This window comes from Salmo trutta, chromosome 14 (genome assembly GCF_901001165.1).
Source record: "Salmo trutta chromosome 14, fSalTru1.1, whole genome shotgun sequence".
NCBI lineage: Eukaryota > Metazoa > Chordata > Actinopteri > Salmoniformes > Salmonidae > Salmo > Salmo trutta.
Window position 1 is genome coordinate 49,017,692 of NC_042970.1, and position 72,089 is coordinate 49,089,780.

At 42.6% G+C, this 72,089-nt stretch overlaps 3 protein-coding genes across 4 annotated transcripts; 2 read left to right on the forward strand and 1 right to left on the reverse strand.

Annotated features, from left to right (window-relative positions):
* Positions 1-19,334: 19,334 nt before the first annotated feature.
* Positions 19,335-20,090, forward strand: LOC115207110 (uncharacterized; the record flags this gene model as incomplete). Its single annotated transcript, XM_029774106.1, has 1 exon — positions 19,335-20,090. A coding segment is annotated over one exon (756 nt), but the record flags the coding sequence as incomplete, so codon positions are not given.
* A 5,935-nt stretch (positions 20,091-26,025) lies between these two features.
* On the forward strand, positions 26,026-40,708 carry si:dkey-195m11.11 (uncharacterized). Of its 2 annotated transcripts, XM_029776244.1 has the most exons (8): positions 26,026-26,076; positions 27,497-27,547; positions 30,303-30,605; positions 34,237-34,557; positions 35,062-35,382; positions 35,806-35,930; positions 38,898-39,078; positions 39,269-40,708. In XM_029776244.1, the coding sequence occupies exons 1-8, from the start codon at positions 26,055-26,057 to the stop codon at positions 39,475-39,477; spliced, it is 1,533 nt and encodes a 510-aa protein (XP_029632104.1). In that variant the 5' UTR covers positions 26,026-26,054; the 3' UTR covers positions 39,478-40,708. The 2 variants fall into 2 exon arrangements, with proteins under 2 accessions (XP_029632104.1, XP_029632105.1); XM_029776245.1 differs by lacking the exon at positions 26,026-26,076 and having other exon boundaries at positions 27,454-27,547.
* A 237-nt stretch (positions 40,709-40,945) lies between these two features.
* Positions 40,946-46,465, reverse strand: LOC115208306 (intermediate filament protein ON3). Its single transcript, XM_029776246.1, has 9 exons — positions 45,873-46,465; positions 43,876-44,084; positions 43,680-43,740; positions 43,486-43,581; positions 43,167-43,331; positions 42,907-43,032; positions 42,488-42,708; positions 42,310-42,365; positions 40,946-42,147 (listed from the first exon to the last, which is right to left on the reverse strand). The coding sequence occupies exons 1-9, from the start codon at positions 46,314-46,316 to the stop codon at positions 41,969-41,971; spliced, it is 1,557 nt and encodes a 518-aa protein (XP_029632106.1). The 5' UTR covers positions 46,317-46,465; the 3' UTR covers positions 40,946-41,968.
* Between the last annotated feature and the right edge of the window lie 25,624 nt (positions 46,466-72,089).

Consider the following 72,089-nt stretch of genomic DNA (forward strand, 5'->3'; position numbering starts at 1 on the left):
TTTCCCCTTGTAGGCTCCGTTCGGTTACTGTACCAAAGCTCAAGGAGTGTTGTTCAAGGACCTGCAGCGTTTGCTGTGAGACAGGTGATATTACTCAGGTCAAGGAGCATTGTTCAAGGAGCTGCAACTCTCTGCCAGACTAGTGATATTATTCCACTCAAACTAGGCTCTCAATGCTATGCATGTTTGATAAATAAGATACATGATGATCTAACGAAAAACACGGGACAATTTAATTCAAATTAACCTATAAACCAATAAGTATCATAGTGGGAAGACCGGCGTTTGCACATAAAGGCGTTTCCACCGCCATTTCTCACATAATTAATTTTACAGACACATAAAGATCCCACCATGTCGAACAAGCAAATTATCTGTCGGCATTTATAAAATTGTACCTGAAACGTCCTGTTTCCATCACAGCTGTCGCAATTATTTGTATATGGTATGACTTTACTTGCATAAAAACTGGAAACGTGGTTAGTGTCACCCAAACCTTCCATCAGCTGGCTTTGAAGAGAGGTGACACTACCTCCCCCTCTCCATCCAACCTAAATTGAGGCATCCTCATTACCATCTAACACAGGCACTAAGTGATGTGGTCCCTCCCTATTCCCCATGCATCTCCTGTGTTCGCCAACGGCCTGATAATGCACCGCTATCGATTTGTGTGTCAGGGTTTGTGGAAGGTGTAATGTCTATTGATCGGGAGTGGTGGCTCAGGTTAAGTGTAAGGTCAGTTTTTTACAATCACTACAAATGATTTTCTCACAGCCCAACGGAATCAATAGCTCATTACGCTAGCTCTTCCTCACACTACTGTAAGGGGAATGAAAACACTGGTAATTTTGCATTGAAGTTAGAGTAGCCGCCTCCAAATGAGTTATTCTTGGCTACTGTAGATGAGTCACAGCACAGGCCTCAGCACAGCAACACTCAAGGAAACAACATGGGGCCAATTTACAGAGAAGAAAAGAAAAAGCAGGCCAGCTTTGAATCAAGCAAGCGCTCTGCCTTTTAAAGGAGAAATACATCAGGAAGCTAAAGAAATTTAGCTTGGCTCTAAGACCATCACAAACTTCTACAGATGCACCATCGAGAGCATTCTGTCGGGCTGTATCACCACCTGGTACGGATGGCAACAGCACCACCCGTAACCGTAGGGCCCTCCAGAGGGTGGTGCGGTCAGCCCAACGCATCATCGGTGGCACACTGCCTAACCTCCAGGACATCTACAGCACCCGGTATCACAGGAAGGCCAAGATCATAAAGGACCTCAGCCACCCAAGCCACAGCCTGTTCACCCCACTACCATGTAGAAGGCAAAGAGAGTACAGGTGCCTCAAAGCTGGGACTGAAAGACTGATAAACAGCTTCTATCTCCAGGCCATCAGAACGTTAAACAATCATCCCTAGCCGGCCTCCGCATAGTACCCTGCCTTGAACTTTAGACACAGTCACTAGCCGGCTACCACCCGGTACTCTACCCTGCACTTTAGACACTGCTGCCCTATGTACATAGTCATTGAACACTGGTCACTTTAACAATGTTTACATGTTGTTTTACTCACTTCATATGTACAGTGCATTCGGAAAGTATTCAGACCCATATTTTGTTACATTACAGCCTTATTCTAAAATGGATTAAATCATTTTTTCCCTCCTCATCAATCTACACACAATACCCCATAATAACAAAGCAAAAACATAAAAAATATGACATTTACATAAGTATTCAGACCCTTAACTCAGTACTCTGTTGAAGCACCTTTGGCAGTGATTACAGCCTCAAGCCTTCTTGGGTATGACACTACAAGCTTGGCACACCTGTATTTGGGGAGTTTCTCCCATTCTCTGCAGATCCTCTCAAGCGCTGTCAGGTTGGATGAGGAGCGTTGCTGCACAGCTATTTTCAGGTCTCTCCAGAGATGTTAGATAGGGTTCAAGTACGGGCTCTTTCAGAAACTTGTCCCAAAGCCTCTCCTGCGTTTTCTTGTCTGTGTGCTTAGGGTCGTTGTCCTGTTGGAAGGTGAACCTTCACCCCAGTCTAAGGTCCTGAGCACTCTGAGCAGGTTTTCATCAAGGATCTCTCTGTACTTTGCTCCGTTCATCTTTCCCTCGATCCTGAGTAGTCTCTCAGTCCCTTCCGCTGAAAAACATCCCCACAGCATGAGGCTGCCACCACCATGCTTCCCCGTAGGAATGGTGCCAGGTTTCCTCCAGATGTGATGCTTGGCATTCAGGTCAAAAAGTTCAATCTTAGTTTCATAAGATCAGAGAATCTTGTTTTTCATGGCCTGATTGGTGGAGTGCTGCAGAGATGGTTGTCCTTCTGGAAGGTTCTTCCATCTCCACAGAGGAACTCTGGAGCTCTGTCAGATTGACCATGGCCCTTCTTCCCCGATTGCTCAGTTTGGCCAGGCTCTAGGAAGTTCTAGGAAGTCTTGGTGGTTCCAAACTTCTTCCGTTTTAGATTGATGGAGACCACTGTGTTTTTGGGACCTTCAATGCTGCAGACATTTTTTGGTACCCTTCTCCAGATCTGTGCCTCGTCACAATCCTGTCTCAGAGCTCTACGGACAATTCCTTCGACCTCATGGCTTGGTTTTTGCTCTGACATGCACTGTCAACTGTGGGACCTTATATAGACATGTGCAAAGCCTTTCAAAATCATGTCCAATTCATTGAATTTACCACAGGTGGATTACAATCAAGTTGTAGAAACATCAAGGATGATCAATGGAAGCAAGATGTAGCTGAGCTCAATTTCAAGTCTCATAGCAAAGGGTCTGAATATTTATGAAAATAAGGTCCGTTTTTTTATTTTGAAAACATTTGCAACAATGTATAAAATCCTGTTTATATCCTTATGGAGTATTGTTTGTAGATTGAATAAATAAATACAGATCCTCATCAATTTTAGAATAAGGCTGTAACGTGACAAAATGTGGAAAAAGTCAAGGGGTCTGATTACTTTCCGACAGCACTCTATATACTGTATTCTAGTCACGGATCATCCTACTGCTGTACTCATCTTTTCTATTCATATACTGTCCATATATATTTATATTCTGGGCTCTGACATTGCTTGTTCTGATATTGCGCAATCTGATATGTCTTCATTTCTTGTTCTTTTTTTTTTTTTTACTTTTGGATTATGTGTGCATTGTTAATGTATTGCTAGATATTGCTGTATTGGAGCTATAAACAAGTATTTCCCTGCACATACGATAACATGTGCAAAACTGTGTACGTGACCAATAAACATTGATTTGATTTAATTGGGGTGCCCTACAGCAAAACAAGACATTCTTTTCTCTACATGTTCAATGCTATTTTATTAAAAGCTACCAAGGACTCGCCAGAACAACTAATAGTTCATTTCAAAGACTTTAGTAAAAATTAAACAAAGACCCCACGTGGGACCTGCTTGAGAACGAAATAGCAATACATTGCAATACAATTACAAAGATGGATGAGAGAACGCACAAAGGTATACCAAATTCCATGAATCCAGGTAGAAATAGAACCAAGAACATTATGTTAGTTCAACATGGACTGATGCCTGGCTGCAAAGTGCTCGGTTGCCATGGCACTCTGAAGCCTGTAATTTAAAGCAGCAAGGCCCACAGTAACCTCCCTATGAGACACAATGAAGATTGTGCTAGTAATTCCCCCACACACATTTTCCTTTGATTAGCTTCGATGGTAGGATAGCGAGATGGAGCTTTAGGGTACAAACAGGTTTTCAAAATAATTTGTGGTGTTTAATTTTGAAAGTTACATATTATCACAAACAAATATGTTATCATGAAATAATCTAAATGCAAAACAGTATTGTCCAAGTGTACCTTCAGATGAAGGAAGACTCTTGTTTACATTTTCTACCGTAGCCAACATCTAGCATAAATAGGACTGGCCTAAAACAACAGCGGCACTTTTGGCAATGGCCATCTTTCCATCAATTGTTATTTTCCCTCTTTCACCATTGGAGGAAAGCAAAGGGGGAAATTGCCTTTGTTGTCTTGACTCTAAACTATGGGCCTGTGATGTATGAGTGTAATAAAAAGTCAATTTCTAGTGGTGGCCTTCCAAGTCACAGTGAGACCACAGGACACAGTCTCTAATGGGTAAGTACAGAGAACATTTATGGGAGACACAAGCTCTATAGAAAATGCCTAACTTCAGACTTTCAGACCATAGGCTAAAGCAGGTTAGGGAGAGGACTTCAATTTAAAGTTTTATTGTGTTAATTTAAGTTCACTGACCATTGTCCCAATAGGCTTCTCCTATAAGTGAGTAAATAAAAGACAAATGCAAATAGATGTACCTTTTATATTTTTATTGAACTACAAAGCTACCTTTGGAGCTTGATATTATTTTGGAACAATATAGTTGGAGAAAAATTCAAAAAGGTTTTGTGAACGTTTGAGAATTATGTAACTGGCTTCTGTTCAAGACCACTAGTGCATATTTACTGTGATTGTATTTGTGGGCTATTTAATGAAGCTGCCAGTTGAGGACTTGTGAGGCGTTTGTTTCTCAAACTAGACACTCTAATCTACTTGTCCTCTTGCTCAGTTGTGCACCGGGGCCTCCCACTCCTCTTTCTACTCTGGTTAGAGACAGTTTGCTCTGTTCTGTGAAGGGAGTAGTACACAGCGTTGTACGAGATCTTCAGTTCCTTGGCAATTTCACTCATGGAATAGCCTTCATTTCTCAGAACAAGGATAGGCTGACGAGTTTCAGAAGAAAGTTCTTTGTTTCTGGCCATTTGGAGCCTGTAATCGAACCCACAAATGCTGACACTTCAGATACTCAACTAGTCAAAAGAAGGCCAGTTTTATTGCTTCTTTAATCAGGACAACAGTTTTCAGCTGTGCTAACATAATTGCAAAACGGTTTTCTGATGATCAATTAGCCTTTTAAAATGATAAACTTGGATTAGCTAACACAACGTGCCATTGGAACACAGGAGTGACGGTTGCTGACGATGGACCTCTGCACGTCTATGTAGATATTCCATTAAACAAATCTGCCGTTTCCAGCTACAATAGTCATTCACAACATTAACAATGCCTACACTATATTTCTGATCAATTTGATATTTTAATGGACAAAAAAAGTTGATTTATTTTCAAAACAGGGACATTTCTAAGTGACCCCACACTTTTGAACAGTAGTGTTGGCTCAACGAAATATGAAATGCTTTATGAAGGAAATCGTGTAGGTGTACTGTTGCCTACACAAAAAAAGGGCCTTTCTGACAACAAGTGCACCAGTATCCCAAAGTATTCATTGAAAACAAGCATAGAAAACATTATTGGATTTAAAAAAAATAATTTATTAACTACATAAGGCTACTATTATATTATAATTATTTCAGTGACAACCTGGTTGATTAACAATATTGGGTTGTTAACATGTTTTTAAAAATTATATAAGTAAATGTGTGACACAAAATAAGGGCATCTTAGAACACCACTGCCCATCATGTATTGCTCTAATAACTTTCAAAATATTGTTCTGAAGTTTGCCCCCCAAAATATTCGCACAAAATGTGTCTTTTCACACGAATTAAGCCACACAAAATGCAAAAAAAATTGAGTGTTAGATTGTGTTGATTATTTATTAATTCAATGTAAATATGTATCTGTAATCTGAGTTTAACAGAGTTTGTATAATAAAATAAAAGACAATATAGAAAATAAGTTAAAAACTATGGAATGGTTCACTCCATCTCCATGAACCTGTTGCCTCACCAGTTGTAGGCTACTTTTTCTGTCCTTCTACTCGCATTGGTAGGAGTAGGTGACTTTCTGCTCTTAAAATGTGTTCATTGAAAGTGTGTAAATATTGCTGTCTAGTAAAAAGTACTGAAATATGTTTCCTGTGAACTTAATTGAAACTTTGAGTCGAAGTTCTGTTCGTTAAGAATGTTATCTTTCTAAAATGGAATGTTCACATGTTGTATTGAGCACGAGCTCCTAGCTCTCCATGTTGGTTTTAGCATTTGCTAGCTGTGCAGCTTAGCATGTTAGCATCTTAGCAATGCCGTTATTGTCATTGGTTAAAACAAGTAAGCAAAATAATTCTCACTGGTCAGGCAGGGAGGGTTAGCCTGCTTTACTAACTGACACATGCAGATACCTTGAACTGAAAGCCTGTTGTTCAAGGTTTCTAGAACTATGCAAGTATGGTAACTTTTGCGAAGGAAATTGAGACACATTGAACTGAAAGCTTGTTATTTCCTATTTTTCTAATTATGCCGACAAAAAATATACTGAACAAAAATCTAAATTAAACATGCAACAATTGCAAAGATTTTACTGAGTTACAGTTCATAGAAGGAAATCAGTCAATTGAAATAAATTCATTAGGCCCTAATTTATGGATTTCACATCCACTGGGGAGCCAGGCCCACCCACTGGGGAGCCAGGCCCAGCCAATCAGAAAGAGTTTGTCCCCACAAAATGTTTTTATTACAGACAAAAATACCCCCCAACACTTCAGACAATCCAGTAGGTGAAGAAGCCGGAAGTGGAGGTCCTGAGCTGGCTTGGTTACACATGGTCTGTGGTTGTGAGGCCGGTTGGACATACTGCAAAATTCTCTAAAACGATGTTGGAGGCGGATTATGGTAGAGACATGAACATTAAATTCTCTGGCAACATTTTAGAGTGGCCATTTATTGTCCCCAGTACAAGGTGCACCTGTGTATTGGTCATGCTGTTTAATCAGCTTCTTGATATGCCACACCTGTCAGGTGGATGGATTATGTTTGCAAATTAGAAATGCTCACCAACAGGGATGTAAACAAATGTCTACACAACATTTGAGAGAAATACGCTTTTTGTGCGTATGGAACATTTCTGGGATCTTTTATTTCAGCTCATGAAACATGGGACCAACACTACCTGTTGTGTTTATAATTTTGTTCAGTATAGATACTCTGATACATCCAGACCATTGTCCTTTCGTGACATGAATCACACAATTGGACTCTGCCCGTCCTCTGAGGTTGCTGCGTAGAAGGTCAGAGTGCTGTGAGTACTAGATTTAGTATCTCTGGCTGGTAAGCCGAACGCCAGAGCGAGCATCTTGTGGTAATATCACCCTGCCTAAGACTTGAAGTAGTGTCTCTCTTATACCATGGTTTTAGTAGAGCCATTGGTTAGAATGCTGCTTCGTGAGTGTGAAGTGTTGTTGACGAGACTTACTCGGTTTCATTGTTCACTCACCAGGGAGTGGCAAAGACTAAATGTGCCTGTAATGTTGGCAAGGTGCCAGACAGCCCAGTACATAATGTTATTCATAAACAGGGATTTTTTTTATTTATTTAACGCGATCTTGGCGGCCATTTTATTTAACCTTCATTTTATCAGGGAGTCATACTGAGACCAAGATATCTTACAGATGAGCCCTGAGTTACATAAATTACAGAAAATACACATGAAAATATAAATACAAAATGAAAGCAGAAAGAAAAACACGGTCATAAAAAAACACATTCATCAGTAATAAGGTCCTCAATCAGCTTTCTGAATTGCCCTAGAGGCACCAGAACATGAAATGTAATTACAATTTGAAGATTGGTCCACAAATAAGTTGCAAGAAAACTAAAAGCTGATTACCTCATTCAGTAGAGACCAAAGGAATTTCCAGAGTTAGCCATCCCTGAGACCAGGTGTGGTAACTCATACGTCGAGAGTTTAGTCATAATGTTAGGTACAGTGGGACTTTTTGTAAAAGTGCTTTATAAATGAAAACTTAGTAACGCATCAACCTACAATATGTGACATCAAAGAGGGCCAACAAACTTTCTGGTAGAGAATGCGGTGATGATAACTAACATTGTCACCCGTAATATGATCAAATGCATCTAACGGCTTTAATGAAATGGCAGCTGTGTTCATATAGATGATGTCGCCATAGTCTAGGACTGGTAGGAACAGGCAGGACCTAAATCAATTTCTAAAGAAGAAGCCCATTTTTATTCTCAACTTCTTAGCTAACTCATCAATATACTTATTTAATGAAAGCTTTTCGTCTATCCAGATGCCCAGATACTTGTAAGCACAGACACGTTGAATATGGACACCAAAGTACATAGTGATCAGGCAGGCGGGCTCAGAGTCAGGACAGGCAAAGATCAAAACCAGGAGAGCGAGAAAAGAAAGACTAGGGAAAAGCAGGAGCTGAGACAAAATGCTGGTTGATTTTGACAAACAAGACGAATTGGCAACAGACAAAGAGAACACAGGTATAAGTACCCAGGGGAGAATGGGGAAGACGGGTGACACCTGGAGTAGGGTGGAGACAAGCACAAGGACAGGTGAAACAGATCAGGGCGTGACATACACAACATCAACATACAAATGCAGGTTCATTTCTTTACAGGTGAGTCAATATTGTTAATGTCAACAGTAAAAAGTACAGGACCCAGAATTGACACCTGCGGGACACCCTGATTTAACACTATCAGTAGATATACAGTACCAGTCAAACATTTGGACACACCTACTCAGTCAAGGGTTTCTTTTTCTTTTTACTATTTTCTACATTGTAGAATAATAGTGATGACATCAAAACTATGAAATAACACATATGGAAACATGCAGTAACCAAAAAAGTGTTAGACAAATCAAAATATATTTTATATTTGAGATTCTTCAAAGTAACCACCCTTTGCATTCATGTCTGCTTTGCACATTCTTGGAATTCTCTCAACCAGCTTCATGATGTGGTCACCTGGAATGCATTTCAATTAACAGGTGTGCCTTGTTTAAAGTTAATTTGTGGAATTTCTTTCCTTCTTAATGTGTTGTGTTGTGACAAGGTAGGATTGGTATACAGAAGATAGTCCTATTTGGTATAAGACCAAAGCCATCATTACTTTAAGGCATGAAGGTCAGTCAATCCAGAAAATTTAGACTTGAAGAAAAACTTTGAAAGTTTCTTCAAGTGCAGTCGCAAAATCCATCATGCGCTCTGATGAAACTGGCTCTCATGAGGACCGCCACAGGAAAGAAAGACCCAGAGTTACCTCTGCTGCAGAGGATAAGTCAATTAGAGTTACCAGCCTCTGAAATTGCAGCCCAAATAAATCCGTCAGAGTTCAAGTAACAGACACGTCTCAACATCAACTGTTCAAAGGAGACATGAATCAGGCCTTCATGGTCGAATTTCTGCAAAGAAACCACTGCTAAAAGGACACCAATAATAAGAAAAGACTTGCTTGGGCCAAGAAACACAAACAATAGACATTGGCCCGGTGGAAATATGTCCTTTGGTCTGATGAGTCCAAATTTGAGATTTTTGGTTCCAACCGCCGTGTCTTTGTGAGACGCAGAGTAAGTGAGCGGCTGATCTTCACGGTTCCCACCGTGAAGCATGGAGGAGGAGGTTTGATGGTGTGGGGGTGCTTTGCTGGTGACACTTTCTGTGATTTATTTAGGATTCAAGGCACATTTAACCAGCATGGCTACCACAGCATGCTGCAGCGATACCCCATTCCATCTGGTTTGCGCTTTGTGGGACTATCGTTTGTTTTTCAACAGGACAATGACCCAACACACCTCCAGGCTGTGTAAGGGCTATTTGACCAAGAAGTATTGGGATGTAGTGCTGCATCAGATGACCTGGTCAACAGTATTGAAAGCCTTTGACAGGTCAATGAAGAGAGCAACACAATGTTGCCTTTTTCCCAATACAGTTCAACACATAATTTAGAACTAGGGATGCAGCAAATATAGTGCTATAACCTGGTCTAAAACTCAACTGATGTACAATTAGAATACATTCCAAACGTAAGAAACATCTTAGCTGAGAATTAGTGCACACACTGGATGCTCTGGCCGATGAGTAGGGTTGATCTGAGCATTCTGACCTCACAATGGCAGTCAAACACCCAAGCTAACTGGCTAAAGTTGGCTTGCTACTTCCAGACACAAATGAGAGAACACTTCACTCTGACCTAGCAGAGCTGGTTAGGCTGTTGTCTAGAGTGTTGGTTATTAACTGTGCTGCTGGCAACAATTTCATTTAAAAAAATTCCCGATGTTTACTGACACCAGTCCTTATTCAACAGGTGTTGTACGTTCATACATTCTTTAGTTATTCTTCACTATGGCACACTCAAATGAGAGTGCTCTGAAATTGGAGTAGATAGCCGAAGTGAATTTACAAATGCACCCTTCTTATTGTCTTTGTTGGGTTTTTAGTCCACTTCCATTCCTTCATTGTGTTGCCTGATGATTCAGCAGATGAGCCTTGCATGAACCAAATCGATAAATCTCTCAACATCTCAAACTATTTCCACAAAATAAAAATACCTTCCAATTCCTCTAGATGTGCAAAACACATCAATGCACTAAAATAACTATACTTTCCACATATAAAATAGTTTTACAAAAAATTGCTCTTAAGTGCTGCTGCTCAAGGAATTGGTTGTAGGAGATGAAAAGCAAAGCAAGAAGTAAAAGCAGGAAGTTTACCCATCAATATGTGTTGCGGTTTGTTTATTCCACAAATGACATTACAAAAAATACATCCCATTGTATGAGCCACATCAGTTAACATCATTTGAATGAATGTTCGACATTACCATGGAAATTATTGCGTCACAATACCAGGCAGCCATTGCAAGTGTACCCAAGAGTTTACCAGTCAAATTGCCAGAGTTAGAGGTTCCAAGCCGGTTCTATTCATTCTATTTCTATGTGTGCTGCAGGGAAAGGGTTATTGGCCAGGCAGCCGAAGACTCATTTGATACAGCACCTTGCTTGTTTCAGCAAGGAGCAACAAAGTTTCATGACATTGTTAGAGTCTATGTTACCGCAGCAACAGACTCAACTACATGAAAATGCCTGGCCTTCCCGTCTTTAGTTCCACAAAAAAAAAAACTCTTCATCCATAACCGGTACACGATTACACGGTAATTGTGCCAGACCTAATTGTCATTTCACTTGACATTTAATTAAATTAAACAGACATCTGAAATAAGTTGACTCAATAAAAGCCTTTGCATTTTAATACCACATTATACCAGACCTGTAAAAATGAGGAGCAGGAATTGTATTTTAAGAAGGGCAGGCGGGAGGAAGGCAGTGAGCAATGACAGGGCCCCATAATTTCCACAGTGAGAGTACATCACTGTGAATGTTAATGACTTCATAGGCAAGCTTTCTCTTCTCGTTTTTAGATTGCGTCCTAACCACACATTTTATGGCACAAGAGCAAAGTCACTCAATGGTATCGGTGATTAAATCACACAACCCGTTAAAAGGACTGCAAAGGGCAGTGGCCAGGTAATCATACCGTCTGTCTTCTCTCTTCATTTCCCGAACAAGCTGGCCTTGAAGTGCATAGGCCTACATTATTTGATCCATTGTTTCATGTTTTTGAATGCCTTTACAGTATAACAATGTAGATTAGAAGTTGACCAGAATAAGAGAGAATGCAAGTAAAATATACAAAATATGTTTATTAGGCTATGAAAACCCTATTTTAATCCTTCTCAATATATAACATCAGTAGGGCCCTAAAAAATATTTTATTTTTTGCCTAATTCCATTTAGTTTTTCCTAAATTCTGTTTTGTTTTTCCAGGTTTCAGATTTCCCCCTTTCCCCCCCCCCAGGTTTCACTTTCAAAATCACACTTTATTAAAAGTAAAAACAACGACATTGGATGTTCTAAGTCCACAGCAATGCTTAAACCATATCAGAAGACCACTTTTGAGGTCTGGGAAAAATCTAAGACATTTTCATTTTTGGGTGTAGGTACCTTTTAATTTAAGAATGCACCAGTAAGAGATTTTCTTAGTTAGCACCGTTTCTTTAACATGAGTGATTGTAGAGTTTGCTAAACAAAACAGCAATGGATTGCTGCAAATAATCATGATATCATTCTGCCAGGTAAGCATAGACTACTTTGTCGGTAACATTTCATTTAGAAGGTTTTTGGGAAAGCCTTTCCATCTGCCAGAAGAGGATGTCATTAGCGTCATTGCTAATGGATACACAAAGTGGTAGACAACTAAACACACGCACAGGGGCATTCCTGCACCGTTGCCTCTTCAGAAAGTTGAAGGAAAACACAAACCATCATTTTGTTCATGTCTATACATTTAGCTGATTTCCTACTAAGTTCAACACATACGAGGAAGACAGGTTTGTGTCAATGATTAACCTTAGCACTGACCATGAAGGGTAAGTCAAGCTTCAGAATGTTGCATCATGAATTTGGCATCCTAATTATAGTGGTCAAAATGTACACAATTGTTACCCGGAGGAAAATGGGGGAAAGTCATGCATTTTCAATTTCAGTCAGGGGGAGGGTTTAGTATATTTAATTTAGTCCAGGGGAGGATAATGTAATTTGAAATAGATGAAATGTCATATTGCTCAGGGTTTGAGAATGAGTTGCTTATTATAGTGTCTCCATGTGTGCCCTATGATGCCCTTCATCCCTGATTCTCTGCTGGCCGTACAATATCAAGTAGGCCTAGTGTAGTCTCAATAAACATTGCAATCACGAGTTTGACCAGTCTTTGGTTTGAGGATCATGTGGTGTGAGCTATGCAATCCTCGTTTGTTAAAATAGCCTAGCAGATGCTCTTATATTCCCACGACCTAATCAAAGTCAACACAAATCTATTTTGTAACAATAGCATGGAATAAAATCAATTAGAAAATGTTAAGTGCATATAAGCTGCCATGACTCTGAGGATCCGAAGATCATGTTACAGTGGATCAATGTCCACCAGACCCCTCTCACCCACAGAAAGGAGTAGGGATTGATGTGGGGGTTTTATGACACCTCAAGACAATCGTAAATTGTATGCAGCAGGGAACTCTTTTTGGTCTTCAGGAGTGGTGATCGGAATGTGCATAGTTTTGATGATACGTTGTCCATTAAGTAGCCACGCCCCCATTGAAATCAGAGAGCTTGTCAGCGTGATAGAACCTCTCTTTTCGACCAGAGTGCTTAAAAGGACTGGGTAAGAATTAACATATCATACCAGAAGACATGAGACCATGGTCCACATGTTGAAATGGTTAGAAACTCTGAAACTCTCAACCTCAACACTAGATGAGAAAATAACCTCACCTACCAGACCAGGAAATGTGGAGAGTTAGCTACACGTGGGAAATGGTTGAAACAACACGAGGTGAAGAAGATAAACTTACCAGACTATACTCGAACATGAACAGGCTGCACCTGTCCGTGTAAAAGGGGTTCAAACTCTATCCACATGAGCTAAGAACAAGTTCTGAACAAAGTTCATTGGAGACTGAACAACTAAGAAGAAAGACATTGTAACATCTGGTGGACAATCAGAGCATTTACAAGCGGGCTGCGGAAAGGCCAACAAAACCCCCTTTCAAGGTTTGGTTTTGACCGAGATATATGATGAACGACGGCATTCAACACATACATTCATTACGTCTTATTCCAAAATGGGAGGTGGTTTGTGTACAATGTATATGATTAATGTGAAGACAGTCCTAGAATGTATCCAAAATAAATGTCCCTTTTTCTCTATTTTCCCCACCCCCTTTCCCATCTCTGTGTAATAAGCCGTCATATCTTGTCAGTCAAATCAAATTTTATTAGTCACATGTCCTGAATACAACAGGTGTAGACCTTACAGAGTTTGGTTTACTTACGAGCCCCTAACCAACCATGCAGTTTTAAAAAATACAGATAAGAAATAAAAGTAACAAGTAATTATAGAGCAGCAGTAAAATAACAATAGTGAGACTATATACAGGGGGGTACCGGTACAGAGTCAATGTGCGAGAGAACCGGTTAGTTAAGGTAATATGTTCATGTAGGTAGGGTCATTAAAGTGACTATGCATAAATGATAATAGAGAGTAGCAGTGGTGTAAAAGGGGGGGCAATGCAAATAGTCTGGGTAGCCATTTGTTAAGGTGTTCAGGAGTCTTATGGCTTGGGGGTAAAAGCTGTTTAGAAGCCTCTTGGACCTAGACTTGGCGCACCGGTACCGTTGTGGTGCAGTAGCAGAGAGAACAATCTATAACTAGGATGGCTGGAGTCGTTGACAATTTTTAGGGCTTTCCTCTGACACCGCCTGGTATAGAGGTCCTGGATGGCAGGAAGCTTAGCCCCAGTGATGTACTGGGCTGTTCGGACTACCCTCTGTAGTGCCTTACGGTCGGAGGCCAAGCAGTTGCCATACCAGGCAGTGATGCAACCAGTCAGGATGCTCTCGATGGTGCAGCTGTTGAACCTTTTGAGGATCTGAGGACCCTTGCCAAATATTTTCAGTCTCCTGAGGGGGAATAGGTTTTGTCCTGCCCTCTTTATGGCTGTCTTGGTGTGCTTGGACCATGTTAGTTGGTTGGTGATGTGGACACCAAGGAACTTGAAGCTCTCAACCTGCTCCACTGCAGCCCCGTCGATGAGAATGGGGGCGTGCTCAGTCCTCTTTTTCCTGTAGTCCACAATCATCTCCTTTGTCTTGATCATGTTGAGGGAGAGGTTGTTGTCCTGGCACCACACAACCAGGTCTCACACCTCCTCCCTACAGGCTGTCTCATTGTTGTCGGTGATCAGGCCTACCACTGTTGTGTCATTGGCAAACTTAATGATGGTGTTGGAGTCGTGCCTGGCCGTGCAGTCATGAGTGAACAGGGAGTACAGGAGGGGACTGAGAAAGCAACCTGAGGGGCCCCTGTGCTGAGGACCAGCGTGGCGGATGTGTTGTTACCTACCCTTACCACCTGGAGGCGGCCCGTCGGGAAGTCCAGCATCCAGTTGCAGAGGGAGGTGTTTAGTCCCAGGGTCCTTATTGATGAGCTTTGAGGGCACTATGGTGTTGAACGCTGAGCTGTAGTCAATGAATAGCATTCTCACAAAGGTGTTCCTTTTGTCCAGGTGTGAAAGGGCAGAGTGGAGTGCAAGAGAGATTGCATTATCTGTGGATCTGTTGGGGCGGTATGCAAATTGGAGTGGGTCTAGGGTTTCTGGGATAATGGTGTTGATGTGAGCCATGACCAGCCTTTCAAAGCACTTCGTGGCTACAGACGTGAGTGCTACGGGTCGATAGTCATTTAGGCAGGTTACCTTAGTGTTCTTGGGCACAGGCACTATGATTGTCTGCTTAAAACATGTTGGTATTACAGACTCGGACAGGGAGAGGTTGAAAATGTCAGTGAAGACACTTGCCAGTTGGTCAGCGCATGCTCGCATTACACGTCCTGGTAATCCGTCTGGCCCTGTGGCCTTGTGAATGTTTAAAGGTCTTACTCACATCGGCTGCGGAGACAAAACAGCTGGTGCTCTCATGCATGTTTCAGTGCCTTTTGCCTCGACGCGAGCATAGATGCAGTTTAGCTCGTCTTGTAGGCTCGTGTCACTAGGCAGCTCTCGGCTGTGCTTCCCTCTGTAGTCTGTAAAAGTTTGCAAGCCCTGACACATCCGACGAGCGTCAGAGCCGTTGCCACCACTGCAACGACCAGATGCACTTAAAGTAGATGGCCCTAGCTAGCAAGAAGACAGTACTAGACAACAGATAAAGACACAAATTATACTTATCACTCCTGGAGATATCAGGCTTCCTCTAGCTATAGAATGAAACACTGTTTACAGTTGATAGATATCTTTAGCACTGTTCCAAACCTAGACTATCCTCTTTTTTAACAATAGCCTGTATAGCTCATTCCTTGTGGTATTAAAAATATTCTGCTTGTCTCCAGTCATAAAATTATGTAGAATTGCATGAAATGTGTTTATAAAAGTCTATATTTTCTCAGACCGCAAATAAGATGATAGATACAGCGCATTCTGACCTCTTCCCTTTTTCCACATTTTGTTACGTTTCATCCTTATTCTAAAATGTATTAAATTAAATGTTTTCCTCATTAATCTACACACAATACCCCATAATGACAATTGGAAAACAGGTTGTAATTATTTGGGGTACATTTATAAAAAAAACAATAGAAATACCTTATTTACATACCTGTTCAGACCCTTTGCTATGAGATTCGAAATTGAGCTCAGGTGCATCCTGTTTCCATTGATCATCCTTAAAATGTTTCTACAACTTCATTGGAGTCCACCTCTGGTAAATGTAATTGATTGGACATGATTTGGAAAGAAACACACCTGTCTATATAAGGTCCCACAGTTGACAGTGCATGTCAGAGCAAAAACCAAGCCATTAGGTTGAAGGAATTGTCCGTAGAGCTCCGAGACAGGATTGTGTCAAGGCACATATCTGGAGAAGGGTAGCAAAAAAATTCTGCAGCATTGAAGGTCCCCAAGAACACAGTGGCTTCCACTGTGACAACCATCTCTGCAGCACTCCACCAATCAGGCCTTTTATATTAGAGTGGCCAGACAGGAGCCACTCCTCAGTAAAAAGCACATGACAGCCCACTTGGAGTTTGCCAAAAGGTACCTAAAGGACTGACCATGAAAAACAAGGTTCTCTGGTCTGATGAAACCAAGATTGAACTCTTTAGCCTGAATTCCATTTATCACGTCTGAAGGAAATCTGGCACCAGCCCTAAGGTGAAGCATGGTGGTGGCAGCATCATGCTTTGGAGATGTTTTTCAGCGGCAGGGACTGGGTGACTAGTCAGGATCAAGGGAAAGATGAACGGAGTAAAGTACAGAGAGATCCTTGATGAAAACCTGCTCCATAGCGCTCAGGTCCTCAGACTGGAGTGAAGGTTCACCTACCAACAGCACAATAAGCACACAGCCATGACATCTCAGGAGTGGCTTCGGGACAAGTTTCTGAATGTCCTTGAGTGGCCCAGCCAGAGTCCAGAGTTAAACCCGATCGAACATCTCTGGAGAGACCTGAAAATACCTGTGCAGCGATGCTCTCCATCCAACCTGACAGAGCTTGAGAGGATCTGCAGAGAAGATTGGGAGAAACTCCCCAAATGTGTCAAGCTTGTATCGTCATACCCAAGAAGGTGCTTCAGCATACTGAGTAAAGGGTCTGAATACTTATGTAAATGATATATTTAAGTTTTTTACTTAAAACATTTGCAAACATTTCTAAAAACCCGTTTTTGCTTTGTCATTATGGAGTATTGCGTGTAGATTGATGAGGAAAATAACGATTTAATCAATTTTAGAATAAGGCTGTAACATAACAAAATGTGCAAAAAGTCTGAATACTTTCCGGATGCACTGTACATGCACAACTTTTATTACAATGGATATCTTTTCAGCCCTACCCTTGTTCGCAGTGGTCTGCGAATCCACGACCTTCTGGCTACTTTGCTATGTATTTCTTACAAAACAAAGAACCGTTTCTAAAATTGCAATTTCTAAAAGGCTCCGGTCTGTCCTAGAAGTGAGTGTAAACAGTAGGCATGTTCTCTGCTATCCACTTTGTTTTAATGATTATGTTGGGTATGGGGGAGGGGTCACATTTTTTTTTAAGCGTTGAGGGAGGGTCGGGTAAAAATACGTTTTACTGAATGGAGGGCCATCCATTTTCATTTCAGAGAGGTCCGATTTTCTTTTCTTTTTTATAAATTACGTACAGTCCATAACTACTTAAAACTTCCAAAGATCTAATCAACTATGAAGGATAGTATACTTAGCAACAAGATGAATTAGTGGTGTCTATTGTTGGGCAAATCAGATGTCAATGTAGATTATATAAACCCAACCTCACTCCAAATGTACTTTCACATACAGCATGTGTAAGAAATGTAAGAGAAGTTACTTTCAACTATTTCGTTGTATCAAGTTGTATTTTTCACATGCGTTGAGTACAACTGGTGTAGACTCTTCTGTGAAATGCTTGCTTACAAGCCCTTCCCAACAACGCAGAGTTGAAAAATACAAATAAAATAGTAACATGAGGAATAAAATACACAAGAAAGGCGCTACTGTATATACAGGGAGTACCAGTGCAAAGGTTCAAGGTACATGAAGGTAGTGTAAAGTGACTAGGCATCCGGATAGATAATAAGAGTGAAACAAAAAACTGAGCAGCAGCAATTGATGAGTGTAAAAGTGTGTGTGTGTGTGCGTGTGTATGTGTGTTTGTGTTGTGTCGGTATGCATGTGTGTGTGCGTATGTAATGTATGTGTGTGGCTTTTGTGTGTGAGTGTCAATGTAGTGTGTATATATACACTGCTCAAAAAAATAAAGGGAACACTTAAACAACACAATGTAACTCCAAGTCAATCACACTTCTGTGAAATCAAACTGTCCACTTAGGAAGCAACACTGATTGACAATACATTTCACATGCTGTTGTGCAAATGGAATAGACAACAGGTGGAAATTATAGGCAATTAGCAAGACACCCCCAATAAAGGAGTGGTTCTGCAGGTGGGGACCACAGACCACTTCTCAGTTCCTATACTTCCTGGCTGATGTTTTGGTCACTTTTGAATGCTGGCGGTGCTTTCACTCTAGTGGTAGCATGAGACGGAGTCTACAACCCACACAAGTGGCTCAGGTAGTGCAGCTCATCCAGGATGGCACATCAATGCGAGCTGTGGCAAGAAGGTTTGCTGTGTCTGTCAGCGTAGTGTCCAGAGCATGGAGGCGCTATCAGGAGACAGGCCAGTACATCAGGAGACGTGGAGGAGGTCGTAGGAGGGCAACAACCCAGCAGCAGGACCACTACCTCCGCCTTTGTGCAAGGAGGAGCAGGAGGAGCACTACCAGAGCCCTGCAAAATGACCTCCAGCAGGCCACAAATGTGCATGTGTCTGATCAAATGGTCAGAAACAGACTCCATGAGGGTGGTATGAGGGCCCGACGTCCACAGGTGGGGGTTGTGCTTACAGCTCAACACCGTGCAGGACGTTTGGCATTTGCCAGAGAACACCAAGATTGGCAAATTCGCCACTGGCGCCCAGTGCTCTTCACAGATGAAAGCAGGTTCACACTGAGCACATGTGACAGACGTGACAGAGTCTGGAGACGCCGTGGAGAACGTTCTGCTGCCTGCAACATCCTCCAGCATGACCTGTTTGGCAGTGGGTCGGTCATGGTGTGGGGTGGCATTTCTTTGGGGGGCCGCACAGCCCTCCATGTGCTCGCCAGAGGTAGCCTGACTGCCATTAGGTACCAAGATGAGATCCTCAGACCCCTTGTGAGACCATATGCTGGTGCGGTTGGCCCTGAGTTCCTCCTAATGCAAGACAATGCTAGACCTCATGTGGCTGGAGTGTGTCAGCAGTTCCTGCAAGAGGAAGGCATTGATGCTATGGACTGGCCCGCCCGTTCCCCAGACCTGAATCCAATTGGGACATCTGGGATATCATGTCTCGCTCCATCCACCAACGCCACGTTGCACCACATATCATAGACATATCAGTGTGGATGACGGATCACCACCTCAAGCTGAACCTCGGCAAGATGGAGCTGCTCTTCCTCCCGGGGAAGGACTGCCCGTTCCATGATCTCGCCATCACGGTTGACAACTCCCTTGTGTCCTCCTCCCAGAGTGCTAAGAACCTTGGCGTGATCCTGGACAACACCCTGTCGTTCTCCACTAACATCAAGGCGGTGACCCGATCCTGTAGGTTCATGCTCTACAACATTCGCAGAGTACGACCCTGCCTCACACAGGAAGCGACGCAGGTCCTAATCCAGGCACTTGTCATCTCCCGTCTGGATTACTGCAACTCGCTGTTGGCTGGGCTCCCTGCCTGTGCCATTAAACCCCTACAACTCATCCAGAACGCCGCAGCCCGTCTGGTGTTTAACCTTCCCAAGTTCTCTCACGTCACCCCGCTCCTCCGCTCTCTCCACTGGCTTCCAGTTGAAGCTCGCATCCGCTACAAGACCATGGTGCTTGCCTACGGAGCTGTGAGGGGAACGGCACCTCCATACCTTCAGGCTCTGATCAGGCCCTACACCCAAACAAGGGCACTGCGTTCATCCACCTCTGGCCTGCTGGCCCCCCTACCTCTGAGGAAGCATGGTTCCCGCTCAGCCCAGTCCAAACTGTTTGCTGCTCTTGCACCCCAATGGTGGAACAAGCTCCCTCACGACGCCAGGACAGCGGAGTCAATCACCACCTTCCGGAGACACCTGAAACCCCACCTCTTTAAGGAATACCTGGGATAGGATAAAGTAATCCTTCTAACCCCCCCCCCCCCCCCTTAAAAGATTTAGATGCACTATTGTAAAGTGGTTGTTCCACTGGATATCATAAGGTGAATGCACCAATTTGTAAGTCGCTCTGGATAAGAGCGTCTGCTAAATGACTTAAATGTAAATGTAACCACAGACTGTCCAGGAGTTGGCGGATGCTTTATTCCAGGTCTGGGAGGAGATCCCTCAGGAGACCATCCGCCACCTCATCAGGAGTATGCCCAGGCGTTGTAGGGAGGTCATACAGGCACGTGGAGGTCACACACACTACTGAGCCTCATTTTGACTTGTTTTAAGGACATTACATCAAAGTTGGATCAGCCTGTAGTGTGGTTTTCCACTTCAATTTTGAGTGTGACTCCAAATCCAGACCTCCATGGGTTGATAAATTGGATTTCCATTGATTATTTTTGTGTGATTTTGTTGTCAGCACATTCAAATATGTAAAGAAAAAAGTATTTAATAAGATTATTTCTTTCATTCAGATCTAGGATGTGTTGTTTAAGTGTTCCCTTTATTTTTTTGAGCAGTATATATATATAGTCTAGTGAGCATGCGTACGGTCAGTGCAAGATAAAGTCAGTGCAGATAGTTCGGGTACCATTAATTTACTATTTAGCAGTCTGGCTATTTAACAGTCTTATAGCTTGGGGGTAGAAGCTCTCTCGGAGCCTGCTGGTCCGAGAGCCGATGCTACGGTACCGTTTGCTGGACGGTAGCAGACTGAACAGTCTATGGCTTGGGTGGATGGAGTCTTTGGCAATTTTTCAGGCCTTCCTCTGACACCGCCTAATATAGAGGTGTTGGATGGCAGGGAACTTGGCTCCAGTGATGTACTAGGCTGTCCGCACCACCCTCTGTAGTGCTTGTCAGTCAAGTGTAGTGCATTTGCCATACAAAGCGGTGATGCAGCCAGTCAAGATGCTCTCGATGATGCAGCAGTAGAACTTCTTAAGAATCTTGTCAGCCTCCCGAGGGGGAAGAGTCACTGTCGTGCCCTCTTCACGACTGTGCGGATGTGTGTGGAACATGTTAGGTCTTTAGTGATGTGGACACCAAGGAACTTGAAGCTCTCAACCCACTCCACAACAGTCCCGTCAATATGGATGGGGGTGTGCTCTCCCCACTTTCTCCTATAGTCCACGATCAGCTCGTTGCTCTTACTGACATTGAGGGAGAGGTTATCATCCTGGCACCACTCTGCGAAGTCTCTGACCTCCTCCCTGTAGGCTGACTCATCGCCGTTGGTGATCAGGCCAACCACCATCGTGTCCTCAGCAAACTTGATGATGGTGTTGGAGTTGTGCGTGGCCATGCAGTCATGGGTGACCAGGGAGTACAAGAGGGGACTAAGCACACGCCTCTGAGGGACCCCCGTGTTGAGGGTCAGCTTGGCGGAAGTGTTGTTGCCTACCCTCACCTCCTGGGGCCGGCCCGTCAGGAAGTCCAGGCTCCAGTTGCCATGGGAGGAGTTCAGTCCCAGGGTTCCTAACTTGATGATGAGCTTGGAGGGGACTATGGTGTTGAACACCGAGCTGTTGTCTATGAACAGCATTCTCACATAGTTACTATATTTCCCCTCTTGTCCAGGTGGGAGAGGGCAGTGTGAAGTGCAGTTGAGATTGCGGTATCTGTGGATCTGTTGGGGTGGTTATGCGAATTTGACTGGGTCTAGGGTGTTGATGTGTGTTATGACCAGCCTTTCAAAGCACTTTATAATTACAGATGTGAGTGCTACAGGGTGATAGCCATTTAGCCAGGTTACCTTGGAGCTTTTGGGAACAGGGACAATGGTGGTCAGCTTGAAACATGTTGGGATTAAAGACTGGGATAGATTGAACATTTCTGTGAAGACACTTGCCAGCTGGTCAGCAAATGCTCTGTTATTTAGGTAGTTTACTCAAATGAGTATGGAAGCTGATCAATGTGTAATTGTGTCAACATGATATGTTAGCCTCTACGGGCTAGGGGGCAGCATTGAGAATTTTGGAAAAAATATGTGCCCATTTTTAACTGCCTCCTACACCAACTTAGAAGCTAGAATATGCATATTATTGTTCAGGTTTGGATAGAAAACACCCTAAAGTTTCTAAAACTGTTTGAATGGTGTCTGTGAGTATAACAGAACTCCTATGGCAGGCAAAAACCTGAGAAGGTTTCATGCAGGAAGTACCCTGTCTGACAAGGTGTTGTTGTTCTTGCTTCTGTTTTTTGAAGAGTCAGGATCTTAGCTGTAACGTGACAATTCCTAGGGCTCCAATAGGCTCTCAGAACCCGGGAAAAACCTGAACGATGACGAGGCAGCCTCAGGCTGAAACACATTATCTCCTTTTCCAAGTGTCCCATCAGGGGACAATAGAATTAGGCGCGTGCGCGATTCGCCCCCGTGGAGTATTTTCATTCGGCTGTTTAGCTAATTGCAGATTCCCGGTCGGAATATTATCGCTTTTCTACGAGATAAATTGCATAAAAATTGATTTTAAACAGCGGTTGACATGCTTCGAAGTACGGTAATGGAATATTTAGAATTTTTGGTCACGTTCTGCGCCATGCGCACGACCGTGATTTAGCATTCTGATAGTGTCTAGAACGCACAAACAAAACGCCGCTGTTTGGATATAACGATGGATTATTTGGGACCAAACCTACATTTGTTATTGAAGTAGAAGTCCTGGGAGTGCATTCTGACGAAGAACAGGAAAGGTAAGACCATTTTTCTTATAGGAAATGTGATTTTGGTGAAGGCTGAACTGGGTGGGTGTCTAAATAGCTAGCCCGTGATGGCTGGGCTATGTACTTAGAATATTGCAAAATTTTAAAATCGGACATATCGAGTGCATAGAGGAGTAATGTATCTATAATTCTTAAAATAATTGTTATGCTTTTTGTGAACGTTTATCGTGAGTAATTTAGCAAATTGTTAGTAAATTCCCTGGAAGTTTGCGGGGGTATGCTTTTTCTGAACGTCACATGCTAATGTAAAAAGCTGGTTTTTGATATAAATATGAACTTGATTGAACAGACATGCATGTATTGTATAACATAATGTCCTAGGTGTGTCATCTGATGAAGATCATAAAAGGTTAGTGCTGCATTTAGCTGTGGTTTGGGTTTTTGTGACATTATATGCTAGCTTGAAAAATGGGTGTCTGATTATTTCTGGCTGGGCACTCTCCTGACATAATCTAATGTTTTGCTTTCGTTGTAAAGCCTTTTTGAAATCGGACAGTGTGGTTAGATTAACTGAAAAGGACACAGCTTGTTTCCAATGCCAAGCAGGGTACATAGAGATAGGCATCTGGATGGTAGACTTGTTCTCACTGACTTGTTCTCCCCTCATTTACCAGTAGGAGTCACTGTTCAGGCAGGAATCGTTGATGTTGAAAGAATGATGTTTATTCAAACATACCATTTTACTATCGACATTGAAACAAGGTCAAATAAAATATGTCTAATCAAATATAACATTTATTTCAACCACCCAATATATAGTGAATATAGGATGATAAAGATTTTTTACGTTTCTATGTGGAATTTTCAATGCAATTTCAACGTATACAAAGTTCTGATGATTACGTTGAAATTCAATTGATGTAACAACCTGTTAGTCAGGTTAAGTCAATGCATTTAAGTTGAAGTTTTACCCTAATTGCAATGTTTACAACGCTGGTTGAAATGAGATGAAAACAGTACTGGTTGATGACTTTTTTTCAAATCCAATGTATTTTCCACGTTGATTCAACATCACAATACGTTGACAAATTACGTTGAAACAACATTGATTCAACCAGTTTGTGCCCAGTGGGATAGTTCCCTCGAATGTATGTAAGGCAGGTAGGCCTACTCTATGAATAGTATCTTCTCCCTGTGCCCATTTGTTGTCTTGTGGTTCCATCAGAATAATCATGTCTTTTCTGTTCTGGCTTTCTTTGTTGTCTTTAATAGTTTGTGATATTCAACTGCATATTGTGTTTTTATGGAATGTGGTCCACTCTGGCTTGTGTTCTTGGGTTTGAGAAAGACACTATATCAAAATAACTTAACTAACCAAATCACTTAACTAACCAAATTCAACTTTCATACACACAGCCCTTTATTGTTTAAAAAAGAGACCTAAATCTGTGAAATATGCCTTTGAATTTCCTCAGAGAAACCTCATCTATCCTGGTCTCAACAATTCCTTACATGTTGACCAAACCGGACGCGCGCACGTTGATTTTGTTCACCCACACCAGAAGCGATCAGGACGCACAGGTTGAAATATCAAAACAAACTCTGAACCAATTATATTAATTTGGGGACAGATCAAAAAGGATTAAACATTTATGGCAATTTAACTCGCTAGCTTGCTGTTACTAGCTAATTTGTCCTGGTATGTAAACATTGGGTTGTTATTTTTCCTGAAATGCAAAAGGTCCTCAACTCCGACAATTAATCCACAGATAAAACTGTAAACCAAATTTGTTTCTCGTCATCTCTTCTCCTTCCTTAAGGCTTATTTTTCTTCTTTGGACTTCATATGGTGGTTGGCAACCAACTTTACAGCATTACTGCAACCTACCAGAGTGTGGACCTAAGTTTATCTTTCAATCACCCACGTGGGTATATGCTCCTAAAAACCTATGAAGAGATGGCACATGGATATATGTTCCTGAGCATTATCTCAATGGAACTCCTTCAAGATTGTTGGAAAAGCATTCCAGGTGAAGACTTGGTCTTTTACCAAATAAGGCTATCTTCTGTATACCACCCCTACCTTGACACAACACAACTGATTGGCTCAAATGCATTAAGAAGGAAAGAAATTCCAGGAATTAATTTTTAACAAGACAAACCTGTTAGTTGAAATGCATTCCAGGTGACTACCTCATTAAGCTGGTTGAGAGAATGCAAAGAGTGTGCAAAGCTGTCATCAAGGCAAAGGGTGGCTCCTTTGAAGAATCTCAAATATAAGATATATTTTGATTTGTTTAATACATGATTCCATATGTGTTATTTCATAGTTTTGATGTCTTCACTATTATTCTACAATGTAGAAAATAGTAAAAAATAAAGAAAAACCCTTGAATGAGTAGGTGTGTCCGGACTTTTGACTGGTACTGTATAACGAGCCACATATTGCTATATCTGTTTTATATTTTCACTCCTGGCTAGGATGAGAAGATTTATAGGACCACAGTTGTGGTTACTTTAATCCACACTAATGTTGCATTACAAAAACAAAGCATTTTACAGTCTACATCTCAACTGTGTTACAAATTGCAATCAGGGTATTGTTTTGTTCAGACAGTTCAGTGTATTGCTTTTTTGATTCCTTACTTAGTGTTGCACAAGTACTTCGTAGGCCAGATGCAAGTTGTGCTATTTTAGTCCAAATGTGAGTTGTTGTGATATCCTATCAACGCAGAGGATGAAGCTCTCAAAGAAAAGCAGAACACTGCCCTCTTGCGGAAAACAATGAGCAATGGCATAATCCACATTGCCTCCTCTCTCTAACAGAGTGAAGAAGCCTTATCCAGGGGTTATTGTGTTGTAAATTGAATTATCAATTTGTAAAAATCATCATATCCATAAAAAAAAGTGTTTTTCAAAATATATAATTGTGCCAACATTTTGTTAAATCCCATCATCAGACGTGGATATTTCTTGACAAGAAAGTCAAACTAAGATAACAAAATCCGAAACCATTCTAGTTACAATGATCAATGACTGGATAAACAATTGTAAAGACGTTACACTGGCTTCAAAATTCAATATGTGCTGAATTAATCTGGTATTCGATTCCTCCAACAGCTCGAACTCTGTGAATAACTACGTTTCTGGTATTATGTAAAGTACTGACATTTTGTGTGGGAAGTTAAGATCTTCCCCATTTGCCATTGCCGAAATCTATTTCTGGAATTTATGGACCAATTATTCTCGTCAGTTTCATTCACTATGGCGATGCTCAGCGTAACAGGTACATTTTTATATATGGCAATACATCTAAAGAGTATTTGTTCAATATGGACGTTTATATGGATGGACATTTATTTTTTTTTACAATTAACCACAATGCTGAGGACTTGACAAATTCAAATGTTAACATTTATAATTTTGTAAACTTATTAATTTGTAAATGGTTTGATTCAATATAAAAATGACAGCTTTCAGTGCATTCATATTTACAGATACTTATTTCTCCTATAGTATATAAGTATACATACATTGTACATGTACTGTCTTACAGCATGAACATAAACAGCACAAAATAACTTTGTTGGCACACCATTATTCTTTGTCGGCACTTAATTTACAAAGCATTTTTATTTTTAATATCTTTAAATAATGACCTGTTTTATATACAGTGAGGTCTAAAAGTATTTGGACAGTGACAAGTGTTGTTGTTCTGGCTCTGTGCAGACTGACAGCTTTAATTTGAACGTATTTTCATCCATATCTGGTGAACCGTTTCGAAATTACAGGTCTTTTTGTACATACCCCCTCATTTTAGTATTTGGTTTGTGGTGGTAAATAGACAGCTACGAAGAATATAGATGAAAACTCTTGGTAAATAGTGTGGTCTACAGTTTAACAGGAGATATGCTACCTCAGGTGAGCAAAACCTTGAGACTTCCTAAGATTTCTACAAACTTGTTTTGGCTGTGTTTGTGATTATTTTGTGCCCAACAGAAATTAATGGTAAATATTGTATTGTGTAATTTTGTAATAACTTTTATTGTAAATAAGAATAGAATATGTTTCTGAACACCTCTACAATAACGTGGCTGCTACCATGATTACAGATAATCCTGAATTAATCGTGAATAATGATGAGTGAGAAATTTGAGGCATAAATATCATACCCCCCCAACAATGCTATCATTCCTTGTTATTGGTAATGTCTTGGGGGTATGATCTTTGTGCCGCTGTAAGTTTGTAGAGTCACTAGCTTGATATAGTCATTGTGCGCTAGGAATAGGGGGACCAAGTAGTAAACTTTTGACTACTTTAATACACATATTTAAGTGAATTGTCCAAATAGTTTTGGTTCCCTAAAATGGGGGGGGGGGGCTTTGCACAAAAAGTGCGGTAATTTCGAAATGGTTCACTCGATATGAATGAAAATACCCTCAAATTAAAGCTGACAGTCTGCACTTTGTATTATTTCAAATCCAAAGTGCTTGAGTGCAGAGCCAAAACAACAACAAATGTGTCACTGTCCAAATACTTTTTGTTTTTTTATCATTCGTTTTTATACTCAACAGATTGGTGTAGTCAGAATATATGTTACAGTCAGTGTATGGTTTAAAGAATATTCACTCTCAGTAAGTTGTGGGGAGGGAAGTTGGAGCAGTTACACAACACCAAAATGTCCTTTTCTTCTCCTTCTCACCCAGTGCTCACCATCTTGTGGCTTGGGCAATCAGCCAGGGTGGTTTGGACTCAGGGTAAGCATGCTCTCTCTTGCATATTTCCAAATGTGCTTGTTAAACTGGTTGTTTCTCTCCGTACACAGTTATAAGTAAATTAATAAGGCACATTATGTATTATAAGTTAAAGGTATAGTTAGTCGAGTATCACGAAAGAACATGAAGCTCTTTAGGGAGTATGCGAGCACAGATGTTCGCTTTGCCTAGCAGAGGTCTGCCCCTTAAGCCAGGGGAGGCGAAGTTCTACGAATCTTAATCAGAGACGGAAGAAGAAGCGAGACACCCCACTCAGCTTTTTTTCTGTTTTGTTTCTGGTTGAATAAAAGTCAATATACTAAGTAGACCAGACCCAACTGTTATTGCATAGACTGGTTGGTTGTATAGCAACAAAACCGACGGGTGTGCAACTATGGGGGAAACTATTGCACAATGAGCACTTGTTGTCTCTCATATATATTGTTACAGTTGTTGGTTAGCTAGCTAGTGAATTATAGCCATATTAGCATTGACATGAAATAAGTCAAAACAAGTCATGGTATCATGAACAAGACAAAACTAGATGAAACGAGACACCTACGATTCCCCACATGGCAGCTTCTTGTCAATTTTGCTAGCTATCTGACCATTCAGAATCATAACAATGCACGGCTTCCAGCTCTATCGACGCGTGCGCATCATTTTCACCGAATCCCATCTATTGGTGTCTATGGGAGACACACCCAATTAAGTTCACACAACTTTATTCGCCATAAGCGCAAGTGTAGCGGCTCAGGTAGTGCAGCTCACAACTTTATTCGCCATAAGCGCAAGTGTAGCGCTCAGGTAGTGCAGCTCATCCAGGATGGCACATCAATGCGAGCTGTGGCAAGAAGGTTTGCTGTGTCTGTCAGCGTAGTGTCCAGAGCATGGAGGCGCTACCAGGAGACAGGCCAGTACATCAGGAGACGTGGAGGAGGCCGTAGGAGGGCAACAACCCAGCAGCAGGACCGCTACCTCCGCCTTTGTGCAAGGAGGAGCAGGAAGAGCACTGCCAGAGCCCTGCAAAATGACCTCCAGCAGGCCACAAATGTGCATGTGTCTGCTCAAACGGTCAGAAACAGACTCCATGAGGGTGGTATGAGGGCCCGACGTCCACAGGTGGGGGTTGTGCTTACAGCCCAACACCGTGCAGGACGTTTGGCATTTGCCAGAGAACACCAAGATTGGCAAATTCGCCACTGGCGCCCTGTGCTCTTCACAGATGAAAGCAGGTTCACACTGAGCATGTGACAGAGGTGACAGAGTCTGGAGACGCTGTGGAGAACGTTCTGCTGCCTGCAACATCCTCCAGCATGACCGGTTTGGCGGTGGGTCAGTCATGGTGTGGGGTGGCATTTCTTTGGGGGGCCGCACAGCCCTCCATGTGCTCGCCAGAGGTAGCCTGACTGCCATTAGGTACCGAGATGAGATCCTCAGACCCCTTGTGAGACCATATGCTGGTGCGGTTGGCCCTGGGTTCTTCCTAATGCAAGACAATGCTAGACCTCATGTGGCTGGAGTGTGTCAGCAGTTCCTGCAAGAGGAAGGCATTGATGCTATGGACTGGCCCGCCCGTTCCCCAGACCTGAATCCAATTGAGCACATCTGGGACATCATGTCTCGCTCCATCCACCAACGCCACGTTGCACCACAGACTGTCCAGGACTTGGCGGATGCTTTAGTCCAGGTCTGGGAGGAGATCCCTCAGGAGACCATCCGCCACCTCATCAGGAGCATGCCCAGGCGTTGTTGGGAGGTCATACAGGCACGTGGAGGCCACACACACTGCTGAGCCTCATTTTGACTTGTTTTAAGGACATTACATCAAAGTTGTATCAGCCTGTAGTGTGGTTTTCCACTTCAATTTTGAGTGTGACTCCAAATCCAGACCTCCATGGGTTGATAAATTGGATTTCCATTGATTATTTTTGTGTGATTTTGTTGTCAGCACATTCAACTATGTAAAGAAAAAAGTATTTAATAAGATTATTTCTTTCATTCAGATCTAGGATGTGTTGTTTAAGTGTTCCCTTTATTTTTTTGAGCAGTGTATATTAATAAACAACTGGGGTGTAGTCATTACTCAGATTCAGGTAGGTCCCTTCCTGTTTGCTGAACCTTTCCAATAGAAACGCTAGTTTTAGTTACAAAATGTAACGTTTTTCAACTGTTCGGAGTAATGATTACACCCCTGACTATAACTATAACACAGGAAAACAGCTTGTAACAGTTTCCCTTAAGAATGTTGTATACTTTGCATTGTATCAGAATATCCTTCTGTAAAGCAACATCCTCTTCACAAGTCAAGTGTTGTGATTAACTGGAGATCTGTAGTGTGGTCACCTATGTAGCAAGTATCAGTTTAAAGGGGTGTTTTCCTGGTTGCATAAAGGTTTTGCAAGGCTGGATCCATCTAACGCTATGAAATGTGAAAATTGTGCAACCGAGTACTTTTGCATGGCACTGTGTAACCCATAGGCAATACGATGTATTGAAAAACAAGGTGTGTGTGTGTGTGTGTGTGTGTGTGTGATAGGCAGTTGTTAGGACTTTAATTGGGGAGGATGGGATCTTAGTAATGGCTGGAACAGAATAAATGGAATCGAACACGTCAAACACATGGTTTCCATGTGTTTGATACCATTGCATTCACTGCATTCTGGCCATTATTATGAGCCACCCATCAGCAGCCTCCTGTGGTGTGTGTGTTGCTGTACCTTTGTAGTGATTTCACACTTTTCTCACTCTTCCACAGGCCCTCTTCCAGCCCCCTCGCTCTCTTTCTACCGCCCCCGTTTTGGCCGCAACATCCAACTTTTCTCAGACGTGGAGCTGATCTGCACACTTCCGACAAATGTTAGATTGCCAATAACTGTCTTTTTTGGCTGGGACAACCAATCCCTCTCTGCAATACATTCCCTCACTATACAAAACAGAGAGGATGTCAGGTTCACCACGAAAGCCATTGCAGCCAATGAGGGGATCTACGTATGCTGGTACAATGCCAGCAATACTGGAGACGTGTCGGGAACAAGCAATCCAGCCAACCTGACCATCTGTAAGTGTGTCATAATGTCTAACTCTCTTATTACAGATCGTCATGAGGGCATACAAATGTAATGTTTAACGGATGCCTCTCTTCACTTAAAAAAAATTGAAATAAACTTCCAGTAAAGAGATACACAACTTCCTCTCAGATTATGGCTGAACTATGCCTCTTTTAGTCTCCCCAAGAGACAAACGCTAGGTGTTGAACTAAGGTTGCTACAGTATTTTAGTTTCAGGATTAGTTGTGCATTATTTGTTTGCTCGCCTCACGGTCGTCAGTTGAATGGTGTTTCCTCCAACACATTAGTGCAACTGGCTTCCGTGTTAAGCGGGCGGGTATTAAGAAGCGCGGTTTGGCGTGTCATGTTTCGGGGGACGCATGACTCGACCTTCGCCTCCCGAGCCCGTTGGGGAGTTGCAGCGATGAGACGAAATTGGGGAGAAAAAGGGGGTAAAATGGAATCAGTAAAACCTTACAGGCCTTACAGATAATTATTATGTCATCAGCGATTAGATCATCTCAAATCAAATTGCATTTGTCATGTGCCGAAAAGAACATAACAACATTACTGTGAAAGGCTTACTTACAAGCCCATTTCCAAAAATGCAGTTCAAGAAATAGAGTTAAGAAAATATTTACTAAATAAACTAAAGGAAAAATGTAATAAAAAGTAACACAATAAAATAACATAAACGAGGCTATATACAGAGGGTACAGGTTAGGCGAGGTAATTTGCAGGTAGGAGTAAAGTGAGTATACATAGATAATAAACAGCTAGTAGCAGCAGTGTAAAATCATCTCTAACCAATCTAAGCCAATGACGAATTTTCAAACTGCCGCTTTACCCACGTGTGTTCTGGCTTTGGCCCAACCCATCGGTCTCTGGACCAATCACACGGCCCTGAATGTGTTTGCATTCGGGGAAGAGTCGGGGTGTACTCAGATCCAGAATCATCGCGGAGAAGAAACTAATGCTGTGTGCGTGGCGTAGCATTTGGCTGGAGAAAGGAGTCTGGGTAGCCAGGCAAAAAATGACTTGTTTGCAATGAAAAAAGAGTGGAATAAAACTAGCAGGCCAGCTGATCTGATGACGTTACGGTGTCAAGCTTGATACAAGACAGCAGAAATGGTCATTGCCTGTATTCAATCAAGTAACATCCGATCAGGAACAACAAAATCGAGATATAAAAGAGATAAACGGAAGAATATGACATTTTACAACTGAATTTTTTGTTGTTGATTAGACTGGAAATGTAGCATACAAAATCATTTAATTCAAAATACAACACTATCACAATTTTGTTTCAAATGTGTAGCCTATAGTTCAGGAATATTTTCTTTTCCCCTCTTGATAAGAAATAACTGTCTTTTATTAGGACAAGTAAAATAATTAATGGATTACCTAAATTGAAATTTAAGATTTAATCCTTTCTTCAAAACATAAAATGTGTAGGATACGGGTCATTGGCATTCAGTTGAAGGCCTATGGAATGATTGTAGTAGATGCGTCGCCCTAAGTCCGCTCAAATATCAAGATTAAAATGGTACGATGATAATACCTAGCAGAGGGCAAAATCGTCTTGAAAAATGTTGGTTGCAATCAGGACTAAAAGACAGAGGAAGAGGTGAAGCGAGAGAGTTTACGCTGCCCAAAAGCTGTACATGTTAAGCAGATCATTCATTATTAAGCTAGTGAGGAGTTTTTGTATGGGGGACAATGAGAGAATGTCGAATTTAGTCAAGACGAAAATGAATTGCTATTTTGATATGTGAGGCTTATTTGATCTAGTAGAAGTTTCGTAATGTTACGAGTGTAATGATATACACTAACTGGCCAGTTTATTAGGTACAAACATTTAGTACTGGATCGGACCCCCCTTTGCCTCCAGAACAGCCTGAATTTTTTGGGGCATCCTACAAGGTGTTGGGAAATGTTCCACAGGGATGTTGTTCCATGCTAACATAATGGCATCACGCAGTTGCTGCAGATTGGACGGCAATACATTCATGCTACAAACATCCCATTCTGTCTCATCTCAAAGAGGCTCTATTGGGTTGAGGTCTGGGGACTGCGCAGGCCACTCAAGTAAACTGAACTTTTTCCACTCCTCAATTGTCCAGTGTTGGTGATTGTGTGCCCACTGGAGCCCCTTCTTTGTTATCGCTGATAGGAGTGGAACTCGGTGTGGTCGTCTGCTGCAATAGCCCATCAACGTCAAAGATCGACGGGTTGTGTGTTCAGAGATGCCGAGATGCAGCCTGCTTTATATAGTAAGCCACGGCCACGTGACTCACTTTCTGTAGGAGAGATCCATTATCGTGAACGAGGTGGTGTGCGTAATAAACTGGTCGGTGAGTGTGATGCACGTGACATCCCGGGAACTTTGAGAAAAAGCACTTTATATCGGAGTTCGAGGCGGTCTATGCATATTCATGAGGCTAGCATAGCATCTCACTCTCCATTGAATACAGGCGGTTGACGTCAACATCCATTGAATATTCAAACAATTATTAAAATAACGAGAAGTATCCACCAATCCAAAGAGAGGTATAGGCGAGGGCTTGACAGCCCGCCGTTCCACTCTGTGGACAACAAACCCTATTGTTAGGGCAGAGACAAGCTTCTCGACATTATATCCAGTGTCTCTGATGCAAGATAACAAGACATCCATGTTAAGGCTGTCACGCCCTGATCTGTCTTTATGCTTGTCTCCACCCCCCTCCAGGTGTCGCCCATCTTCCCCTGTGTATTTATACCTGTGTTTTCTGTCTGTCTGTTGCCAGTTCATCTTGTTTGTTCAAGCCTACCAGCATTTTGTCTCAGCGCCTGGTTGTCCCTAGTCTCGCTTTTCTTGTTCTCCTGGTTTTTGACCTTTTCCAGTCCTGACCCTGTTCCCGCCCGCCTGACCACTGCCTGCCTCTGAGCCTTCCTGCCGTTCTGTACCTTTGCTCCGCCTCTGCATTACTGACTTCTGCCTGACCTGACCCTGAACTTGCCTGCCGTCTTGTACCTTGGCCTCTGCTCTAGATTATTGACCTCCGCCTGCCTTGACCTGTCGTTTGCCTGCCCCTGTGGTTACAATAAACATTGTTACTTCACACAGTCTGCACTTGGGTCTTACCTTGATCCCTGATAAAGGCGTTTACAGGCGGGCCGCGGTAACTTGCGAAGGTCTCATAGACTTAATGTGGGTAGGAAGGCAGGCAGCCAAACGCAAGTAGTTTTGCAAGCGGCGCAGTTTGTGGTGCTCGCATCCGTGAGACCGCTGGTCTCTACACACGTTAGGCAGATTTTCTTACAGTTCAATTGCCATTTACCGCTGCCCGTCTGCAAGCGCCTTTATGGGGCGTTACATTGGTGGCGGATAATGGGTTGCAATTGAGATCAGCTGTGCGGGTGATTTTACCTTGTATTGATGGTTTAACGAGAGATCAGCTGTCAATCAAGTGGCCATCACGAGTTGTCGCAATAAGGCTTGAATCGATCCCTAAGTCATTATGATTACTGAAATCTACAAAGGAACAAATAGCCAAGAGATGAAGACTTAAAGAGAACTGTCCATCAATACATTTATGACATTCACTGTCTTATCTCTCTGACTCTTATATATCTTTCCATCTGTCTTCGACACTCGAATAGCCTCTCTTCCAGGGCCAATTTTGGTGGTGCCCGCCTTCATACCCATCGGAGGAAACTACACCATCAGCTGCCAAACTACCACCCGCTTCCCCAACAGAACCCTGGCCCTTTACTACAGACAGCTGCCTGTTACTGTGGGAAACGAGATCTTTAAGTTTCAGGGGTCAGCGGCCCTTCTTGACAACCACGATTCCATTACACTGAGCAGGTGGCTAGTGGACAGCACAGAAACCTTCGAGTTTGTCTGCAGACTGGAGATTGTGGACTTCAACCAGCATATTTACCTCTCTCCTCCCTCCAGTCCCCACCCAGCTATTGCAGGTCGGTGTATGAGCTCAGGAAGAGTTAATAGTCAATAGGCCTACAGCAATAATGCTGTGTTGTACTGTAATGTAATGTGTTGGCAGTCTGAAGGCACTGACCAGCGTCCAGTAAAAAGCATGAGCTGACGCACAACCAAAAACTGTTTCTAGAGGTGCTAACTAAGGGAGAGTAAACTTTATAAAAAAATACGAAAGAAAGTCGACACCTGTATATTCTCCCAGCAATTTAATAACGAAGGAAAGTCACACAGTCATATACTGAATGCTCACAACAATTTACTGGGTAAACAAACGTTTCGGCTCTCAGTGCCCTCTTCCAGAAGGCACTGCGTGCCGAAACGTCGGTTTACCCAGTCAATTTTATGTGAGCATTCAGTATATGACTGTGTGACTTTCCTTCTTTATTTGTTATACTGTATATGACCAGATTCAAATTACTAACTAAAAAGTCAACTGTTGAATATGTAATATGTCCTCTGACCCTCCACCCCGCTTCTCACAGAGGAGGCCCCTATCCGTCTTGTGCCCCAGTATCAGGGCTCCAAGTGTCTGGGACAACTGGAGGTGCAGGTCAGAGGCAGCTGGGGCCCTGTGTGCCAACAGATAGAAAGCTGGAACCCGACAATGGGTAGCGTGGTTTGTCGAGAGCTGGGCTGTGGGACACTATCTTCCGTCTCGACGAAGCAAGACTTCAACCATAAGGTTGACTTCTCCATCGGTTCCATATTGTGCAGAGGAAGCGAGGGACGACTCAGGGAGTGTCAGATTGATGCGGTGCAGCCCCTTTGTAACTCAAGGAAGGGGCTGAAAATAGTTTGCTCAGGTGGGAGAGAGTGCATTCTTCATTAAGTTATGTTGGTTGGTGTTAATTCTGTACAACTCTTTAACAGGTTGTTGGTTGTTAAATTGCTGTCAGTGCAGGGTTTTTCACAATCCTGGTTTTGGGGACCCAAAGGTCTGCACATGTTTGTTTATAGCCCACCACTAATTTAACGGATTAAACTTAAAAACTGTTCATCAATCTTTTGATAAGTTGAATCAGGTGTTTTATTGTTGGTTTTGAAAAATAAATTCACCCCTTTGGGTCCCCAGGATTGGGAAACACTCTGTAAAAGCATTACCTAATGTTTTGTGACACTGTTTTGACCAGATACTTGTATTTTGAAGATTTGTTAATTTTGATATTTTGTATGGATTATTTTTTTTGGTCTGTATTATTTTTCTAATCCTCTCCCTCTGCCTGTAGATGCTTTGCCAACTACTAAGATCTCAGTCACAGGCTACAGAGAGGTATCGAGAGTCGACATCAGTGATGAGCACTCGTTGGAATTGTCCTGCATGTTCAATGCCCCTTGGTTTGGTACGGAAAAGGTAATACTGTAGCTCCTTATAATACTGTGCCTAGTAACTACGCTAACAGTGAAACTGAGAAAAATGGCTTTAAAGTTTTTTTTTGCTAGCCAGCCAAATATGTTGTAGGTAGATAAGTGATAATGCAGTGATGTATCATCTTATTATTGAACTAATTCTTATGCACATCAACCATGCCCACTGATCTGACCTATGAACCCTAAAATGCTGTTACTGCACTCTGCCAATTTATGACCTTAAAACTTCTTCAGGATCACACCCTTTTTTCAATTTTCACCTAAAATGACACCCAAATCTAACTGCCTGTAACTCAGGCCCTGAAGCAAGGATATGCATATTCTTGGAACCATTTTAAAGGAAACACTTTGAAGTTTGTGGAAATGTGAACGGAATGTAGGATACTATAACACAATAGATCTGGTAAAAGATAATACAAAGAAAAAAACTAACTTTTTTGTACCGTCATCTTTGAAATGCAAGAGAAAGGCCATCATGTATTATTCCAGCCCAGCTGCAATTTAGATTTTGGCCACTAGATGACATCATTGTATGTGCAAAGTTTTAGACTGATCCAATGAACCATTGCATCTCTGTTAAAAAAATTGTATCAAGACTGCCCAAATGTGCCTAATTGGTTTATTAATAACTTTTCATGTTCAAAATTGTGCACCCTCCTCAAACAATAGAATGGTATTGCGACAGGTAGCCTAGTGGTTAGAGCGTTGGACTAGTAACCAAAAGGTTGCAAGATTGAATCCCTGAGCTGACAAGGTAAAAATCTGCCCCTGAACAAGGCAGTTAACCCACTGTCATTGAAAATAAGAATTTGTTCTTAACTGACTTGACTAGTTAAGTAAAGATAAAATAAAATACAAAATATTATTTTACTGTAATAGCTACTGTAAATTGGACAGTGCAGTTAGATTAACAAGAATTTAAGCTTTCTGCCAATATCAGATATGTATATGTCCTATGAAATGTTCTTGTTACTTACAACCTCAAGCTAATGGCATTAGCCTATGTTAGCTCAACGTCCCGCAGAGGACCCACCGATAAACAACTATATGGGTAATGTAAAGGCAAAGTGCAGTATCTACGATCTAACTGTGTTTTTCTGTTTGATGGAAACCGTTTGAGAGGTCTAACTTTACTGAACAAAAATATAAACACAACATGCAACAATTTCAACGATTTTACTGAGTTACCGTTCATATAAAGAAATCGGTCAATTGAAATGAATTCATTAGGCCCTAATGTATGGATTTCACATGACTGGGAATGCAGATATTCATCTGTTGGTCACAAATACCTTGAGAAATAGGCAGTGGCGTCAGTATCTGGTGTATCTGGTGTGACCAGTAACCAGTCAGTATCTGGTTGTGACCACCATTTATCTCAAGCGGTGCTACACATCTCCTTCTCATAGAGTTGATCAGGCTGTTGATTATGGCCTGTGGAATGTTGTCCCACTCATCTTCAATGGTTGTGCAACATTTTCTGGACATTGGCGGGAACTGGAACACGCTGCCGTACAAGTCGATCCAGACCATTCCGAACATGCTCAATGGGTGACAAGTCTGGCGAGTATGCAGGCCATGAATTATCTGGGACATTTTCAGCTTCCAGGAATTGTGTACAGATCCTTGCGACTTGGGGAGGTGCATTATCATGCTTAAACATGAAGTGATGGCGGAAATAGGCCTCAGGATCTCATCACGGTATCTCTGTGCATTCAAATTGATATCGATAAACTGCAATTGTGTTTGTTGTCCATAGCTTATGCCTGCCCATACCATAACCCCACCGCAACCATGGGGCACTCTGTTCACAACTTTGACATCAGCAAACAGCTCACCCACACAACTCCATACATGTGGTCTGCGGTTGTGAGGCCGGTTGAACGTACTGCCAAATTCTCTAAAATGACATAAGGAGGCTTATGGTAGAGAACATTACATTCTCTGACAACAGCTCTGGTGGAAATTCCTGCAGTTAGCATGCCAATTGCACGCTCCGTCAACTTGAATACATCTGTGGCGTTGTGTGACTGCACATCAGAGAGTGGCATTTTATTGTCCCAGCATGAGGTGCACCTATTTAATGATCATGGTGTTTAATCAGGTGGATGGAGTATCTTGGCAAAAAAAACATGTTCACTAACAGGGATGGTAACACATTTATGCACATTTCGGGGATATTTTATTTCAGCTCATGAAACATGGGACCAACACTTTACATGTTGCATTTATATGTTTGTTCAGTGTACATTCCAACTGTATTTAATGGTTTTATGTAGTTATCTTTTCATGTTTTGAATGTTGTATTGTAGTAACCCTCAACCACTATTTTCATCATGCAGAGTAATTATACCTCAAACATATTTTGGACTTTGTGCAATATCTACAATCTAAATGTGTGTATCCAAATTTCTTGTTGTTTTTCTGTTTGACTTTGTATGGTCATTTATTTTACTTAGTTGTCATGATTTATATGCATAAAAATCCCTTTATAATAAGATAATACATCAGTGCATTATTACTTATCTACACCATATTGGCTGGACAGCAAATAAACGTTATAGCCATTTCTCTCAGCTTCACTGTTTGCATAGTTACTGCACTTTGCCTGTGTATGGCAGAGTTGGTAAATGCAGTCAAAACATAATGGAACAAAGCCAAAGTGCAGTAACTTCTGTTACTACTGTTTGCCTTGGTTTTTACTTGGATTTTGCAGTTACTGCACATTTCACACTCCATGTTCTCTGAAACTGAACGTAATTGAACCAGGACACTTTGTCACACGATAAAACATATACTATAAAGCCTGATTTCAGTCTTAACTACATTTTGCCCAAAAGTGTAGTTACTGCATTTTGCCTTTGTAGGGCAGAATACTGGTGGTATGCTAGTACTGTATAATGTTAACAACAACTCAATTTGTGATGTTTCTTCACGTCATTTTACTCAGCTTTTCATGGACTTGACGAGGGTCTCCATAGATTCGTACATTAACATAATCGACAATGTGCAAATCGCCTCAGGAGAAAAGATGAGGACCATGCTTCATGCCCCTGTCTTATCAGGAGAGTATGCCTGTAGAATTAGAGGGTCTGAACAGACTGTGTCCTCAGTGAGGATCTTCGTGAGCAGTGAGTACCTATGTTTTCTCGCTTAACTAAAAGCAACTCCATCTCTTGTATAGGTATTCACAGTATGTCTACCTCTCCCCTACTCTGTACTGTAACCTGCTTGCATAATGACTGTCTGAATTATCTTACACTCCATACCCAATGCTTACATTTTACAGTAACTCTTGTGTTCTCCGTTCACTTTCAACAGAATGGTACAAACCAAATGTTGGACTCATCATCACGGCTCTCCTCACAGCCGTATCTGGAGCAGCCATATTAGTGTATATGTGTGTCTATCGTGTCCAGAAGGGGGAGACAGCAAATGCTGTCACTTCTCAAGGGGTGTCCACAGCTGACCCAGAGGCCTCACCAGGAATGGAGAGAGTGTCTAGAAACATGCAGGAAGCCACCCCCTGAAAATCTCCATACAATCCCTATGCAGTAAACTTTTTGTGTATTTACAATTAAATAAAATGTATGGACCTGTCTGAAACGTCACCCTAAACCCTATATAGTGCCCTACTTTCTACCAGTCATGTGGCTCTGGTGAAGAAGATGTGCACAATAAAGCACACTGGTTCAATCAATGTTGTTTCCATATCATTTCAATGAAATGATGTTGAACCAACGTGGAATAAACGAGTAATTTACGTCTGTGCCCAGTGGGGAGTAGGGTGACATTTGTAATTTGCCCTATAGGTGATTCCTCACGAAACTAAAACAAAAAAAATACCATGACTAAAATTACTCCATTAATGTATTAATGTCCCAAAGTGGGTTCTCTGCTAGTCTTAACGTTATGGCCCATTTTATACAGAGTAATTGGCTTGGTAGGCAATGTAACCAATCACAGCCCTCCTTAGACATCCTGCAATGCACCAAAACAGAGGGTGACCATTTTTTTTATCAATTTTCACATTCACTGTGTTGGGGAGGCTTACAAATTGGATCATAACTTTAAAAGTAGCAGAGATCCCACTCTGGAACGTTGATATGTCTGTAGAGTATATTATGTTCAACAATAAATAGAATAATTAGCTCAATCAAAAATGTTAGATTTTCAATATGCACGTTTATATTTTTCAATATTTATACATTTATGTTAGAAATGTGTTATTGAAATCAAAATACTACTCATATTACAGAGCAATTAATTATTTCCCCAATTATGTTTTCTGTCAAATATATGTCAACAATCTTTCCTTCAAAGATCCATCTATGGGTAAAATGTTGTGAAAATCTGAAAATCATGGTCTTTTTTTGTTCTAGTAACATGAGGAGTCACTATTACAGAATGTCTGTGATTATGCTTCTTTATTGCAATCTAATAAGACTGTCTTGAGGAGGACAGGAAGTCATAAATAGTTCAATCAAACTCAATTGTTGTATATGAAATGAATGTGAAATCAAACAGTGGGTCTAATCTTTGGATGTTGTCTTTAATTATGTGTTTGATGTGTCCCTTCATTTTTTTTTACTGTATTATTGACTGTATGTTTGTTTTACTCCATGTGTAACTCTGTGTTGTTGTATGTGTCGAACTGCTTTGCTTTATCTTGGCCAGGTCACAATTGTAAATGAGGACTTGTTCTCAACTTGCCTACCTGGTTAAATAAATAAAATAAATTAGACAATGACCGATAACTTACTGGGTTTTTGAGTGCTTGATGTATTCAGCAAATGATGAGTATTTTATTCATATGAATAATCAGTTATCAGTTTAATGAGGTTTAATACTCTGAAAATCCAAAATGCTCAACATTGTAGTTTCATTTGATCAAAGGAGGTGCTAGATGGTGCCAGAGATGCATGTGAAGCACAGACAATTCAGAAAAAAGGCAACAATTTGTTTTTTAAATGTAAAAGAGACAACAGGCAGTGATTATAGATCTCAGATTCATTTAATTAGTTATTTTTGGTGTTAAAAGGTCAATTGTCACAAATTATGTAGGTTGTTGAGAAAACTGTTACAAATAAATCTGATCGCGACATTGTTTCTTTCCAATGGTCATAAAAAGCAAATACCAAGCACAGAAGAAAACTATTTACAGGAAACCTCTCTAAAATGTAAACCTCTGACAACAATGTATTTCCTTTAGAGTTATGCGAGTGAAGATTGACTACAGGCGCTTCTGTATGGCTACTTCAGTACACTATGAAAGAGACAGGTCATGTGTTAGTAACAAGGCCTATTTTTGTTTACGAGAACACATGATGTAATCGCTTTCATATCATTCATAAATCACCTTAAAGAAATATGAGGGTATTCCCACAAGGGTGGGAGTGTTTTCTCTGTTCAGCTGCCAAATCAGCAAGTGTCCATAGTTGATTGATTATGTCCATGGCACTGCTGCCTATGAGTGTGACGCTAGAACAGTATGCCCACACTAGAACAATATGCCCAACAACCACTGATGCATTTAGATGCAACATACAAGCTGACAAAGATACAAGGAGGATCCCGAGCAAGCTTTCTTTATAGTTGGTTTAAACTTTTCCCTCAAGAGTTTACTCTTTTTTTTTCTCTTTTTTTTCTTCTATTCCTATTCGTCAGTGCAGAAAGATAGGAACGTAGGCTTTGTAAGGACCTGGTACATTCTGGGTTATCTGTTAATTATGATGAAGAGTACATGTGAATGAGGGGAGAACAGCTATTGATCCTGGATGAACACATTGATACATTCATTGTTTTCCAGTGAATCACTGTCAAGGCAGTATAATTCAATTTCCCTATTCTTATTTCTCAGTCCTGGGAGGGATTGAAAAATAAACGTAAATACATGTCATCAATCTCATTGCAAATCATCAGGTTCGCTAGACGTTCCCCCATCACTTTTAACTCAACAGGGATATTGCTGTGTCTAAGTGTACTGCGTACCGCCGTGGATTGGTACAGAGTTGAAGGTCTCTAGAAACGTCTGCTGGAGCTGGTGGATGTCACGGACTTGGTGATGGTGGCACCTCCGCCGCTGCCGCCGCCAAAGCTGCTGCCGCCGCCAAAGCTGCTACCGCCGCCAAAGCCGCCACCGCCGTAGCTTCCGCTGCCGCCGCCATAGCCGAATCCACCTGAGCTTCCGCTGGAGTAGTCTGGGTACAGAAAGATAGAGTGGGATCAGTTTAATCTGCTGTAATGCTAGAGGATATTTCGGTTTCAATGATGCATGGCAAAATCCATGTGTACTCCTCAGCATAACGTAAAATGTTCTGAACAAGGTGACACGATTAGAAATGAAATCAAGTGGTACTTACTGCCGCCAGAGGTCTGCTGCACATGGATTGTTGCAGACGCACCACCGGAGGATATTCTGTAAATAGATAAGTCCAATGTTATTGAAGTTTGGATGGAATGTTGATCAAATATGCTAACTGTCATTCATAACATGCTAAGCTAAGAGGCTAATGTCTCAACTATCCAGCTTTAACTCACCTGCTTTCCTCTCCTTCCAGCAGCTTCCTGTAGGTGGCAATTTCAATGTCCAGGGCCAGCTTGACGTTCATCAGCTCTTGGTACTCACGCACCTGGCGGGCCATGTCCTGCTTGGCTCTCTGGAGGGCATCCTCCAAGTCCTTGATGCGGAGCTTGGCGTCCTTCACCGCCATCTCACCGCGCTCCTCTGCCTCAGCGATCTGAGCCTCAAGGTTGGCCCGCTGTGGTAAAAGAGAATGGTGCATTAGCATTAACCTCGGCTATTAGCAATACTCATTAGCATTAGCCTGTATCCACTGTAGAAGCATGGATTAGCGGCTAATGGTAATACGCTAGTGTAATGAACCATCTTGCTTGGATATCAGCTATTTATTGACAATTCTCATAAAAGAGGTTCTGAAATTAGATGGCACTCTCACCTGTCCCTTGACGGACTCAATCTCATTCTGGAGACGAGAAATCATGCGGTTTAGCTCAGCGATCTCAGACTTGGTTGAGCGGAGGTCCTCACCATACTGTCCAGCAGAGCTCTGCATCTCCTCATACTGAGAAAAGTGAGGAAGAAATGTAAGAAAATTCAAATGAGGGAGGTGAAGATCGCGGAAGCGCTCACAGCAATTTTGCTTATTTTGGCCAAAATTGTCCTGGTAAACTCTGTTCATGTTCAAACTCTGCTTACCTTCTGCTTGTACCAGGTCTCGGCCTCAGCTCTGCTGCGGTTGGCGATGTCCTCGTACTGGGCGCGCACTTCAGCGACAATGGAATCCATGTCCAGGTTACGGCTGTTGTCCATCTCCACCACGACAGAGGTGTCCTTGATCTGGCCCTGCAGCTCACGCAGCTCCTGAAGATCCATGGGAGGATGGAGAGAAGCTTTTAGATTTCAGCCCACTTCTGATTCACTGACTATCATGTCGTGTTCAAGCTCTCCAAGATTAAGATATGGAAGGCTTATGTGTTGCATGGTAAATGTGAAAATGTTAATGAATGGTTCGTACCGCCTCGTAGACGGCCCTGAGGAAGTTGATCTCATCCTGAAGAGCGTCAACCTTGGCCTCCAGCTCCACCTTGTTCATGTAGGCACCATCAACATCCTAGAGAGAGAGAGAGAGAGGAGTTAATGGAATGGAATTGATATTGGTTCTAACTCTGATATGAGTTATGACGAGACATCATGTTATATCGTGCACACCTTCTTCAGCAGGACAAACTCGTTCTCCACTGAGGCGCGTTTGTTGATTTCATCTTCATACCTGGTGACAAAGCAAAGGGCAATATTTCATGCAAAGTCATCACTCTGGGTGGCTTCTTACACTGAGGGTAAACATAAGTTATTGCCTATACTAATACGGCTACTTTTGAAGCACATCCAACATATCGACACCTACTTGTTCTTGAAGTCCTCAACCAGGCCCTGCATGTTCTTCAGCTCCCCTTCCAGCTTCATCTTCTCGTTGCCCAGACCGTCGAGCTGTCTGCGCAGGTTGGAGATGTAGGCCTCAAACATGGCGTCGATGTTGGAGCGGGTGGTGGTCTGGTCTTGCAGGAGGCTCCACTTGGTCTCCAGCATCTTGTTCTGCTGCTCCAGGAAACGCACCTGCAGGGACAAAAGGGAAATGGTCAGTGAGTGAGTGAATAAATGGATGCGTGTTTATTAATGAATGAGGATGGGTGATGGATGGCCCATGAATAAGGCTTTATAGCCTATAAATTCAAATTCAATTGTCAGCCTGAGTAGACTTGGTGATGAAAATAATGAATCAGTTCTGTCGATTTTTAAAAGAGAGTAGAACGAATTGGGCTCCAATGGTGTGGCAAAAAAATAACTTAACTGAAGTCAACCTTGTAGCAGACTTGCAATAAAAGCCACACCAGTGCCTGCATAGCTGTGTAAATAGCAGGGTTGGGCTTGAACAGCCAGTCCTTGTCCAAGACATTGTTAATATAACTGATGATGACATATGGTAATCTACATGTATACACCCAGGCTGAGAAGCCTACATCCTGATGGCCAAAGATGAAACCTGATCCCATCGATAATCTGCCCTGAGATGTGTAGTTCTCATTGTTCACTCTCAAAACAAAAGGTAGGCAAGTAAAAGATAGTTTATCGGCATGCCAAAGCATATCCAAACTTTCTCTGCCTAGGACAGGCTCACTGTGTGTGTATGGCTTTAAATGTTTTACCTATCTCTCATAGTTATGAGTCATCTCCTTTTCGCTCTGTTTCACTGTGAAGGCCACGCATTCATTCCAGCCATAAAAAAAACTAGGTGTGGCAGATAAACCACAGAAGACAAAAGCAGCTTTGAAGTCTTTACAGGGGTGTTTACATTGTTCTTTGCCTTGCTTGTGAGAGTTGACTCTCTGCCAATTAAGGGGGTGTATTTTATTCTCTACCTCAAGTAAGGCATATAGGGGGTGTGCAGGTGAAAATACCCAGAGACTGGTGTAAACATGGAGTTCATATTTCATTGGAAAAGACAAAAGTGAAAGTTGATTTATTGTACTGCAACTGCACTCGACATACTCATCTCCCATGACAACGGCGACAGGCATAGACTTTGGACTGTGGGCACTCTGTAGAAAGGTCCACACGACCACACCCCACAGGTATGAGATCGGGTGAGTCATGGGGTAAGAGACGGATCTCCACCCTTGTTTAGATAGCAGCCAAAGAGACCGCTACAGTCACAGGACGGGCTATCAACTCCTGGGTGGAGACCTTTAATAACTTTTGTAAAAGTTAAACACAGGGGCAGTCAGAAACAGCTTTTGGACAGTTTATAAGAGAATCCCAAAGGTCGAAATTCATTGACGGATTCAGCATTAAAGACAAGATTCATAGCTGCTTATCTCTCTCTTTCTTTGAACCAGAGTGTAAGATTATTGAGCTCATAAGGGGAGTTGTGACATAAGGGCTTAGTCAACAGAAAAATAAACATTCCTGCATATTGAGAATCGGCTTTTCTTAGCTATATACAGCCAGGAAATCCTGTTATATTAGGATGCTAAAATGTGAGGTGAGAGCAAATGCTTGTATGTGTTGCCTTTCTGGTTTAATCCATTGATTCTGATCATTGCACAGTGTCCCTGCAGTCAATATCAAATATCTATTTGGTTACAGTTTGACATGGAAGCCTGCAAATAGTATAGCTCTACACAAGCAAAGCATCATAATATCATTCTGATGTAATACAGGCTTTAAGCTCACTTTCTTTAAGAATAAATTCAGTGCATGAGAAAGTCAATGGAAATGTGTACTGGTACTTATCTTGCTCATTACAGAATATACAGTAAAATAGCATGCAATCGATATCGATGTGAATGCTCAGTGTTTGAAGTGCAGGCGAGGTGGAGTCGTATAGGGTTAACAGGAACTGACCTTATCGATGAAGGAAGCAAAGCGGTTGTTGAGGGTCTTGATCTGCTCCTTCTCGTGGGTGCGGACCACCTGGATGTTGGGGTCGATCTCCAGGTTCAGGGGGGCCAGCAGGCTCTGGTTGGTTGTGACAGCTGTGATGGGGGCGTTAATGTATCCGCCACCCATACCGCCACCGAATCCAGCACCGAGACCGCCACCGTAGCCACCTGCACTGCTGCTGCTGCTGTAGCTGAAGCCGCCGCCGCTGCCCCCGCCCATGCCCATGCCACCACCGAATCCGGCGCCAGAACGACGGACGGATCCGCTGCTCATCCGGGTGGATCCGGGGGCAATCATAGACTGGCTGGTGAAGCTCCTGCGAATGCTGGTGCCGCCGCCGCCACCCATGCTGCCGCCCATGCCGCCCATGCCGCCGCTGGTGTAGCTTGTCCTGCTGAAGCTCATCGTTGAAACTTTAGGGGAGTGTTGACTCTTCTTTGCAAGCCTGGAATTCTCGAAAAAGAGAGAGAGGGGTAGAGAGCGACAGAAGTAGGACAGAGGGCAAGGAGGCTTCAAAAGGAGAGTCAAGTCCCTCAAGTGACGATCTGTCTGCCACCACACAGGTTTTATCCTACACCAGAGCCAAGGGGAGGAGCATTCACCTGGAACACACCCACTTTTACCTGCACTTCTCTCTCTTTCCCTCCTCCTTCCTCTCCCTTGGTTCCCTTTGAGGCTGTGGCTGGCAGGAGTGGCCTGTCCTGTCAGACTGGTAGAAAAGGTTTGAGAGGAGATCGGCCCTGACACACCCTGCTTCTGGCCAAAGGGTTGAGAGAGAGAGTTGTGGGGGAGGGGAGGGGGGGGAATGTGAGTAGACAAGGAGGGTGAGTCTTTTAACCTTTGGGATTAATTGCATTTTACGAGAGGTCTCTTCAAGAGAAGAAAAGTGCGCTATCCTACAGAGCTACGAGAGTAGTCACAGAGCTACGAGAAAGTGAATGGGGAGAAATGCACTAAAATGTGGTTACTTGGAGATAATCTACTGTCGTGTCACTACAGTACGTCTTCACTATGTATGGCGGACAAGGTTTGTGTGTTTACAAAACTTAAATAAACATAGCCTATCGGAAAAGGCAAGCCTACTGTATAGACACAACACACACCCATATGCATACACACACACACAGACACACATATCCAGTGTTCATCGGACCTGCAGCAGAGTAGCTCATTTTATTGACCCAAACCACATGTAAAGCCTACGTGTATGTTCTTGTTATTTTCAGTCACTATACAAAACTGCCCTAGTCTCTGACATAAACTGTTATACTATGAGTCTACTGATGTAGAGCCTTAGGGGGAGTAAAATAGGCTTGTAAAGGCTGGCACAGAAGGATTTGCTTAGGGCATATGCATATATTAAAGTTTCTACATGTCTACAGCGTAGCCAAGTTCACAGTCCGGGGAGTACAGTCTTGCACATGAATGAATTACGTATATTACAACCTCTTTCAGTAGTATAATCACTTACTCGCTTCAATTATGCCAACTATAGTTGGCACTACACCCAGTGGATGATTTTAATGACAGACAAGTTGATGCCAGTGATATAATTTCCAGTATACTGTACTCCTTTGGCAATTGGAAACTGTACACTTTGTTTTCAACATACAGTAACGTTGTACACCACCTCAGTGAGGGGAATTTTAGCTCCGTCTCTTGAATTTTCGTGAATGTGTGTGAGAAACTGTCTGCAAACTTTGTCTCATAGCAATGTTGACCAGACATGTGCATGACTCTTCTTGGCAACAGATGTTGATGCATGAGTAATATCTCGTAGAAAGTGTGTTGTGCGACTCCTGACTCGTTCCTTAGGTTGATTGATTGATTCATTGAATATGAAATCAAGACATATTCAAATCAAACCAAACTTTATTTCAAGTGCATTGAAAACATATGATAGAAACAGTACAACAGGCCCAGTGATGTATGTTACGTTCCTGACTCTTTACGGTCTGTAGGACCTCTTATAGTAAAAGTCACATCATTTACTGACAGTGAGCGAGTGTGTGAGTGAGCTCTGACTCATCAACCTGTCCCAACACGGTCGTATGCGGTCTCGCACTTTATCTGTCTATCAATCTCTCCTCCACTTTCTCTCGCTGACTCGCTCCATTTCGAGTTATAAATCTCTCTTTCACACACCTAAACACATATGTATTCATGCCTCTCTGATAGCATGACATAGGTTTATAGAAATATTCAAACTAGTGTATGCATGAATGAATCACAACGATACAGCACATATCTCATACAACTTCACCATACAAAAAGCATTCATGCATTACGTAAGGGACAGTCAACGAGGGGCTATGCATTCCATGGAAAATAATGAACGACGTGGAAGGTGTGTTCATGACGTGCTAGCGGAGTGGAATTGACCTTCCACAGAGTTGCATTATTTTCAAGAGAACGCATAGAGGCCCTAGTTGATTATCCCCTTCATACCATGGCTATAATTTAACACATTTGTCACTAGCAATGCGTTCATTTAACCGGTTGAAATGTGTTCAACATCCACTGAAGTAACAAGCAATTTTACAAGATAGCTACAGTCGTTGCTGTGGTAACTAAACAAACTATCAGGCCTAGCTTGCCATTATGAAAATCTATTTCAACAATGTCAATAATGTTTTTAATTTGACTTTTACTTTCAGATGTATTTATGCTGCAGTAGTTTGTTTCGGGGGGCTATGGTCAGTCTGTTACAGTGGGGGAAAAAAGTATTTGATCCCCTGCTGATTTTGTACGTTTGCCCACTTACAAAGAAATGACCAGTCTATCATTTTAATAGTAGGTTTATTTGAACAGTGAGAGACAGAATAACAACAACAAAATCCAGAAAACGCATGTCAAAAATGTTATAAAATGATTTGCATTTTAATGAGGGAAATAAGTATTTGACCCCTCTGCAAAACATGACTTAGTACTTGGTGGCAAAACCCTTGTTGGCAATCACAGAGGTCAGACGTTTCTTGTAGTTGGCCACCAGGTTTGCACACATCTCAGGAGAGATTTTGTCCCACTCCTCTTTGCAGATCTTCTCCAAGTCATTAAGGTTTCGAGGCTGACGTTTGGCAACTCGAACCTTCAGCTCCCTCCACAGATTTTCTATGGGATTAAGGTCTGGAGACTGGCTAGGCCACTCCAGGACCTTAATGTGCTTCTTCTTGAGCCACTCCTTTGTTGCCTTGGCCGTGTGTTTTGGGTCATTGTCATGCTGGAATACCCATCCACGACCCATTTTCAATGCCCTGGCTGAGGGAAGGAGGTTCTCACCCAAGATTTGACGGTACATGGCCCCGTCCATCGTCCCTTTGATGCGGTGAAGTTGTCCTGTCCCCTTAGCAGAAAAACACACCCAAAGCATAATGTTTCCACCTCCATGTTTGACGGTGGAGATGGTGTTCTTGGGGTCATAGGCAGCATTCCTCCTCCTCCTCCAAAAATGGCGAGTTGAGTTGATGTCAAAGAGCTCCATTTTGGTCTCATCTGACCACAACACTTTCACCAGTTGTCCTCTATGTCATTCAGATGTTCATTGGCAAACTTCAGACGGGCATGTATATGTATTCTGGAGCAGGGGGACCCTGCGGGCGCTGCAGGATTTCAGTCCTTCATGGCGTAATGTGTTACCAATTGTTTTCTTGGTGACTATGGTCCCAGCTGCCTTGAGACCATTGACAAGATCCTCTCGTGTAGTTCTGGGCTGATTCCTCACCGTTCTCATGATCATTGCACCTCCACGAGGTGAGATCTTGCATGGAGCCCCATGCCGAGGGATATTGACAGTTATTTTGTGTTTCTTTCATTTGCGAATAATCACACCAAATGTTGTCACCTTCTCACCAAGCTGCTTGGCGATGGTCTTGTAGCCCAGTCCAGCCTTGTGTAGGTCTACAATCTTGTCTCTGACATCCTTGGAGAGCTCTTAGGTCTTGGCCATGGTGGAGACCAAAGAGGCCAAGACCAAAGAGCTCTCCAAGGATGTCAGGGACAAGATTGTAGACCTACACAAGGCTGGAATGGGCTACAAGACCATCGCCAAGCAGCTTGGTGAGAAGGTGACAACATTTGGTGCGATTATTCGCAAATGGAAGAAACACAAAAGAACTGTCAATATCCCTCGGCATGGGGCTCCATGCAAGATCTCACCTCGTGGAGTTGCAATGATCATGAGAACGGTGAGGAATCAGCCCAGAACTACACGGGAGGATCTTGTCAATGATCTCAAGGCAGCTGGGACCATAGCCACCAAGAAAACAATTGGTAACACTACGCCGTGAAGGACTGAAATCCTGCAGCGCCCGCAAGGTCCCCCTGCTCCAGAATACATATACATGCCCGTCTGAAGTTTGCCAATGAACATCTGAATGACTTAGAGGACAACTGGTGAAAGTGTTGTGGTCAGATGAGACCAAAATGGAGCTCTTTGACATCAACTCAACTCGCCGTTTTTGGAGGAGGAGGAGGAATGCTGCCTATGACCCCAAGAACACCATCTCCACCGTCAAACATGGAGGTGGAAACATTATGCTTTGGGTGTGTTTTTCTGCTAAGGGGACAGGACAACTTCACTGCATCAAAGGGACGATGGACGGGGCCATGTACCGTCAAATTTTGGGTGAGAGCCTCCTTCCCTCAGCCAGGGCATTGAAAATGGGTCGTGGATGGGTATTCCAGCATGACAATGACCCAAAACACACGGCCAAGGCAACAAAGGAGTGGCTCAAGAAGAAGCACATTAAGGTCCTGGAGTGGCCTAGCCAGTCTCCAGACCTTAATCCCATAGAAAATCTGTGGAGGGAGCTGAAGGTTCGAGTTGCCAAACGTCAGCCTCGAAACCTTAATGACTTGGAGAAGATCTGCAAAGAGGAGTGGGACAAAATCTCTCCTGAGATGTGTGCAAACCTGGTGGCCAACTACAAGAAACGTCTGACCTCTGTGATTGCCAACAAGGGTTTTGCCACCAAGTACTAAGTCATGTTTTGCAGAGGGGTCAAATACTTATTTCCCTCATTAAAATGCAAATCATTTTATAACATTTTTGACATGCGTTTTTCAGGATTTTTTTGTTGTTATTCTGTCTCTCACTGTTCAAATAAACCTACTATTAAAATGATAGACTGGTCATTTCTTTGTAAGTGGGCAAACGTACAAAATCAGCATGGGATCAAATACTTTTTTCCCCCACTGTAAGAAGGGCTTTATAAATAAATTTGATTTGATTTGAGAAGCAGCTCAGACATAGAACATGGAATAATGAACTATAGCCATTGAATTGGACCTTGCAAATATAACGCCCTAACTACACCACGCCAACATATCCTCCAAACACTGGTTTCTCCGGCATTATCAATTAAATAATGCACGCTCTAGAATGCCCTTCAAGACAATCCGAAACAAGTATTCAACAATGCAATGGTATAAACAGAAATGTACATTACACACACATACATGCTAATTTATTTCTCAATTAGGTCAATACTAAAGAATGTATGAAGGAATCAGAGCTATAGTATAGAGAAAACAAAGGTGGAGTGTTGTACTGCATATCACACTGTATATATATCGTAACGGTCTGACAAGCCCCGTGGGTAAAATATTCACCTCCAGGGCTACATGCAGTAAGGGAAGGGAAATGCTTATAGAAAAAGGGAAATAATTAAAGCCTGAGTGACCCAGAGAAAATAAGTATAGAAAGGAAGCAAAAAGGAGGTAGAAAAGAGAGAGAAAGACAGTAAGATATGGAAAGAAGGAAAGAGAGTAAGAGATATGCGAGGTAAGAACAAAATTAAGAGAAAAATATGCAGTCATGCTCATAAATCCACCTATGTGTGGTTTCTGTCTGTTGTGGTGATCCTGTGATTGCAGTCAGTCAGAGCTATGCTCTGGAGTCTGGGATTTTCTAGCCCAATGACACACACAGAGGAGAGGGTGTGAGGGTGAGTTTCGGCAGGTTAAGTCAGAGATGGGCTTGGCCTTTCAGGAAATCTAAGAATGGAATTCAAGTGTTGTGCCTAAGAGCAGTGTGTTATACTGTAATAAAGCCATATACAAGAGTAAATGTCTGTGTGTGTGTTTTACAATGGGTGGGTGTGTCTACTGTTTGTATGGGTATACTGTATGTGTGCCTGCATGTAGGCCTATAATAGATATGTGTGAATAGTGTATGAATTATTGTGGAGCACAAAGCATCTTAGGCCATCATGCACCAATAAGAAGACAAAAGAAAAGTAGCGTCCGTGTCCTGACTTGCTTTAGTTTTGCTTTGGTGTGTTGGATACATAGACCTATCATTAGTGAATCTTGGCTCTCCCTTCCCAAACAGAAGTAAAATGCAACAAGAAAACAATATATATTTTGAAAACCATGAGAGCTTATTAAAGAGAAAAGATGCCTGCCAAAAAGAAGATAGAATGAGAACAGGTACGCTTGCCAAAAACACGAGTACACATAAGCCTTCCTTTGGAACAGTGAGAGTGAATGAGTGATTGAGACCCTTAAGGGAGAAAAGCACTCGTTTATCCATTCATTTTTACAATAATCTCCTTTTCTCTACCCTCCTTCGTTTTGAAATGTTATCCTCCTCAACCGACCTCTTCTTCTTCTCTGTACTTCTCACTAGCTTGCTCATTCTTTGGCACTAATTAAGAAATTACAAATCCTTGTTTCAACTATCAATCTTTGCGATGACTATTGCCTTTGCAGGTGTCGCTCTTTGGTGTGACAGTATTGAATGATTGATTGCCAGCGACACTCTTGGTTAAAATGCTAATGCTACATGGCAAACTAAAAGCTATGTCTAATCAAATAAATAAATAAATTGTTTGTCAAATGCGCCGAATACGACAAGTGTAGACTTTACTGTGAAATGCTTACTTACGAGCCCTTTCCCAACAATGCGGAGTTAAAAAGTAAGAAAAATTTGCAAAAAATGTAAAAGGAAATAGTAACACAATAAAATAACAATAACAAGACTACATACAAGGAGTATCGGTACTGAGTCAATGTGCAGTGGTACGAGATAGTTGAGGTAATTGAGGTAATATGTACATGTACCGCAAGTTGCTGATAATGGCCAGAATGGAGCGGATGAAATGGCATCAAATACCTGGAAACCATGTGTTTGATAAATTTGATACCATTCCACTGATTCCGCTCCAGTCATTACCACAACCCTGTTCTCCCCAATTAATGTGCCATCAACCTCCAGTGACATGTTGGTCAGGGTAAAAGTGACTAGGCAATCAGGATAGATAATAAATAGAGCATGAAGGGTTTCATTCCAAAACGCTATATATCCATTTTAGCTTTTATTGTTTAAAGAACTTATGAAAGCCATTAGTCGTATGTACGGAATACGCATTGTATATACAGTCCAACGAAATGCTTGCTTGCAGGTTCCTTCAATTTAGACAATGTAACAACAATGCATTGGTGCATGGGGTTGTTCAATGGCAGACAATGTATTTGTTTAAAATCTATCACTTGATGGTTTCATTTCAGAGAGACAAATAATCATGCTTTGTTGAAAAACGCTATATATCCCCCTCACTCTCAGAGAAATAAGTAATATTGCTAGATTTTACACAGTCAAATGACACATTTGTGACATCAAGATAAAAATATATGTTTTAAAAAATGAATAATTACAGTAATATGATATCTGTTTGTAAAATACTTACATTTCACATTTTTGTAATTTATCAGATGCTCTTATCCAGAGAGACTTACAGTTAGTGTATTCATCTTAAGATAGCTCGGTGAGACAACCACATATCACAGTCAAATATACAGGATACAAACATTCCAATCCAGCTAAAAAATGGATATACAGTTGAAGTCGGAAGTTTACATACACTTAGGTTGGAGTCATTAAAACTCGTTTTTCAACCACTCCACAAATTTTTTGTTAACAAACTATATTTTTGGCAATTCGGTTAGGACATCGACTTTGTGCATGACACAAGTAATTTTTCAAACAATTGTTTAACTTATAACTGTCATACCCTGGCCATAGAGAGGGTTTTATTCTCTATTTTGGTTAGGCCAGGGTGTGACTAGGGTGGGCATTCTATGTTCCTTTTTCTATGTTCTTTATTTCTATGTTTTGGCTGGGTATGCTTCTCAATGGGAACCATACTTAGGTAGCCCTTTTTCCCCTCCTTGGGTTGTGGGAAGTTGACTTTGTTTAGGGCACATAGCCTTTAGCTTCAGGGTTTGTTGGGTAGTTTATTGTTTTGTTCGGCGTCTTTCCAATAAAGAGAATATGTACGCTCACCACGCTGCACCTTGGTCCTCTCCTTTCAACCGTCGTTACAGAACTTCTCACCGCCAACGGACCAAGCAGCGTGGTAAGAAGGACTCCTGGACATGGGAGGATATCCTGGATGGCAAGGGATCCTACACATGGGAGGAGGTCCTGGCTGGAAGGGATCGCCTCCCATGGGAACAGGTGGAGGCAGCCAGGAGAGCGGAAGCAGCAGGAGAGGGGAGCGAACGTTATGCGGGAACACGGCTGGCAAGGAAGCCCGAGAGGCAGCCCCAAAAAATGTTTTGGGGGGGCACACGGGGAGATTGGCGGAGTCAGGCGATAGACCTGAGCCAACTCCCCATGCTTACCGGAAGCAGCGTACTGGTCAGGCACCATGTTATGCGGTGAAGTGCACGGTGTTTCCAGTACGCGCTCATAGCCCGGAGCGCTATATGCCAGCCCCCCGCAAGTGCCATGCGAGAGTGGGCATCCAGCCAGGGCAGATTGTGCCAGCTCAGCGCGTCTGGTCTCCAGTGCGACGTTTCGGCTCAGGGTATCCTGCGCCGGCTCTGCGTACTGTGTCTCCGGGGCACTGGGAGGGCTCAGTTCGTCCTGTGTCTGCGCTCCGCCCGTGCCGGGCGAAAGTGGGCATTGAGCCTGGAAGAGTGGTGTCAAGCCTACGCACCAGATCTCCAGTGCTCCCCCACAGCCCGGTCTATCCTGTGCCACCTCCACGGACCAGGCCTCCAGTAGGTCTCCCCGGCCTGGTGAGTCCTGTTCCTGCTCCTCGCACTAGCCCTGTGGTGCGTGTTCCTAGTCTGGCGCCTCCAAAGCCAGTCCCACACATCAGGCCTCCAGTGCGCCTACCCAGTCCAGTACGTCCTGTTCCTGCTCCTCGCACTAGCCCTGTGGTGCGTGTTACTAGTCTGGCACCTCCAAAGCCAGCCCCACGCATCAGGCCTCCAGTGCGCATTCCTCGTCCAGAGCTTCCGGCGACAGTTTACAGTCCGGAGCCGCCAGAGTCGCCCTCCAGTCCAGAGCCGCCAGAGTCGCCCTCCAGTCCGGAGCCGCCAGAGTCGGCCTCCAGTCCGGAGCCGCCAGAGTTGCCCTCCAGTCCGGGGTCGGCGGCGAGGGTCCCCGCTCCAGAGGCGCCACCGAAGTGGGTCGTGCCAGAGGTGGAGCAGTTCCTCTGTGGAGACGGGAGAACCTTCCAGAAGGACAACCATCTCTGCAGCACTCTGCGTCCCACACCGGACCCGCCACCATTGAGAAAAGCCCACCCAGACCCTCCCCTATAGGTTCAGGTTTTGCGGCCGGAGTCCACACCTTTGGGGGGGTACTGTCACGCCCTGGCCATAGAGGGTTTTATTCTCTATTTTGGTTAGGCTAGGGTGTGACAAGGGTGGGCATTCTATGTTCCTTTTTCTATGTTCTTTATTTTTTATGTTTTGGCCAGGTATGGTTCTCAATCAGGGACAGCTGTCTATCGTTGTCTCTGATTGGGAACTATACTTAGGTGAACCATACTTAGGTAGCCATTTTTCCCTCCTTGGGTTGTGGGAAGTTGACTTTGTTTAGGGCACATAGCTTTTAGCTTCAGGGTTTGTTGGGTAGAGTTTGTTTTGTTCGGTGTCTTTCCAATAAAGAGAATATGTACGTTCACCACGCTGCACCTTGGTCCTCTCCTTTCAACCGTCATTACAATAACTTGCTGTATCACAATTCCAGTGGGTCAGAAGTTTACATACACTAAGTTGACTGTGCCTTTAAACAGCTTGGAAAATTCCAGAAAATGATGTCATGGCTTTAGAAGCTTCTGATAGGCTAACTGACATAATTTGAGTCAATTGGAGGTGTACTTGTGGATGTATTTCAAGGCCTACCTTCAACCTCAGTGAATCTTTGCTTGACATCATGGGAAAATCAAAAGAAATCAGCCAAGACCTCAGAAAAAAAATGGTAAACTCCACAAGTCTGGTTCATCCTTAAGAGCAATTTCCAAACACCTGAAGGTACCACGTTCATCTGCACAAACAATAGTACGCAAGTACAAACACCATGGGACCACACAGCCATCATACCGCTCTTTAAGGAGACGCGTTCTGTCTCCTAGAGATGAACATACTTTGGTGCGAAAAGTGCAAATCAATCCCAGAACAACAGCAAAGGACCTTGTGAAGATGCTGGAGGAAACAGGTACAAAATTATCTAGATCCACAGTAAAACGAGTCCTATATCGACTTAACCTGATAGGCCGCTCAGTAAGAAGAAGCCACTGCTCCAAAACCACCATATAAAAGCCAGACTACGGTTTGCAACTGCAGATCTGAAGATCGTACTTTTTGGAGAAATGTCCTCTTGTCTGATGAAATAAAAATAACTGTTTGGCCATAATGACCGTCGTTATGTTTGGAAAAACAATGGGTACGCTTGCAAGCAGAAGAACACCATCCCAACCGTGAAGCACGGGGGTGGCAGCATCATGTTGTGGGGGTGCCTTGCTGCAGGAGGGACTGGTGCACTTCACAAAATAGATGGCATCATGAGGCAGGAAAACTATGTGGATATATGGAAGCAACATCTCAAGACATCAGTCAGGAAGTTAAAGCTTGGTCGCAAATGGGTCTTCCGAATGGACAATGACCCCAAGCATACTTACGAAGTTGTGGCAAAATTGCTTAAGGACAACAAAGTCAAGGTGTTGGAGTGGCCATCACAAAGCCCTGACCTCAATCCCATAGAAAATTTGTGGGCAGAACTGAAAAAGCGTGTGCGAGCAAGGAGGCCTACAAACCTGACTCAGTTGCACCAGCTCTGTCAGGAGGAATGGGCCAAAATTCACCCAACTTATTGTAGGAAGCTTGTGGAAGGCTACCCGAAACATTTGACCCAAGTTAAACAATTTAAAGGCATTGCTACCAAATACTAATTGAATGTATGTAAACTTCTGACCCACTGGGAATGTGATGAAAGAATTAAAAGCTGAAATAAATCATTTTCTACTACTATTCTGACATTTGACATTCTTAAAATAAAGTGGTGATCCTACCTGACCTAAGACAGGGAATTTTTTAATGGGATTAATTGTCAGGAATTGTGAACAACGGAGTTTAAATGTATTTGGCAAAGGTGTATGTAAACTTCCGACTGTATAGCATTTTGCAACAAAACCAATTTAATGCACATCTAAAATTTATGAATAAAACATTTGAGAACAGTAATGTTTTTCACACACAAGAAGGTACTCATAAGCAATAATTTCTGATGAAAAGAAATTGGTGTAAAAACTTTTCATGTACTTTATCAGTGCCACTGTCACGATATTATTGCACCTAAAAACACAATAAGTTCACAGTAATGTATTAACGTCCCAAGATATTCAAAGAGTGATTCAAAATGATAAATAATTAAAAATGATAAATCATTCATATTAAGTCAGTCTGACAGTCTTGTCATGCAAATACATTGTTTGTGATGTTTTGTGGATGCTGTTTCAGGATTTGGTTACTGTAGTTTTACGTTGCCATCTATGATATCTCTTTAAGTCTCTTTTACACCTCATCTGGGAATACCTCAGCAGTGGCACTCCCAAAAGAAAAATGAGTCTCTCACTGCTAGCCTTTTCCACACTCTGGTATGTAAAAACTGTCTGGGGGAAGCTGATTATGTTTGACATTCACCTTGTGGTCTAGCTATTGGCACAGAGAGTATGCCAGGAGTGAACACATTCTGGTGTGAATGGAACAGGTATAGTAAAAGGGCATTGAGTTAAAGCAGGCAAATCAGGTCTTGGAAGAGTTAATAGTAATGTGATAGTAATATAGCAAATTCGGAAAGTATTCAGACCCCTTTACTTTTTACGTTTTGTTACAGCCTTATTCTAAACTGAATGAAGTAAAACATGTTCCTCATCAATCTACACACAATACCACATAATGACAAAGCAAAAATAGGTTTAACAATTTCTGCAAGTGTCTGACAAAATAAAAAACAAGATTTCCTTATTTACACAAGTATTCAGACCCTTTGCTATGAGACTCAAAATTGAGCTCAGATGGATCCTGTTTTCATTGAACATCTTTGAGATGTTTCTACAACTTCATTGGTTTCCACCTGTGGTTAATTCAAATGATTGGACATGATTTGGAAAGGAACACACATGTCTATACAAGGTCCCACAGTTGACAGTGCATGTCAGAGCAAAAACAAAGCAATGAGGTCGAAGGAATTGCTCCGAGACAGGATTGTGTCGAGGCACAGATCTGGGGAAGGGTACCAAAACATTTCTGCAGCATTGAAAGTCCACAACAACACAGTCAATCAGTGGAGAAGGGCCTCAGTCAGAAAGATGACCAAGAACCCAATTGTCACTCTGACAGAGCTCCAGAGTTCCTCTGTGGAGACGGGAGAACCTTCCAGAAGGACAACCATCTCTGCAGCACTTCACCAATCAGGTCTTTATGATAGGGTGGCTAGACGAAAGCCACTCCTCAGTAAAAGGCAGATTACAGCCCGGTTGGTGTTTGCCAAAATGAACGTAAAGGACTCAGACCATGAGGAACACGATTCTCTGGTCTGATAAAACCAAGATTGAACTCTTTGGCCTGAATCCCAAGTGTCACGTCTGGAGGAAACTGGGCACCATCCCTACGGTGAAGCGCGGTGGTGGCAGCATCATGCTGTGGAGATATTTTTCAGCAGCAGGGACTTGGAGACTAGTCAGGATCGAGGGAAAGATGAACAGAGCAAAGTACAGAGAGATCCTTGATGAGAACCTGCTCCAGAGCGCTCAGACTGCAGCGAAGGTTCACTTTCCAACAGGACAACGACCCTAAGCACACAGCCAAGACAACGCAGGGGTGGCTTTGGGACAAATCTCTGAATGTCATTGAGTGGCCCAGCCAGAGCCCGGACTTGAACCCGATCTCTGGAGAGACCTGAAAATAACTGTGCAGCAACGCTCCCAATCCAAACTGAGAGACCTTGAAAGGATCTGCAGAGAATAATGGGAGAAACTCCCCAAATACAGGTATGCCAAGCTTGTAGTGTTATACCCAAGAAGACTCGAGGCTGTAGTCGCTGCCAAAAGTGCTTCAACAAAGTACTGAGTAAAGGATCTGAATAGTTATGTAATTGTGATATTTCTGTTTAGTTTTTTTTATAAATTTGCAGATTTTCTTGTCATTATGGGGTATTGTGTGTAGATTGATGAGGAAAACAAACTTTTTAATCAATTTTAGAATAAGGCTGTAACGTCGCAAAATATGGATCAAGGGCTCTGAATTCTTTCCAAATGCAATGTAGCTGTATTAATGAGATTTGTAGCCTGTTAATACAATGCCAAAACTAACTTGTTTTAGTTATAGTGTTTAGACTTATATTAATATCTTTGTTATAGCTGTAACAAATTATTTGAATATTGGATTTCTGTATGTTTATGCATTTAAGTACCTTTTGATTGTGTAAGGAGTGCGTATTGGCGGCAGAGAAGTCAGACGCTGGAGAACAAAAACTGTGTTTCCAAACGGTGCAGTTTAATAACAAAAAACAGAAACAATCAAATAATGGGTACATAACTCGACGCACACCAGGACAGACGTGCACAAGCACTTACAATAAACAATCACCGACAAGGACATGAGGGTGAACAGAGGGTTAAATACACAACATGTAATTGATGGGATTGGAACCAGGTGTGATGGAAGACAAGACAAAACAAAAGGAAAATGAAAAGAGGATCAGCGATGGCTAGAAGGTCGGTGACTTCGACCGCCGAACGCCGCCCGAACAAGGAGAGGGACCAACTTCGGCGGAAGTTGTGACAGATTGAGATTTACTGTACCAGTCAAAGGTTTGGACACATCTACTCATTCATGAGCAGCAGTAAAATAAAAATAGCGAGGCTATATGCAGGGTGTACCGGTACAGAGTCAATGTGCGGGGGCACCACTTAGTCGAGGTAATTCAGTTAATATGAACATGTAGGTAGAGTTATTAAAGTGACTATGCATAGATAATAAACAGAGAAGAGCAGCAGGGTAAAAGGGGGGGGGCAATGCAAATAGTTTGGGTAGCCATTTGATAAGGTGTTCAGGAGTCTTATGGCTAAGGCGGTAGAAGCTGTTTAGAAGCCTCTTGGACCTAGACTTGGCGCTCTGGTACCGCTTGCAATGCGGTAGCAGAGAGAACAGTCTGACTAGGATGGCTGGTGTCTTTGACAATTTTTAGGGCCTTCCTCTGACACCGCCTGGTAAAGAGGTCCTCGATGGCAGGAAGCTTAACCCCAATGATGTACTGGGCCGCACGCACTACTCTCTGTAGTGCCTTGTGGTCGGAGGTAAAACAGTATCCATACCAGGCAGTGATGCAACTAGTCAGGATGCTCTGAATGTTGCGAGCCTTTTCAGTCTCCTGAGGGGGAATAGGTTTTGTCGTGCCCTCTTCACGACTGTCTTGGTGTACTTGGACCATGTTAGTTTGTTGGTGATGTGGACACCAAGGAACTTGAAGCTCTCAACCTGCTCCACTACAGCCCCGTCGATGAGAATGGGGGCATGCTCAGTCCTCCTTTTCCTGTAGCCCACAATCATCTCCTTTGTCTTGATCACGTTGAGGGTGAGGTTGTTGTCCTGGCACCACACAACCAGGTCTCTCACCTCCTCCCTATAGGCTGTCTCGTTGTTGTCGGTGAGCAGGCCTACTACTGTTGTGTCATCAGCAAACTTAATGATGGTGTTGGAGTCATGCTGGTCATGCAGTCATGAGTGAACAGGAAGTACAGAAGGAGACTGATCACGCACCCCTGAGGTCCCTCGTGTTGAGGATAAGTGTGGCAGATGTGTTGTTACCTACCCTTACCACCTGGAGGCAGCCCGTCCGGAAGTCCAGGATCCAGTTGCTGAGCGAGGTGTTTAGTCCCAGGGTCCTTAGCTTAGTGGTGAGCTTTGAGAGCACTATGGTGTTGAACGCTGAGCTGTAGTCAATGAATAGTATTCTCAAAAAGGTGTTCCTTTTGTACAGGTGCGAAAGGGAAGTGTGGAGTGCAATATAGATTGCATCATCTGTGGATCTGTTTGAGAGGTATGCAAATTGGAGTGGGTCTAGGGTTTCTGGGATAATGGTGTTGATGTGAGCCATGACCAGCCTTTCAAAGCACTTCATAGCTACAGACGTGAGTGCTACAGGTCGGTAGTCATTTAGGCAGTTTATTTTACTGTTCTTGGGTACAGGGACTATGGTGGTCTGCTTGAAAAATGTTGCTATTACAGACTCAGACAGGGAGAGGTTGAAAATGTCAGTGAAGACACTTGCCAGTTGGTCAGCGCATGCCCGGAGTTCAAGTCCTGGTAATCCGTCTGGCCCTGCGGCCTTGTGAATGTTGACCTGTTTAAAGGTCTTACTCACATCAGCTACGGAGAGCGTGATCACAGTCGTCCGGAACAGCTGATGCTCTCATGCATGCTTCAGTGTTACTTGCCTCGAAGCGAGCATAGAAGTTATTTAGCTCGTCTGGTATGCTCGTGTCACTGGTCAGCTCGCGGCTGTGCTTCCCTTTGTAGTCTGTAATAGATTGCAAGCCCTGCCACATCCGACGAGCGTCGGAGCCAGTGTAGTACGATTCAATCTTTGTCCTGTATTGCTTTGCCTGTTTGATGGTTGGTCGGAGGGCATAGCAGGATTTCTTATAAGCTTCCGGGTTAGAGTCCTGCTCCTTGAATGCGGTAGCTCTGCCCTTTAGCTCAGTGCGGAAGTTTCCTGTAATCCATGGCTTCTGGTTAGGATATGTACGGACTGTCACTGTGGGAACAACGTCATTGATGCACTTATTGATGAAGCCAGTGACTGATGTGGTGTACTCCTCAATGCCATCAGAAGAATCCCGGAACATATTCCAGTCTGTGCTAGCAAAACAGTCCTGGAGCTGCTTCATCTGACCACTTTTTTATTGACCGAGTCACTGGTGCTTCCTGCTTTAGTTTTTGCTTGTAAGCTGGAATAAAGGAGGATAGAATAATGGTCAGATTTGCCAAATGGAGGGCGAGGGAGAGCTTTGAACAGGTAAAGGTGGTCTTTGAGTTTTTTCCCCTCTGGTTGCACATCTAACTTGCTGGTGTAACAGATTCAAGTTTCCCTGCATTAAAGTCCCCGGCCACTAGGAGCGCCACCTCTGGATGAGCGTTTTCCTGTTTACTTATGGCCGTATACAGCTCATTGAGTGTGGTCTTAGTGACAGCATCGGTTTGTGGTGGTAAATAGACGGCTACGAAGATAATAGATGAAATCTCTCTTGGTAGATAGTGTGGTCTACAGCTTGTCATGAGATAGTCTACCTCAGGGGAGCAAAACCTCAGCACCAGCTGTTGTTTACAAATATACATAGACCGCCACCCCTTGTCTTACCAGAGGCTACTGTTCTATCCTGCCGATACAGTGTATAACGCGCCGGCTGTATGTTATTCATGTCGTTGTTCAGCCACGACTTGGTGAAACATAAAATATGTCCCGTCGGTAGGATATACGTGCTTGTAGTTTGTCCACTTTATTATCCAATGATTATTCGTTTGTCCAATAATACCGATGGTAAAGGAAGATTAGTCGCTCGCCACAATATCCTCACAAGGCACCCCGACCTCCTTCCGCCATACCTGCATTTCTTTCTCCTGTGAATGATGGGAATGAGGGCCTTCTCGGGTGTCTGGAGTAAATCCCTCTGGTCCAACTCGTAAAAGAAAAATTCTTTGTCCAGTTCAAGGAGGGGTAGTCGCTGTTCTGACGTCCAGTAGCTCTTTTCGGTCATAAGAGACGGTAGCAGCAACATTATGTACAAAATAAGTTACAAAAAAAATAGCACGGTTGGTTAGGGGCCCATAAAACGGCAGCCATCCCCTCCGGCGCCATATTTCTTGGTCAAATAGCCCTTACACAGCCTGGAGGTGTGTTTTGGTTCATTGTCCTGTTGAAAAACAAATGGTAGTCCCACTAAGCGCAAACCAGATGGGATGGTGAATTTCTGCAGAATGCTGTGGTAGCCATGCTAGTTAAGTGTGCCTTAAATTCTAAATAATTCACAGCCCGTCTCACCAGCAAAGTACCCCCACACCATCAAACCTCCTCCTCCATGTTTCACGGTGGGAATCACACATGCGGAGATCATCTGTTCACCTACTCTGCATCTCACAAAGACATGGCGATTGAAACCAAAAATCTCAAATTTGGACTCATCAGACCAAAGGACAGATTTCCACCGGTCTAATGTTCATTGCTCATGTTTCTTGGCCCAAGCAAGTCTCTTCTTATTGGTGTCCTTTAGTAGTGGTTTCTTTGCAGCAATTCAACCATGACAGCCTGATTCACACAGTCTCCTCTGAACAGTTGATGTGTCTTTTTACTTGAACTCTGTAAAGCATTTATTTGGGCTGCAATTTCTGAGGCTTGTAACTCTATTGATCTTATCCTCTGCAGCAGAGGTAACTCTGGGTCTTCCTTTCCTGTGGCAGTCCTCATGAGAGCCAGTTTCATCATAGTGCCTGATTTTTTTTTTTTTACTTCAACATTGCACCATTGGTTAGGGTCTGTAAGTAAACATTTCACTGTATGGTCTACACCTGTTGTATTCAGCGCATGTGACAAGTAAACGTTGATTTAATTTGATTTTTGCCACTGCACTTGAAGAAACGTGAAATTGAAATTGATGGACTGTCATTTCTCTTTGCTTATTTCAGCTGTAATATGGGCATGGTCTCTTATCAAATAGGGCTATCTTCTGTATACCACCCCTACCTTGTCACAACACAACTGATTGGCTCAAACGCATTTAGAAGGAAAGAAATTCCAGAAATTTACTTTTAACAAGGCACACCTGTTAGGCGTGTAGGGGGGAGTAGGTGGACTCGTAGGGGGAGCCGGAGGTGAAGTGAGGAGACCACTCCTCTCCCATCGGTCCATTCTCTCCATCATCTGGTCCATCGCCGACCCAATCCGATGGAGGACGGTGGTGTGATGGAGGACACGTTCCTCCATCGATGGAAGAGGGGTGGTGGCTGCTCCTGCTGACTCCATGCTGAAGGTGCGGGCTTCTGTAACGGTCTGGGCATAGTGGGTGCGGAGTCAGGCGCAGGAGACAGAAAGTTCAATGTAGCGCTTTATTACGCACAAAAGTAATTCGCCCAAAATGCCGGGCGCACCAAAATACAAACGCCCAAAATACACTATCCACCACACAGAACACAGTGGAAGGATCATTAAGCCCGCACAAAGAACAGGCGGGCCTACTGGCTTAAATAGCCCAACTAACAAGCCTAAATGAAAACAGGTGAAACTAATTAGACAAAACAAACAGAAAGGGAAAAAGGGATCGGTGGCAGCTAGTAGGCCGGTGACAACGACCGCCGAGCGCCACCCGAACAGGGAGAGGAGTCACCCTCGGGAGGAGTCGTGACAGTACCTGCCTGTAATTACGTTTGGTGGGAGCATCTTTAATGCCCAGTGCTGAGTGTGGACATTCCTATCAGTCTGGTCGGGCATGTTTTAACATTGACATGTGTAGCAACACCAATATTGCACAACCTTACTTTTATTTGACTAGGCAAGTCAGTTCAGAACAAATTATTATTTACAATGACTGCATACCCCGGCCAAACCCTAACAACACTGTCCAAATTTTGCACCACCCTATCATAGCTGATTGTGATAGAGCCTGGAATTGAACCAGGTTCTGTAGTGATGCATTATAGCACTGAGATGCAGTGCCTTGGACCACTGTGCCACTCGGGAGCCCAACCCTTCTCACCAGTAACATTATTGTTTGTGAAGTGAGCAGACAAGAAGTTACACACAAGCAGGCCTATGCATACTCCAAATGTTGCACAGCCCTGGGATGATAGCATTCATTTTAAGTAATGTTCAAACATCACATTTTAATAATTTAGCATAGGCTCTTATTAAGAGTGACTTACAGTACTGAGTGCGTATATTTGTTACTTTTTTCATGCTGGTTCCCTGTGTGACTTGGGCCTACAACCCTGGCATTGCAAACACCATGCTCTACCAACTGAGCAACACGGGACATTACCTCTACTTCAGTTAGGCTCCAGAAAATATAGTGAAGTACAGTTATTGTGCCTTTTAAATACTACTTAAATTGGTCAATGCCTAAATGAATGGGCATATTGTATAATGAACTGTCCATGCAGTGTATTTGTTCTGAAGTGGTTAAACTGGTGGAACTTACAGAATAATTGGTTGCTTTTTCCATAAATATTTGTAACGGAAAGTTGTTCAAGAGCTCCAGAGTCCAATGGTGGTGAGCTTTACACCACTCCAGCCGACGCTTGGCTTTGCGCATGATGATCTTAGGCTTGTGTGTGGCTACTCAGCCATGGAAACCCATTTCACAAAGCTCGCGACGAACAGTTCTTGTGCTGACGTTGCTTCCAGAGGCAGTTTGGAACTCGGTAGTGTGTGTTGCAACCCCCCCAAAAAGTACCGATTTTTACGCGTTACACGCTTCAGCACTCGGTGGTCCCGTTCTGTGAGCTTGTGTGGCCTATCACTTCGCAGCTGAGCAGATGTTGCTGCTAGATGTTTCCACTTTACAGTAACACCACTTACAGTTGACCGGGGCAGCTTTAGTAGGGCAGAAATTTGACGAACTGACTTGTTGGAAAGTTGGCATCCTATGACGGTGCCACATTGAAAGTCCCTGAGTTCTTCAGTACGGTCCAGTCTACTTGGTATGTTTGTCTATGGAGATTGCATGGCTGTGTGGTTGATTTTATATATCTGTCAGCAAGGGGTGTCCACATACTTTTGTATATATAGTGTAAATTTGAAATTGTACCATTAAGGTACTTGTGGAAGTACCGTAGTATTTGGCATTCCTACTGTACTGCCTTCAGTCAAAATTCATTAGATAGAGTAGAACACATTTGCCACTTTGGAGGTGTTAATACAGTATGTTACTTTAGGCGTGAGGCCATGCATGGTGTTTCACTTAAGTTGGCCTGAGGCAGTCTGGGAGGGCCAAGCTAATAACAAAACCGCTCATTCTTTCCAAGAGCCAGGGCAAGTTACTAAATATGCTGTAGCTAGCAGCTTTTCATTCTCAGTGTAACTTTTACCATTGTCAACATCCAATAATGATCACTGATTAAGGGTTTGATTAGTGGAATCAAATGTGTTAGTACCTCACTGGAACACACCCTGTGGGTCAACCAAGACCAAGATGAACAAATACATAGTGGCCCAAAACGCTCCATTTACTCTTGCCCTGTGCAGAAACAACTCCCTAACTAATTGGCAATTGGATCAGAAAAATTATAATAATCAGCAGCATCGTCAGAAGGCAAGGTTGACACATTGATTTAGAGTCCTCTAGTTTACAGGAAAAGGCCACAACAACTGCAATTTGCAATACCCGTATGTATTACCAAATGTACCGAATAAGACCTGTTTAGCAAAACTGATTTAGCAAAAACAAATTTCACAATTACAATGGCTGCGCCTTGGGGTAGTGCCAGACCCATTGTGAGTAGTGGGTTGTCCTCAGCCTGCAAACCTCAACTTAACCAACAACATAGTACAAAAAAGTCAACTTCCACCCAACGTACTTGATCTGAATGAAAATAAATCACACCATTCATTGACAATGGGTATTAAAAGCCAACAAAGCCAACAAAGCCAACAAAGAGTGTTTGAACCCTTGTACTTTCAACACACCCCTCTGTGCTTGCTTTGGCATTTCCCTTATGTTTGTGGGTGTGTATCTGCGGGGGCGTTTTGTGAACTGGCTGCACTGTGGGAGTCATACTGACACCACCTGTAAAGGTACACACCCTCGCACTTCACCAGTTGCAAGTCAAATGTTTCACTCAGCGCCATGATAGCACAAGCTATGATAGACAGAGGGAATGCTGTTGAACTACACTCCAATCTATGGCTATCCTGAGTATAAACTTGGCAATATGCAGCAGAAGGTGGAAACTTGAAATTGGTTTTGGCAAGCAATCTACAATACCTAGAACAATTGCAAATTCCATTGCAAGTGCGGTTCTACGGAAAGGTTTGGTGTGACAATATGTAAAAACAACAACTGTGTGTGTGTGTGTGTGTGTGTGTGTGTGTGTGTGTGTGTGTGTGTGTGTGTGTGTGTGTGTGTGTGTGTGTGCGCAGGCGCATCTGTGTGCGCACATGTGCATGTGAACATTAGTGCCCTCCAATGCCATGCTACGTCTGGTATCTTTGTGGTTGGAATAACTTAGGCATGGCTTTGTGTGCTCACACACCTTATCACTGTGGTGTTATTGTGTGACTCACCCCTAATGTGACACTGTGAGAACGTCAGGTAAGGTGTTTAGTTGCGGTGTATACATTGTTTTAAAAAATATATATATTTAACCTTTATTTAACCAGGTAGGCAAGTTGAGAACAAGTTCTCATTTACAATTGCGACCTGGCCAAGATAAAGCAAAGCAGTTCGACACATACAACAACACCGAGTTACAAATGGAGTAAAACAAACATACAGTCAATAATACAGTAGAAAAATAAGTCTATATACAATGTGAGCAAATGAGGTGAAATAAGGGAGGTAAAGGCAAAAAAAGGCCATGGTGGCGAAGTAAATACAATATAGCAAGTAAAACACTGGAATGGTAGATTTGCAGTGGAAGAAAGTGCAAAGTAGAAATAGAAATAATGGGGTGCAAAGGAGCAAAATAAATAAATACAGTAGGGGAAGAGATAGTTGTTTGGGCTAAATTATAGATGGGCTATGTACAGGTGCAGTAATCTGTGAGCTGCTCTGACAGCTGGTGCTTAAGGCTAGTGAGGGAGATAAGTGTTTCCAGTTTCCGAGATTTTTGTAGTTCGTTCCAGTCATTGGCAGCAGAGAACTGGAAGGAGAGGCGGCCGAAGGAGGAATTGGCTTTGGGGGTGACCAGAGAGATATACCTGCTGGAGCGCGTGCTACAGGTGGGTGCTGCTATGGTGACCAGCGAGCTGAGATAAGGGGGGACTTTACCTAGCAGGGTCTTGTAGATGACCTGGAGCCAGTGGGTTTGGCGACGAGTATGAAGCGAGGGCCAGCCAACGAGAGCATACAGGTCGCAGTGGTGGGTAGTATATGGGGCTTTGGTGACAAAACGGATGGCACTGGGATAGACTGCATCCAATTTAATGAGTAGGGTATTGGAGGCTATTTTGTAAATGACATCACCGAAGTCGAGGATCGTTAGGATGGTCAGTTTTACAAGGGTATGTTTGGCAGCATGAGTGAAGGATGCTTTGTTGCGAAATAGGGAAGCCAATTCTAGATTTAACTTTGGATTGGAGATGTTTGATGTGAGTCTGGAAGGAGAGTTTACAGTCTAACCAGACACCTAGGTATTTGTAGTTGTCCACATATTCTAAGTCAGAACCGTCCAGAGTAGTGATGCTGGACGGGCGGGCAGGTGCAGGCAGCGATCGGTTGAAGAGCATGCATTTAGTTTTACTTGTATTTAAGAGCAGTTGGAGGCCACGGAAGGAGAGTTGTATGGCATTGAAGCTCGTCTGGAGGGTTTTTAACACAGTGTCCAGAAGTATACAAAATGGTGTCGTCTGCGTAGAGGTGGATCAGAGACTCACATATTTACGTGCCTTCTGGAAGTGTGTTTTTACACTTGCATATGTATGGCTATGTGTTCTGGACCCCAGATAAATGGACTGCTGGATGCATATTTTTTTTCTCTTGCTTTGGTTGCTCTTTTCCATATTATGTCTATCGCTGATAAGCTACCCAGGATAAAGAATAAATAAAGAATACAACTTGCTAACATCAGATAACATTCATATAGTAGCCATTGCTGTGCCTTGTTTTAGTAAATCATTTGATGATACAGCAGTAGCAATACAAGGATATAACATCTACAGAAGATACAAATGCTTATGGGCAGGGATTGCTGTATATATATTCAGAGCCATATCCCTGTAATGCCTAGAGAATATCTTATGTCAAGTGTTATGGAAGTGTTGTGGTTTCAGGTTCACATTTACAGCCTTTTCTTTTGGGGTGTGCTAACAGTCAGTATCTAAATAATATGTGTGAAATGCTTGATAGTGTATATGATGTAACCAGAGACATCTACTTTCTTGGGGACCTGCATATTGACTGGTTTTTGTCAAGCTGTCCACTCAAGAGGAAGCTTCTCACTGCAACCAGTGCCTGTTATCTGATTCAGGTTATTAATCAACCTACCAGGGTGTTTACAAACACCACATGTATTGATCACGTTTTTACTAAAATAATAGAACTTTGTTCTAAGCTGTATCTGTACCCATTGGATGCAGTGATCACAATATAGTGGATATATCCAGGAAAGCCAAAGTACCAAAAGCTGGGCCTAAAATAAAATAAAATAAAAGATCATAAAAAAGATTTAGCTGTGACTCTTATATGGATGATGTTACAAATATTTGTTGGTCTGATGTGATTAATAAGGAACATCCAGACACTGCACTTGAGGAATTTATGAAATTGATTCTTCCAATTATTGATAAACATGCACCTGTGAAGAAACTGACTATTAGAACTGTTAAGGCTTTATGGATTGATGAGGAATTTAAAAACTGTATGGCTGAAAAAGACGGGGCAAAAGGAGTGGCTAATAAGTCTGGCTGACTTACTGCAAATTGAGAAAATATGTGACTAAACTCAACAAAAATAATAAGAAACAGCATTATGAAGCCAAGATCAATGATATAAAGAATGATGGAAAAATACTTGTGTACTTTAAATTAAATTATGGGAAGAAAGACAAATTCAACTCCATCTTTCATCGAATCAGATGGCTTATTCATCACAAAACCATTTGATGTTGCCGATTATTTCATTGACTAAGTGGGCAAACTTATGCAGGAAATGCCAACAACGAACAGTGAGCCATTGTACTCATGCATAAAAAACAAATAATGAAAGAAAAGCATTGTAAGTTTGAATTTTGTAAAGTTGGTGTGGGAGAGGTGGAAAATGTTTTGTTATCGATCAATAATTACAAACCTTCTGGCACTGATAACTTAGATGGAAAGCTACTTAGGATGGTAGCTGACTCTATAGCCACTACTATCTCTCATATCTTAAATCTGAGGCTAGAGGAAAGTTTTTGTCCTCAGGCCTGGAGGGAAGCCAAAGTCATTCTTCTACCCAAGATTGATAAAGCGGCCATTACTGGTTCTAACAACAGACCTATCAGCTAACTGTTAGCTCTTAGCAAACTGTTGGAAAAAATGGTGCCTCACCAAATAGAATGCTATTTCTCTGTAAACAAATTAACAACAGACTTTCAGCATGCTTATAGAGAAGAGCACTCAACATGTACTGCACTGACACAAATGACTGAAATTGATAATAAGATTTTGGGAGCTGTACTGTTAGATTTCAGTGCAGCCTTCGAAATTATTGACTATAACAACCTCTGTCATATCGTGGATTCAGAGCTATCTATCTAATAGAACTCAGGGGGTTTTATTTAATGGAAGCTTCTCCAATGGCAAACATGTGTGGTGTACCACAGGGCAGCACTCTAGGCCCTCTATTCTTTTATATCTTTACCAATGGCATGCCACTGTCATTAAACAAAGAATGTGTGTCCATTGTATGCTGATGATTCAATCATTTACGCATCAGCAACCACAGTTAATGAAGTCACTGAAAACCTTACAATGAGTTGCAGTCTGTTTTTGAATGGTTGGCCAGTAAAACTGGTCCTGAACATCTCTAAAGCTAAGAGCATTGTATTTGGTACAAATTATTCCCTAAGTTCTAGACTTGGTGTTACCTTAGATTGTAAACTGTCATGGTCAAAACATATAGATTCAGTGGTTGTAAAGATGGGAAGGGGTTTGTCCGTAATAAAGAGATGCTCTGCTTTTTTGACACCACACTCCACAAAGTCCTGCAGGCTCCAGTTTTATCTTATCTTGATTATTGTCCAGTCATATTGTAAGGTGCTGCAAAGAAAGACCTAGTTCAGCTGCAGCTGGCCCAGAACAGAGCGGCACATCTTGCTCTTCATTGTAATCAGAGGGCTAATATTAATACTATGCATGCCAGTCTCCCTTGGCTGAGAGTTGAGGAAAGACTGACTGCGTCACTTCTGTTTTTATAAGAAACATTAATGTTTTGGAAATTCCTAACCGTTTGCATAGTCAACTTACACACAGCACTGACACACACTCTTACCCCACCAGACATGGCACCAGGGGTCTTTTCACAGTCACCAGGTCCAGAACAAATTCAAGGAAACGTACAGTATTATACAAAGCCATGACTGAATGGAACTCCCTTCCATATTATATAGCGCAAGTGAACAGCAAACCTGGTTTCAAAAAACAAATAAAGCAACAACTCACGGCACAACGCCTCTCTCCCATGTGACCTACGTGTTGTGTGTATGTACTGACATGTATGTGTAACTGATGGATGCACACACAAACGACATGTTAATGTTTTTAAATGTATGTCAAATGTAAAGATTTGTTTTGGTCTGTAATGTCTTTCCCGTTATGTGTTGGACCCCAGTAAGACTAGCTGTTGCCATTGGCGTCGACTAATGGGGATGCTAATAAATAAAATAATTAGGCCTTTGATTAGTTGAATCAGGTGTGTTAGTGCAGGGATATACCAAAAATGTGCACCCCTTTGGGTGACTAGGGCCAGGATTGGTAGACACTACACTAAATGTACATACAGTAGAAATAACAGGGACATAAGGAAGACTAGATCCTTTGCCATACTTTTACAATTGCATTGATGATCCCCTCAATTACATGAAAGCATGCTGGGCTTTTAAGACCTGTTTGCTGTATCTCTCAGTCAGAGGGGAGTGGAGTCAGGACAACTGGCTACAGACATGAAACGACATGTACATAGATATGTGACAGTG

Excerpts from the sequence above, each read along its gene's own strand:
- LOC115208306 (XM_029776246.1), bottom strand. The coding sequence starts at position 46,316 with ATGAGCTTCAGCAGGACAAGCTACACCAGCGGCGGCATGGGCGGCATG. Across the intron at positions 44,085-45,872 it reads TTGCTTCCTTCATCGATAAG|GTGCGTTTCCTGGAGCAGCA; the intron begins GTCAGTTCCTGT and ends TTGTCCCTGCAG. Across the intron at positions 42,709-42,906 it reads TTGAGTCCGTCAAGGGACAG|CGGGCCAACCTTGAGGCTCA; the intron begins GTGAGAGTGCCA and ends CTTTTACCACAG.
- si:dkey-195m11.11 (XM_029776245.1), top strand. The coding sequence starts at position 27,469 with ATGTCCTTTTCTTCTCCTTCTCACCCAGTGCTCACCATCTTGTGGCTT. Across the intron at positions 27,548-30,302 it reads CAGGGTGGTTTGGACTCAGG|GCCCTCTTCCAGCCCCCTCG; the intron begins GTAAGCATGCTC and ends ACTCTTCCACAG. Across the intron at positions 30,606-34,236 it reads TCCAGCCAACCTGACCATCT|CCTCTCTTCCAGGGCCAATT; the intron begins GTAAGTGTGTCA and ends ACACTCGAATAG.